Raw genomic sequence first — 72,089 nt, 5'->3', positions numbered from 1 at the left:
TAAAAATGTCTTATAGTTTTCAGCGTATAAATCCTTCACATCCTTGGTTAAGTTTAATCCTAGGTGTTTTATACTTTTTCTTGCAATTGCAAAAGGAATTGTTCTTTTGCTTTCTTTTTCTGAGATTTCATTGTTAGTATATAGGAATACAATGGACTTTTGTACATTGATTTTGTAGCCGGCAACTTTACTGTATTTGTCGATTGTTTTCAATGGCTTTTTGGTGGAGTTTTAGGGTTTTCTATATATAGCATCATGTCATCTGCAAAGAGTGACAATTTAATTTCTTCATTCCCAATTTGGATGCCTTTTACTTATTTGTCTTGCCTGATTGCTCTGGCGAGGACTTCCAACACTATGCTTAAAAGCAGAGGTGATAGGGGACAGCCCTGCGGTGTTCCTGAACGTAGAGAAAAGGGCTTCAGTTTTTCATCATGAATTATGAGATTAGCTGAGGGTTTGTCATATATGCCCTTTATTATGTTCAAGTATTTTACTTCTATACCTATTTTATTAAGTGATCCAATCATAAATGGATGTTGTATCTTGTCAAATGCTTTTTCTGCATCAATTGATATAATCATATGATTTTTGTCCTTTATTTTGTTTATGGGATGAATCACATTGATGGATTTCTGAATGTTGAGCCATCCTTGTGCACCTGGGATGAATCTGCTTGGTCATGATGAATAATCTTTTTAGCATATTGTTGCATTCGATTTGTTAGCATTTTTCTTAGGATTTTTGCATCTGCATTCATCAGAGATAATAGTCTGTAGTTTTCTTTTTTTGTGTTATCCTTACCAGGTTTTGGTATCGGTAATGTTGGCCTCATAAAATGATTTAGGGAGTATTGTCTCTTCTTCAATTTTTTGGAAGAGTTTGAGTAGGACAGGTATTATATCCTCTTTGTAGATTTGGTGGAATTCACTAGTGAAGCCATCTGGTCCTGGACTTTTGCTTCTGGGAAGGTTTTGGATGACTGATTCAATTTCCTTAGTGGTGATCGATCTATTTAGATTTTCCAGTTCTTTATGATTCAGCCTAGGAAGGCTATATGTTTCCAAGGACCTGTCCATTTCTTCTAGGTTATTGAATTTGGTGGCATGTAGTCCCTCATAGTATTCCTGGATGATGCTTTGTGTTTCGGTGGCGTCCGTGATAACTTCCCTTCTCATTTCTGATTTTATTAGTCTTTTTTTATCTTACTGAGTCTACCAAGGATTTGTCAATTGTATTAATCTTTTCAAAGAACCAGCTCTTTGTCACATTAATTTTTTCTATTCTCTTTTTGTTCTCTGTTTCATTTAGTTCTGCTCTGATTTTTATTGTTTTCTTTCTGCTGCTGACATTCAGTTTCATTTGTTCTTCTTTTTCTAGCTCCATAAGATGTAAAGATGAGGTTATCTATTTGGGATTTTTCTTATTTCTTGAGATAGGCCTGTAATGATATAAATTTCCCTCTTAAAACTGCTTTCGCTGCATCCCCAAAATTTTGGTAGGATGTATTTTCATTTTCCTTTGTTTCTATGTATCTTTTTTTTCTTCTGTAAGATAGTTTTTGTTTTTTTATTTTTTTTTTGAAGCTTTTCATTGTTCCCTTTCCAGTTTACTGTTTTTTTCTGTTTTTCACATTCTTTTATTCGTTTCCGGTGCACAAAACAATGTAATAGCTAGACATGTATCATTTATATCCCTCACACAGTCATAACCCCCTCCCCCCTCCACTGCCTCTCTGACATCTCACACAGCCATTACATTTCCACTGTCTCTATTCCTAATGCTGTACTCCGCTTCTTGTAACTATATGTAATATATATGTAATATATATATTTATATAAGATATATATATATAGTATGTATATATATATTTTTATATAAAATATGTATATGTATTATATGTACATGTAAATTGTACTTGACATTCATTATTCAGCTTCAGGTGTACAGTGCAGTGATCAGCCATCTACATCATCCCTGAGGTGGTCTCCCTAATGAGACAAGTATCCATTGGATACCCTACAAAATCTTTACGAAATTATTGATTACATTCCCCAAATTGACTCTCGTATCCCCGTGGCACTCTTGTGGTTACCAACTGTTCATTCTGATCCCGTGACTTTCCCCCTTATCCCCACCCCCTCATCTAGCAACCCTCAGTTTTTCCTCTGTGTCTTTGAGACTGTTTCTGATTAGTTCATTCATTTATTATTTTCTTTAGATTCCCCATATGAGATCATATGGTATTTGTCTTTCTCTGTCTGACTTATTTCACTTAATATAATGTTCTCTACGTCCATCCATATTGTTGCATGGTAAGATTTCATTCTTCTTCGTGGCTGTGAAATACTCCATTGTATAACTGTAACGGTTTCTTAATCCAATCGTTTACCAATGGGCATTTCGGTTGTTTCCATGTTTTGGCTATTGTGTATAGTGCTGCAATAAAGATAGGGGTGTATAAATTTTTTTGAATTAGAGTTTTGGATTTCTCCTGATAGATACCTAGGAGTGGAATTGCTGGGTCATAGGGTAGTTCCATTCTCAGATTTTTGAGATACCTCCATACTGTTTTCCATAGTGGCTGCACCAATCTGCAATCCCACCAACAGTGCATAAGCGTTCCCTTTTCTCCACATCCAGGCCAGCACTTGTTGTTTGTTGATTTGTTGATGAAAGCCATTTTGACTTGGGTGAGGTTGTATCTCATTGCGGTTTTTATTTGCATTTCTCTAATGATTAGTGAAGTTGAGCATTTTTTCATATGTCTGTTTCCCATCTGTATGTCCTTTTTAAAAAAATTACTCTCCATGTCCTCTGCACATTTTTTAATTGGGTTGTTTGTTATTTTGGAGTTGAGTTGACTGAGACATTTTATAAATATGGGATATTAACCCCTTATCAGATATATCATTGGCAAATATCTTCTCCATTCAGTAGGATCCCTTTTTGTTTTATTTTTTTTTATTTTTTTATAGTTTTATTTTATTTTATTTTATTTTTACATCCCTCACACCGTGAACCCCCCTCCCCCCATCCACCACCACCCCGACCTCACACCGAGCCATCACATTATACACATAAAATTATAGTTGGCATTCATTAATGTCCAGTCTCTGGTGTACAATGCCATGACCAGGCATCCACAGCATCCCTGAGGTGGTCTCCCAAACAGGACACATGTCCATCGGACACCCAACAAAATCCCCAAACACTATTGAATAAGTTCCCCAAAGTAATTCTCAAAAAACCCTGAGGCCATCCTGTGGTCACCAGCCGCCCCCCAATCCCTTCACCCTTCCCCCCATCCCCAACCCCCTCCCCCCTGCCCATCTAACAACTCTCGGTTTTTTGTGTCCCCAAAACTGTTTCTGATTAGTTCATACACATATTCTTTTCTTTAGATTCTGCATATAAGTGAGATCATATGGTACTTGTCTTTCTCTTTCTGACTTATTTCACTTAACATAATGTTCTCTAGATCCATCCATGTTGTTGCAAATGATAAGATTTCTTTTTTCTTTATGGCTGCGTAGTACTCCATTGTATAAATGTACCACAGCTTCTTAATCCAGTCATCGACCGATGGGCATTTCGGTTGTTTCTGTATCTTGGCTATTGTGTAAAGTGCTGCAATAAACATAGGAGTGCATACAGATTTTTGAATTGGAGCTTTGGATTTCTCCGGGTAGATGCCTAGGAGTGGGATTACTGGATCATAGGGTAGTTCTATCTTCAGATTCCTGAGATACCTCCATACTGTTTTCCATAGTGGCTGCACTAATCTGCAATCCCACCAACAGTGCACTAGCGTTCCCTTTTCTCCACATCCCCGCCCGCATTTGTTGTTTGTTGATTTATTGATGATAGCCATTTTGACTGGGGTGAGGTGGTATCTCATTGTGGTTTTTATTTGCATTTCTCTGATGATTAGTGAGGTTGAGCATTTCTTCATATGTCTTCTTGCCTTCTGTATGTCCTTTTTAGAAAAATGTCTCCTCAAGTCCTCTGCCCATTTTTTAATTGGGTTGTTTGTTTTTTTGGAGTTGAGTTGAGTAAGTTTTTTATAGATTTGTGATATTAATCCCTTATCAGATATATCATTGGCAAATATCTTTTCCCATACAGTAGGATCCCTTTTTGTTTTATTGATGGTTTCCTTTGCTGTGAAAAAACTTTTTAGTTTGATGTGATCCCACATGATTATTTTTTCTCTTACTTCTCTTGGCTGAGAGGATGTATCAGTAAAAATCTTACTCCAGGTAATGTCTATAAAGTTTCTTCCTATATTTTCTTCTAGAAATTTTATGGTTTCAGATCTTACACTTATGTCTTTAATGCATTTTGAATTTATTCTTGTATATCGTGTAAGGAAGTGGTCCAGCTTCATTCTTTTGCATGTGTCTGTCCAGGTTTCGCCAACACCATTTGTTGAATAGACTGTCTTTACCCCACCATAAATTCTTGCTTCCATTGTCATAGATTGAATGACAATATAGGCATGGATTTATTGCTGGGCTCTCTATTGTGTTCCATTGATCAATGTATCTGTTTTTATACCAGTATCGTGGTGTTTTGATTACTGTAGCCTTGTAGTATAATTTGATGTCAGGTATCGTTATACCTCCCACTTTATTCCTATTTCTCAAGATTGCCGAGGCCAACCAGGATCTTTTATGGTTCCATATAAATTTCAGGATTATACGTTCTATTCTTGTGAAAACCATCCTTGGTAATATGATAGAAATTGCGTTGAATTCGTATGTTGCCTTAGGCAGTATGGACATTTTCACTCTATTAATTCTTCTTATCCATGAGCATATTATGTGCTTCCATCTATTTGTATCCTCTTTAATTTCTTTCTTCAGTGTCTTATAATTTTCTGAGTATAGATGTTTTACTTCTTTCATTAAATTTATTCCCAGGTATTTTATAGTCTTTGAAGCAATTGTAAATGGGATTCTTTTCTTAATTTCTCCTGATACTTTATTATTGGTATATACACATGCAACTGATTTCTGAATATTAATTTTGTATCCTGCTACTTTACTAAATACATTTATCAGTTCTAATGGTTTTTTGGTGGAGTCTTTAGGGTTCTCTCTATATAGTATCATGTCATCTGCATATAATAACTATTTTACTTCCTCCTTACCAATTTGGATGCCTTTTATTTATTTTTCTCGTCTGATTGCTGTGGCTAGAAGTTCCAGCACTATGTTGAATAGAAGTGGAGAAAGTGGGAAACCTTGCCTTGTTCCTGATCTTAAGGGGACTATTTTAGCTTTTCCCCGTTGAGTGTGATGTTAGCTGTGGGTTTATCATATATGGTCTCTATTATGTTGAGATATGGTCTCTCTATTCCCATTTTCTTAAGAGTTTTTATCATAAATGGCTGCTGGATTTTGTCCAATGCTTTTTCTGCATCTAATTGATATGATCATATGATTTTTATTTTTTATTTTGTTAATGTGGTGTATCATGTTAATTGATTTGCGGATGTTGAACCACCCTTGCATACCAGGAATGAATCCCCCTTGATCATAGTGTATGATTTTTTTAATGTATTGCATAATTGTGTTCAGTAATATTTTGTTGAGGGTTTTTGCATCTATGTTCTTTAGAGATACAGGCCTATAGTTTTTTGTTTGTTTGTGTGTTTTTTGTAGTGTCTTTGTCTGATTTGGGGATCAGAGTGATAGTGGCCTCGTAAAAAGGTTTTGGGAGCCTTCCCTCCTTCTGAATTTTTTGGAATAGCTTGAGGAGAATAGGTGATAATTCTTTTTTGAATGTTTTGTAAAATTCACCTGTAAAGCCATCTGGTCCAGCACTTTTGTTTGTTGGGAACTTGTTGATTACTGATTCAACTTCCCTGGTGGTAATCAGTCTATTCAGGTTTTCCGTTTCTTCTTGAGTTAGCCTTGGAAGGATGTATGCTTCTAGAAAATTTTCCATTTCTTCCAGATTGTCTAATTTGTTGGCATATAGATGCTGATAGTAATTTCTTAAATATTTTTGTATTTCTGTGGTGTCTGTTGTCACTTCTCCTCTTTCATTTCTGATTTTATTAATTTGGGTCCTCTCTCTCTCTCTTTTTGATAAGTCTGGCTAAAGGTTTGTTGACTTTGTTTATTTTGTCTAAAAAACAACTCTTGGATTCATTGATGTTTTTTATTGTTTTTCTGGTTTCTATTTCATTTATTTCCGCTCTGACCTTTATTATGTCCCTCTTTGTACTCCCTTTGCGGTTATTTTGCTGTTCTTTGTCCTGATCCCTTAAGTGTGAAAATAAACTGTTGATTAGTGATTTTTTTGTTTCTTTAGGTAGGCCTGCAATGCTGTGAATTTCCCTCCTAGGACTGTTTTCGCTGCATCCCATAGATTTGGTTTGTCATGGTTTGATTTTCATTTCTCTCGAGACATGTTTTGATTTCTTCCTTGATCTCATTGTTGATCCATTCGTTATTTAGTAACATGTTATTCAGGCTCCATGAATTTGTCTGTCTTCCAGTTTTTTTCCTGTAGTTGATTTCTGATTTTATAGCGCTGTGGTCAGAGAAGACAATTGGTATGATTTCAATTTTCTTACATTAATCAAGACTTGTTTTCTGGCCTAACACGTGGTGTACCTTGGAAAATGTCCCGTGTGTGCTTGAGAAGAACGTGTATTCTGCAGCTTTGGGGTGAAATTCTCTGAAAATGTTGATTAAATACAAATGGTCCAATGTGTCATTTAAGGCCATTGTTTCCATATTGATTTTCTGTCTGGAATACCTGTCCCTTGTCAGAGGTGTGTTGAAGTCCCCTACTATGATAATATTACTGTTGAGTTCTGTCACTATGTCAGTAAATATCTGTTTTATATATTTAGGTGCTCCTATGTTGGGTGCATAGATGTTTACTAGGGTTATGTACTCTTGTCGGACCAATTCCTTTATTATGTATAGTGCCCATCTTTGTCTTTTAATATATTCTTCAGTTTAAAGTCTATTTTGTCAGATATAAGTATTGCAACTCCAGCTTTTTTCTCATTTCTGTTTGCATGAAATATCTTACTCCAAGCCGTCACTTTCAGCCTGTGTGTGTCTTTTGATCTGAGGTGAGTCTCTTGTATACAGCATATACAAGGGTCTTGCTTTCTTATCCACTCAGCCACCCTATGTCTCTTGATTGGAGCATATAATCCGTTTGCATTTAAAGTGATTATTGATAGGTACATAGTTATTGCCATTTTTAAATTTGTCGTTAGATTGTTTTCATCTTTCTTCTGTTTACAGAAGCCCTTTTAATATTTCCTGCGATGCTGCCTTAGTGGTAATAAATTCCTTTAGCTTATTCTTTTCTGGGAAGCTCTTTATCTCTCCTTCAATTTTAAATGATAGCCTTGCTGGATAAAGCAATCTAGGTTGTAGGCCCTTGTTTTTCATCATTGTGAGTACCTCCTGCCCCTCCCTCCTGGCCTGCAATGTTTCTGTAGAAAAGTCATTTGATAGTCTTACAGGAGTTCCCTTGTATTTAACTTGCTATCTTTCTCTTGCTGCTTTTAGGATTCTGTCTTTGTCTTTAATCTTTACTGTGTTAACTGTAATGTGTCTTGGTGTGGGCCTGTTTGGGTTTATCCTGGTTGGAACTCTCTGCACTTCCTGGAGTTATACGTCGGTTTCCTTCACCAGGTTAGGGAAGTTTTCAGACATTATAACTTCAAATATGTTCTCGATCCCTTGCTTCCTTTCTTCACCTTCTGGTATTCCTGTGATGCGCATGTTGTTGCGCTTGATGTTATCCCAGAGGACTCTTAAGCCATTTTCGTTGTTTTTTACTCTTTTTTCTTTTTGTTGTTCCATGTGGGTGATCTCTGCTGACTTGTCTTCATGTCGCTGATTCGATCCTCTGCTTCATCTAGCCTGCTGTAATTCCTTCAAATGGGTTCTTTATTTCAGTTATTGTATTCCTTAGTTCTAACTGGTTGTTCATTATGATTTCTCCATCCTTCTTTATGTCGTCACTAAACCCCTTCAGTATTCTTAACATCAGTGTTCTGAACTCTGTCTCTGACAGGTTGGTTACCTGTATTTCATTTGGTTCCAATTCTGGAGGTTTCTTCTGTTCTTTTATTTGGGACATGTTTCTTTGTTTCCCCATTCTGGCTGACTCTCTGTGTTTGCTTTGATGTATTAGGTAGGTCCCTTATGGGTCTTTGTTTTTATTGGTTATCTTACGTAGTATGCGTCCTTTATATTTGACTTGCATGACTTCCTTCTTCTCCTCTGCGTGTGCACCAAAGGTGACTCTCGTTTTGTGTATATTGTCCTGTTAAAGTTGATCTTTAATTGCTTTTGGCTGGTCAGTAGGTGGGATTGACTCCTAGGCTGCCTAGTTGTGAATCTTGGCTCTGCCCACAGTGGTAGTTCTGCTGAGTGAGGGTTGACTGCTCACATGAGGCTTGGCCCCTATGGGCTCTTGTGCCTGTAGAGAATTCCTTCTGGGTGTGTCACTTGTAGGTCAAACCCGATAATACTCTAACTTGGTCTGGAGTCGGCCTCAGGGTGTTTTGAATCTTGTGCCTCTTGAGCTGGGCCCTGGTATAGAGCAATTTCAGAACAAAGCAAATCACCCAGCACAACAGCAACACCAACAGCAAAGAAAAAACAAATACACCCATGTAAAAACAACTGATAACCCACACTCAACACCGGCAAAAATATCAAAAATACACAAACAAAACAAAACAAAAAAAGCAGCGTCAGTCTTTGCTTAAGCCTACCAAGTAATCTCCAGGTTGTCCTCTCCTGTACCAAAGAGTCCTCTGCGTCTTGGGCAGGCAGAGACGCTCACCTGGTGCCCAGAGTGACCCTGGGACGGCAGTTTTAGATGTGTGGTGCCATAAATTCTGGATGTCAGTTTTTACAAAGTCAGTGCATTTTCCTCTCTTGCCTGCACATATGCGCACTGAGAGTAACACAGCCAGCCCTGTGCCCAGGTCTCCTGAGTCTTAGGGTACTTCTTCCCTATGTGTGTGTGGAGGGCAGGTGATTTCTGAGTTGATGAAAGCCCAGAGCTGCGTCTGCCGCCTACTGCTGATCCCTGGGAGTGCCTCCGCAGTTGTAATTGCCCTGCCCTAGGCAGGCCAGAAAAGGTGAGAGCTGGAGATGGAGGAGTCTTCTCTCTCCCAACCCAGTAGCGTCACACTCTTCCCAGCCTCTTCCCTGAGTCAGAGCTGCAAACCGGGTCCTCCCAGATCCTGAGTGCTCTGACTCCTCTGTAAACTGACACTGCTCTTCAGCTCAGGGGCCAGCGTGAGTCTCTGGAAAGGCAGGGGTAGGATTGGGAGAGTGGGCGGAGGGGCCCAGGTGTGTTGATCATGTCCTTTGTCCGACCTAGGGCCCAGCTGGAGGTCTCAGCTGAGGTGACTGCCTCAAATGCTGGATATGCTGCTCTCTTGGCAGGAGAGATCAGCTGTGGGATGCAGGGAAAGAGCCTATGTCTTGGCTCTTGTGGTCTCTGTTCTGTCCTGGGATCCTCTGTGTCTCCACAGCCGCAGATGCGGGCTGAGGTCGCCACTCCGCCCCCTTCTGTCTTCCCCTGCTCGCCCAATTTGCCCACCTTCAAGTAATCCTCGAACGAGTCTCTTACCTTTTCTGTGTGATGAGCAGAGTCCATTGACCTGGTCAAAGAAGAAATAAGAGGATAGATCAAAAGATACATAGAAGAGTGCTGCCATTCCTATGATGTCACTCTTCGCTGCTGCCATTCCTATGATGTCACTCTTCGCTGCTGCCATTCCTATGATGTCACTCTTCTGTGTATCTTTTGATCTATCCTCTTATTTCTTCTTTGACCAGGTCGTTCTTTAAAAGTATGTTGTTTAATCTCTATGTATTAGTGGTTTTTCCTGCTTTCTTTTTGCAGTTGATATCCAATTTCAAAGCCTTGTGATCAGAGAATATGTTTGGTATGATTTCAGTCTTCTTAAATTTGCTGAGGCTAGTTTTATGTCCCAATAGATGATTTATCTTTGAGAATGTTCCATGTACACTCGAAAAGAATGTTTAGTCTGATGTTTTAGGATGAAGTGCTCTATAAATGTCAATTATGTCTAGTTCATCTAATGTGTCATTTAGGGCTGCTATTTATTTATTTATTTTGTTTGAATGATCTATCCATAGCTGTCAATGATGTATTTAAGTCCCCTAGTATAATTGTGTTTTGGTCAATTTCTCCCTTTAGTTCTGTTAGTAGTTTCTTGGTATATCTTGGTGCTCCCTGATTGGGGGCAGAAATATTGATGACTGTTATGTCTTCTTGTTGTATAGTCCCCTTCATCACTATGAAATGTCCATCTTTGTCTCTTGTTACCTTTTTTATCCTGAAGTCTGTTTCATCTGATATCAATCAGTATGGTTACACCTGACTTTCTCTGGATACCATTTGCTTGGAGTGTCAATTTCCATCCTTTCACGTTGAGTCTATGTTTGTCCTTGTAGCTGAGATGTGCCTCTTGGAGGCAGCATATGGTTGGGTTTCGTTTTTTGATCCAATCAGCTACTCTGTGCCTTTCTATTGGTGAGTTCAATCCATTTACATTTGGGGTGATTATTGATATGTGAGGATTTCCTATCATTCTATCTTTTCTTTTCTGGTAAGACTGTGTCTCCATTGTTTCTTTGCCTTTTCGTTGTTGTCTCTTATTTCTATGTGGTGGTATTCTATGATTTTTCCCTCTGTTTCTTCTTTTATTACATTATGTATTTCAGTTCTGGATTTTTTTTGAGTGGTTACCATTAAGTTTATGTAAAAGAAAGTTTGATATTTAGAGTATTCCATTTTCTTCAGCATGCTTACTTTCTCCATTCCCATTTTCCGGTTCAGACCTTTACTCTCCCCACTTTTATGTTTTGGTTGCCACAAATTGTCCCTGTTGATGGTGGTTGAATAGCCTCCTTCAGCATTTCTTGTAGTGTAGGTCGTGTATTAGAAAATTCTCTCAGCTTCTGTATGTCTGGAAAGGTCTTTATTTCTCCTTCATATCTAAAAGATGTTTTTGCTGGATATATTATTCTTGGCTCATCATTTCTCTCTTTCAATAGTTTGAATATTTGGTTCCACTCCCTCCTGCCTCGTAGAGTTTCTGCTAAAGAAATCTGATGACAATCTAATGGGCTTTCCTTTGTAGGTTACCATCTTCTTTTCCCTGGCTGCCTTGAGGATTCTTTCTTTGTCATTGATTTTTGACAGCTTCAATATAATGTGCCTTGGAGAAGGCCTGTTGGGGTTGAGATAATTAGGTGTTCCATTTGTTTGTTGGATTTAAGGATCCAGTTCTTTCCATAAGTTTGGGAAGTTCTTATCGACTACTTGTTCGCATATATTCTCTGTTCCCTTCTCTCTTTCTTCCCCTTCTGGTATGCCCATTATTCTTATATTGCTCTTTCTGATGGAGTCAGAAAGTTCTTGTAGAGTTCTTTCATTTCTTTTAAGTCTCAAGTCTCTTTCTTCTTCCATCCCTGTGATTTCCAGATTTCTAGCTTCGATGTCACCGATTCTTTCCTCCATCTGGTCAACTCTACGACCTAAACTGGCTGTTTCATTTGTCATTTCTTTTGATTTCTTAATCTCCAGAAATTCTATTTGGTTCTTTTTTAAAATTTCAGTCTCTTTTGTAAAATACTCATTTTGTTCTTGATTATGTTTCTGAATTCATTAAACTGCCTGTCTGTGTTTTCTTGCATCTCATTGAGTTTTTTCAGAACTGTAATCTTGAATTCTCTGTCATTTAAGTCACATATTTCCATATCTTTAAGTTTATTTTCTGGAGACTTTTCAATTTCTTTCTGAGCTGTGTTGTTGCCATGGCTATTCATGGCAATTGATGATTTATTATTTCTCTTCCTAGACATCTATAGGAGTGGGTTGTGCAACAGGTTGATAGAAAGAGGTCTTTCTTTTGCTTTCCAGTAGGTTTTGGGATAATGTTTTATTTTCTGTGCGACTGCAGCCGTTTGTTCTGTCTCACACTGTAGTGTTATGTTTTCTGTGCGCTATTCCGGCTTCTCACACAGTGGTGGGATTCCCTGGAAGGCGGGCGTCTCCTCTGTGAACAGTTCGCTGGGGTCACAAGGCCCTGCCTCCGTGGGGAAATGCGGAGAACTTCTGAAGTTCCAAAGCTCTTCCTGCACCAGATTCAGAGCCCCTGCATTTCAGCAGTTCTGTTTATTCCTGCAGGGGTCCACCCAGATAGGTGGGGACAGGGGTGGCACCGGTGGGTTGTGAGAGATGGCCCAGAGCAATGGTGGTGACAACCACCTCAGCGGGTCCTGCTTCCACAGCTCCCTCCTCTTTGCTGGAAGTACTTGGGCTGTGAGTCCTTGACTGCAGACCACAGTTCTCAGAACTGCAAATATTCTGTTCTTTTGATCTGACACTGCTACTGTTCTGCTTCTAGCACTGGGCAGGTGGGGGCGGGTCGAGCTCTGGGAGGGTTGGGAGGGGGCAGCTAGTCTCAGTGTCTGAGTCTTCCATTCTTTACTCTGCAGTGAGGGCTTACCACTGTTTTCATCCTTCTTCCCTCAGTCTTTGCTCTGAGGTCTCTGCCATTAACGTTGGGTTCAGCTGTGTTATATGCTGTCCTCTCAGCCCTGTGGGCCATAAGCGGAGCCCTAGTAGCACGAGTTCTTTCCTCTTCTGTAGCTGTACTAGTTCCGGGACTCAGGGAGCTCGGAGCACTAAGCTAGGTCTGGGTCCTGAGCCTGCATGGCCCCGTCTCCGCACTTCTCCCTTCTCTCCTCCACCGCTCGAGCAATTTGTCCACCTGTAGGCTATTGCAGTAGTACGCCCCTTAGTCTAGCCGGTCTGCTGCACAGGGAGTCCTTTGTGGAGTGATAGTTGTTCAACTTGTTGTAAATTCCAGGGAAGATTTCAAGAGGCACACCTCACACTGCCATTTTCACGACATCACTCTTTCTTTTTTCCCCTTAACTTTAGGAAGTATTGAACATGGTGACTGAAAAAAAGAAGGGGCTGGGAAATACATAGTGATAGTTAAATTTTATTGGGAGGTTTCCCACAGTGATGGAGCTATGCAATTTGGTTAAGGGTAAGGAATCTTAATGTGACTTTTACATTACATCAGTGGGTCTTTTATAATACTCGTGCCTACGTGAAATCTGTAATGGATTCATTTACTTATTGTAATAGTCATGAAATCTTCCTGATACATTTCAGTTTTTAAAACTATGTAGCATGTAATATATAGTTTTTATTTTATTACACTTTGTATTTTGGTATCACATAGTTGGTAGGCGTGAGTGTTTTCTCTATGTTTTTTTTTCTTTTTTTAAGTTATATTCAGTTGACATTCAATATTATTTTATATTAGTTTCAGGTATTCTGGGTTCATCATTTAGACTAAAATAATAGAAACTTTGAAAATTTAGAACTCAAGTTCTCTATCTCAAAACCCATATTACAAAGGGATTCCACTATGTCCTCAATCATTACATTATGAATATATTTAACTGTCTTCATCTAATTGAAGAGTACATGTTTTGCTTAAAATAATAACTAATTTTAGAAGCAGAGGTTCTTAAACCATATACTAAAATGTCAAATTTCAGAAGGTTTTTAGTTTCGCTTCTTAAATGTAAAATTTTTCATTTCTGTTATAGTTGACATTCCATGATGTCAGCCTCAAGTATACAGCATAGTGGGTAGGCATTTATATAATGTGTAAACTGGTACCCCGATTAGTGTGGTATCCCTGACACCGTACTTAGTTATTACAATGTTATTTACTGTATTCTCTGTGCTGTGCTTGACATCTTCATGACTATTTTATAACTGCCACTTTGTACTTCTTAATCCTTTTTCCATTTCAAGCATTCCCCCAACAATTCTCGAACCGGGCAACGATCAGTTAGTTCTCTGCATCTATAAGTTTGTTTCTCTTTTCTATGTTCATTTATTTTTTATTTTTTGCATATCACCAATACGTGAAATCAGGTGGTATTTGTCTTTCTCTATCTGACTTTTATCACTTAGAATAATACCCTCTAGGCCCACACATGTCACAAACGATAAGTACTTATTGTTTATTACAGACAAGTAGTATTTTGTTATATATATGTCCCACTTCTTCTTTATCCAAGATGATGGATCCTTTGGTTACTTTCTTATCTGGACTATTGAAAATAATGCGGCAACAACCATAGAAATGCATATTGCTTTTCAAATTAGTGTTTTGTGTTTCTGTGGAGGAAAACCCAGAAGAGGGACTGCTGTGCCACATGGTACTTCTATTTCTAAATTTTTGAGGAACTTCCATATTGTTTTCCATTGTCTGCTTGGATTTGCAGTCTCACCAACAGTGCACAAGGACTCTTTTCTTCACATCCTCAACAACACTTGTTGCTTGTTGATTCATGGATGATGGCCATTCTGACAGTTGTGAGGTGGTAGCTCATTGTGTTTTTAATTTGCATTGCTCTGATGATTAGTGACACGGAGCATGTTTTCGTATGTTTCTTGGCTATCTGTGTGACCTCTTTGGAGAAAAGTCTATTCAGGTACTCTTCTCATTTTGTAATCGCATTGTTTGTCTTTTGGTGTTAAGGTTTATGAGTTCCTTATATGTTTTGGATGTCAACCCTTTATCAAATATATCATTGGCAAATATCTTCTCCATTCACCCGCTCGTGACTTCATGTTGTTGTTGGTTTCCTTTGCTGTGCAGAAATTTTGTAGTTTGATTGTCGTGTATATGGGTCTTGCATTCTTAACCATTCAGCTACCTTATGTCTTTTCTGGAGCATTTAATCTATTTACATTTAAAGTAATTATTTGTAGGTACATAGTTATTGGCATTTTATTATTCACTTTTCTTCTCCTCCTCCTGCTCTTCCTCCTGCTCTTTTTCCGTCTTCTCCTCCTTCTCTTCCTCCTCCTCCTCCTACTTCTCCTCCTCCTTTTTTTTCTAGTCGTGGTTTTACATTTCTTGTAATAGTGGTTTCCTGGGGCTGAACTGCATCACCTCCTTTTTCTCTGGCAAGCTCTTTACCTCTCGTTTGATTCTAAATGAGAGCCTTGCCGGATACAGTGCTCTTGGTTGTAAATTATTGCGTTTCATCACATTTCTATATTTCTTGCCCATTCCTCTGGCCTTCAGATTTACTTTTGAGAGATCACCTGACAGTCTTATGCGAGCTCCCTTGTATATAACTAACTGCTTTTCTCTTGCTGGTTTTAATATTCTCTCTGTGTCTTTACCTTTTGGCGTTTTAATTCTGGTATGTCTTGGTGTGGGCCTGTTTGACTTTATTTTGTTTGGAACTCTCTGTGTTTCCTACACTTGTGTTTCCTTCAACACGTTAGGGAAGATTTCCGTCATTATTTACTCAAATAGGTTTTCAATTCCTTTCTGTCTCTCTCTTCTCCTTTTGATAGCCCTACGAGTTCTGTTACACTTTATCTTGTCCCAGAAGTCCCTTAAAGTATTCTCTCTCTCTTTTTTTTTTACTCATAATCATTTTTCATATCTTTTTCTTCTGTTCTGATTGTGTGTTTTCTGCTATCTTGTCTTCCAAATCACTGATTTGAACGTCTGCCTCAACCAAATCTGGTGCCGATTCCATCTATTAATTACTCTTTTCAGATGTTGTATTTTTCATAGTTGAGTTTTGTTAATGATTTCCATGTCCATTTTTTATGTTTGCTGTCTCGGTTGAAGTGTTACAACGTTTATCTATTTTTCCCCAAAGTTCACTGAGCGTCCTTAGAAGTAGTATTTTGAACTCTGTGTCTGGTAGATAGCTTGTGTCCATTAGTTCTTGTGTTTAGTTCTTTCTCTAGAGTTTTTTCCTGGTCTTTCGTTAGAGAAATGTTTCTTTCTGTCTTCTTTTTTCACTGCATCTTTATTGTTGTTTCTCTGTATTCTGTAGATTGCTAATTCTCCTCATCTTGACAGTATTGCCTTACATACCAGGTGTCGCATGGGGCCCAGTGGTACAGTCTCCCCGGTCACCTGAGCCGGGTGCTCCAGAAGCTCGTGTGGGTGGTGTGTGCCCTCCTGTTGTACTTGAGCCTTATTGCTGTTGGCACATCTGGGTGTGGAATTGACCCTCAGGACGACTGGCTGTGACTACAGTAGATGAACCTTTGTGTGTGGGCTGACCCCACAGAGTGAGATCGGCTGTAGCAGGGCTCCGGTGTCTGCTCAGTCCATGGCTTGGGCGTGTCATTTGTGAAGCTAATTTGGTGATGTTCTGGTGTCACTTGAAGCTGGTCCAAGGTGTGTTGGATTTGGGGCCTCTTGGGAGGGGCTGTGGGGCAGGCCCAGGTCAGCTGCTGCTTGTGCCCAACCGGGAGCCACCTAGGGGAAGCTACAAAGTGACCTGCTATGGATAGCTGCGTTTGTGAGTTTGTAGGCACCTGCGAGGCGCTATGTTGTGAAGCAAGACAGGCTGATGGATAGGATCCTAGAAAGAAACGGAAGTCCTCAATATCATAAATTGCAGCCCGAGTGGCTGTTGTAAACTAGAATTGTGATGATGCAACACCTCTGCTTCCTGAGTGACTCCCCATTACGTGAGTGTAGAATTCATCTGCTAGCATGACATGCGCCTTCTTTGATTTGGTTCTGATTCTGCAGTTGTCTCTCCATCCCTTTCTCAGAGTTCCAGGCTAACCCCATTCTTCTTCTGCCCTCACCTACAATATGTTATTTTATACGCAGGCTTTTGCGCCCGCTGCCCTTTCTGGACTCTCCTTCATGGTTTCCCTCAGTACCTCGTATGTCTTTCAAGATGCAGCCCTATTTTTGCAGCATCTGGTACAACTGATTGTTGTTTCTTTTGTGCCCGTACTCTACTTTCTTCATCTGAGGTGTAGAACTGGAGAGTGGTACTTTCCTTTCTGATTGTTTTCACGAATTGTAATATATCGACCCCTACTAGAATATAGGACAAAATCTTTCATTTCTATTTCCAGCTTCCCCTGGGTCTATGCCTATGATTCGATGGCTACGATAGCGGTTTGTTGTCTTACTGACAGAAGGACTGAGTGAGCGAGTGAACGAGTAAATGAATATGATGTTTGCTGAAGTTGGGTTTTTCTTTTCTTTTTTTTAATAGAAAGAAGCAACCAAGCCGGCAACTGGAAAAAGAGAAAATGGTGTGGATATTATTGAAAGTGCTCCACAAGAGCAAACAAAAACTGATATCTTGACTTGTGTTGATGGAGCATACCAAAATAATACAAGTGATAATTTAGTGACTATCTATGAATTCTTTCTAGCTTAAGTGCTGCTATACACAAATCTAACACGTGTAGATCCAACTGTGATTTTCATTTCTTATAAGCATTTCTTCCTATATTTTTTGCAAAAGTATCCCCACTACTAACAACTGCTTCTTCTTGCAAATGCTTCGGCCCCCCGAAATTCTTTTCTGCTATTACTTTTATGGAAATATTTTTGAATGTGTATTTAAAATTCGTAGTGATATATGTTCATATTAATGTTCTGTGACTACATTTTATAGTTAAAATATCAGCATTAAGATTCGGAAAAGGAGCTGTGAAATCATGTTGGGATTCTGAGGTACTGTCATTTTTTATCATTATTATTTTAAATATCACCATTCAGTGATGTTAAAACGTAAAAGGTATGCTTTGACTATACTTTCTCACCTCTGCATTTCCCCACCTAAATTATTTTCTTATGGTTTAGCCTATAATTAATAAAATACATATGTGCTTAATATAATGAGACAGCGTAGTACAATTCTGCTAACTTGCAAGGTTCACTTAAGGCGGTCGGTGTAGAATAGTATAAAACAAGAAGGCTTCCAAGTCATAAGGAATCAGTTGGGTTCTGAAGTTAAGTTCACCTAAAAGCTAAAGCATTATTCCAGCTTGAAGTATGTCCAAATGCATGATTCTGTGGTTTTTATGGTTGTGTAAATGTCCTAATGAGATTCAGAAAGAAAGAATTTGGAATTTAGGGTTTTTTATACCTTGGAACTTGAAAAGATAATGCCTGCTATATGCAAGTATTATTGTATTTGTATTCTGCAATAGATCTGCAAGGAACTTTTCCAGGGAAGGAAGAGCATTGTTAATAGTAATACTATGTAGGATCATACTAACAACAATCGGCCGAGTGCTGCTTTAATACACAACAACTGCCCTGTTCAGTTAAAATAGCATGCATTGAGTATCTTGATGGCAACCATGCTTGTAGTAATAGAAGTACAAAGTAATGATGAGCCAATGTGAGATGACAGCTGTGAAAAGAGAGAGGAGGAGTGTGATCTTCTGATATAGGCAACTGCTGCCTACTGGTGTAGACACTGTGTTTGAAGATAAGAACACACTAGAACCCTGGATAGGTCACTTACTAGCTGTGGGATCTGGGGGAAACTTCTTTTTAATCTGTTGGATGTCAGTGACCTCATTCATCATAAAGGTACTTATGCCTACCTTTCAGGGTGTGAAATGAACTAATGTGGTAACAAATGTGAAAACACTTTGCGAAGTGTAAAGGGAGCTATAGAAATGTAAAATCAATGATCACAGTGGGCGGTAGTGACTTACCAAATGGTGGGGACACTTTTTGTAAACCTGAAGGACAATCAAATGGCAGTAGTGTCAAGAATAGAGTGGAAAAGTTAGAAGGGGCATGTGGATTTCTAATCTGGGGGATGCTAAACTTCAGGAGACTGTGATAGGCGATACCCTGTTGATGTGTAGTGTTTCGGTACTTGAGGCTCTGTTGGTGTGAGCTCAGTGTTTTGACCTGAAGTAAATGTCTGTGTGGGATACTGCCACGTGAAGCATGAGAAGGAGCCAGTCATTTGAAGGTCTAGGAGCGAAACCTGCTGGGCAGGGACAGCAATGGATCGTGTGGGTTCATCATTTTATTCTAGTGTCTTGGAATGGTCAGGAAGCAGGAAGAGGGCTAACCAGCATCAAACCATTTTTATATTTGTTGTTTGTGTGGAAAAGAAATAAACTGTGCATGGCAGATGCCCGGTATATTTGAGATGGTTAGTAAATAAATGTTCTTATCTTTTCCTGATTAGAATTTATTAAACTTTTTTGAAAAGTTGCATAACTATATATAATGTTTTTCCTATTGTTTATTTAAATATAATTTAACAAAAAGCTTTTCTTACAACTTTGTCATTCTATTTAATCATTTTTCCTATCAAAATTTTTATCAAATAAGAGTTTGGTTTTTCCAAGCTCTTGTTGACCTAGATGAAGTAGGTTCTAAAATGTTCTGTTTACACTCAACAGGACATACACCAAGGTTTCTTACCATGTCAAGCAAGTATCTTGTTTTAACACTAAAAAAACAAACAAACAAAAAGAATGTATCATTAGAAATATTTCAAGTTATAGGAAATACACTTTTCAAGGTATTAGTTCGGTGCAAGAGTAATTGCGGTTTACAACGTTTAAAAAAAATTGCACAAACTGCACTATCACTTGTACCAAACTAATATTTGCTTAAATACATATTTTTCAAAAAGTCCTTTTCTTGGAGATTATAACATTAATATTGTTATCCTGAATTGTTAACTAGAGATTGCATGAAGTGTCCATTAGTTACTAATCATGTTGTTTCCTAACCCCTTCAGCCGAGCATTGAAGTGGAAGATCCTGTTCCGTACAAACCTATAGGAATGGACGATGTGCAACCCTTCAGACCAGGTACACTTTGTAATACCAATTTAATTTTGGGAAGGAGTACGCAAGGACATGTGACATGCTTGCAGTCTTCTCTTCCTCATTCCTTTTTTTTTGTTACAAATTTAATGGAAGGATTTGACATAAATAACGTGATGTCATTGTTAGTATCGGTGTTTGATGAAAAGGTATTCACAGGAATAAGAAAATGAGATTTTAAAACGGTGACTTCACTAAGATAGTTCTCCGTTTGTTCGATACCCTAAATGTCCCAGTTTGGAATCCCTGTACTTAATACGGGTTACCAATGATCACACTGGAAGATTTTTCCAGCGTTTTCAAATGGTCATTTGAATTTTAACATTTACCCAAGTAATCTCCAGTTGCTACCATGACAATTCTTTTTAACTTTACTTCCTCTTAGTGTTGTAACACTGATGGTCTTAAAACCAGATGTTCTGCTGAGCAGACACTGGCTATGTGTGTACGTGCGCCTATGGTGTCTTCGATTATTAAAAATGGGAGAAGTAATTAATGGTAATGAATATTTGGTAGACACAATCTTTGAAAATAACAATTCTGAAGCTTTTGTGCCTTGGGATGCTTTTATGCTATTAAAAATTATTGAGAATTCCAAAGAATATTTTTAAGTCGGTAGTCTCCATAGATAGTTACAATATTGGAAATAAAAACTGAACAATTTAAAATAGGAGCACACACAGTCATGCATTCCGTGAGCCATTGGAGCTACGACCCAGTAACCATAGAGCTATGATGTCACCATCAGAGCTGTGATATCACGGCTGTGGAAAGCTCTACTGTACACTTAGAAGAGAATGAGAGTGAAAATGGCAAATGACATTCAGTCTTTCTGTGAAAATAGCTTTGACCTTTTCGGGCCCCTCGACTGACAGACCTTGGGACTTCACGGATTCTCACATGACATTGGAAACCACCGTTTTAAATGATGTACGGGCTTCCTGGATGTGAAGTGATAAAAGAGGCTTTAAAGCTTCACTTCTACAATTGTGTTTTTCTTTCACTTGTCTTAAAAAGTTTTAAGCTGAGAATATTGTTTAAAAAAACAAAAGGAAAATACTTTTGTTATATATTCATTTTCTGTCTCATGGTACCCTGTACTCTTTGGAGCTCATGGGGACCTCGTTTGATCCCATTTTTCCTTGTAAACAATAAGGTCGCCCAGGACTGTAATTTGTCATGTGAATATCTGTTTATCTAAGGCTTAAAAATGAATTCTGAAGATATTGGGGTATTTAGAAAAGACCATTTTCTTGTAATAAGTAGTTTCTTATTTGGAATTGTACCATTCAATGAAAGTTTTTTAAATCCATGTTTGTCACACATATTTAAAATTAAGATAAGCGGTTAGACATAACTTTTGATAATGACAAAAAATGTCACACACAGCACCATGTTAAGTAATAAGAAGAAAAGCTTTAATTGGAACCACATTATATAACAGAAATTGCTGAGTGACAATAGTTAATTCAACTTAACTTACGTGAATGGCAAGTATAGGACACCTAAAATAAAATGAGCTCTGAAGGAGTAGAGTGTTTGGGAGAAAGGAGGACGTGGGACTGCTTCTCTGAAGAAGGAAGTTTTACAATATGGTCAACTTTGTGTTATTTTTACCTCCTCATAAACGAAAATTTTATTTTCAGATTTTTCCAGCTGGGATTCTACTTCTTTGACTTTCAATCATGGAACTTGTCAAATATCCGGGGATTCGAAATTTGGTGATAAAAGGCCATTTGCCACACACTCAATGAGACCTCTGTCAGCACCCACAGAGTTTGGACAGATGCCCGTAATAGACAAACGAAAGACGCAGGTTGTAGGTGTGTTCCTCTTACATAATTCTTCCCTCCATGAATTGTGTGAATCACAGCTACAAGAAAACAGAGAAAGCAAAGAAGGAAATAAAAAAAACAGAAAGAGTTCAACCCTAGCCCACCTCTGTGTAGGTTGATCGTAGTTATGAATTTCCTATAGTCATTTTGTAGCAAAATCTGCTTTATGTTTACGCAACTCACAGCCAAATGGAATAAGTTTTAGCAAGACATTGGCATTCTTCCTCAATCAGAGTAACATAAGGAAATAAGAAAGGGAATAAGGAGAAAGGGTGAATCCATTTAGACTAGTATTTCACGTACCCTGGGGAGTATATATGCATACATGCACACATATATAGGTACATATGTATATATGTGTATATATATATATATATATATATATATATCTGTGTATATGTGTATGTATATAAATATATAAATATAAATATACACACACACACACACACACAGATATACAGCAGAGGAAGTAAAAGTTCTTCATGTATTAATTGCCCACCAGTTGTATCAGTAACATTCACTCTACTATAGTCTTCAGGGGTGTTCCCAAACAAATATTTTTACATCACTTGAATCTGACGCTTTCAAAGTTCTGTGTTTTTCTATTGTGTATTTACAATGTATTTGAATTTTTTTTCTTTTAACAGTGGATGAGTGTTCTCAATGCGACCCTGCAAGCAGGTAGGATTTTATGGATTTCTAAAATTGCATGTTAACTAAGAGACTGCGGAGAGAAGCCAGTAAGCTTTAATGAGTGTTCTGCTCTGGGCTAGACCCTATACTATGTGCCTAACATTGGTTATCCCAGGTCGTCGGCACAGTAGATTTGCAAAGTAGCTGTGCTGTTCGGCCGTTTTTATTCATTAGAGGAGTGTGGTTCCAGGAGGTGGATTAATTGACCCTTGGTTCCATAGTTACCAAGTGGCTGACCCGTGATGTGACCTTCAGCCTGCTTGGCTTCCCAAGTCCGTTCTCTTGTCCCTCAGCCTGTACTGAGAAGTGCCTGGACAGGTCTGGATTCAAGATTCAGGTGCACGTCAGGTGGCCTCAGAGAGTCCCGTTTAGTGATGCCTTAATGCTGATTTAGAAGTTTCCTATCAAGCCCAGTTAGCCCAAGCTTTTGTCTTAATGTACTTGACAATTGCAGCAGTCACGAGAACCTTGTTTTCACCATCAGTGTTGAGGGCAGATGTCAGTTCGCTGTGGCCACAGAACCACAGGTTGTACATAAGCAAGACCTAATCAGATAAATGTTTTCAGGTATAATGCGATGTACCCTTCTTGGGACGAATTGTTGTTCTGTAAGTGAAGATCATCTATGTATAGACTGTTGTGCTAATTCAGCACAAATTGAGAGGATATTTCTAATTGACTTCTCTACTTACTGACTCCTCAGACTGTGTTTTCCTTCTGGCTAATACCTTTACCTTGTTCTAGGAAGTTTTTTCTCTTTTTCCAGAGTCTTTCTTCCTTCTTCCATGACTTTTCTTGATTTTTTACCTTTTTCTCTGCTTTACTCGGGGTAGTTTTGTTGCTGTTGTTGTGTTATTTTTTTCCACTTCTGCCAGCTAAGTATTCTCCATTTTTCTTGACAGAATCAAAAGTACATAGAATTCCAGGTGTTGAATGAATGTTATCAATTAATTATTCAAAACACCCCCTAGTACTTCATGCTGCCATTAATGTTTTGGTCAAGTGGTTGATCACATGAGGAGTTTGAACTGTAAGAGATTGAAGTGACTTCTTTGAGTACAGTGAGTGATGAAATGAGATTAGTATAGGTTTCTAAGCCCAGTACACTTCCTTCTTTATCATCCTTTGGGTGAGTGTTTTAATTATGGAAAGCTCTAGTGAATGCAATGGAAGAGGCTAAGAATGGAATTAGCAGGGGAATCTACATTTCAAGAGGAACAACACAGGTTGGGATAGGAATAAGGCTCTTAGAGCAGAGATTAGATAGAGATCAGATGAGGGAAAAGAGATCAGAATGGGAGGGTATGACAAGGTAAAGAGAAATTACAGGAAGGAAGGACACAGGATGTTGGTAGTTGTCTAAAAAAGCAGATTAAAATAAGGGGCTCAAGGGCGTCCTGCCTGAACAGGTTGCTGCTGTTTTGTTTGTTGAATTGGAGGAACCAGCAAAATTTAAGGTTTGTATGAAAACATATTAAACCTTTGAGCCTCTGGAAACATTCTCTTTATAGCAAGTAGGAATGTGGTATCATCCACCTGCACCCGAAATTACAGAGGGGGTCCCCTTGAGTCCAAAGGCACTGGAGATTGCTGAACTACATAGATCTATGGCCCACGGCAGGTGTCTAGTCACCTCTACCTCTTTGCCCAACGCGCTGATGTCCTTCCCATGGAGATGGAGGGTTGGGCAGAGGGAGGACTGATTGTGAAACCAGTAATGGAGTTGGATAGGTGGTAACATGCCTCTGTTGGGAGTGGATGACTGAGGCTCCATTTAGCTTGTTTTCCAGGAACAGGGAAATAGAGAACTCCTACTGTGGGTCATTTGAGCCCAACCTTGTTTCAGGAGTCTATGCCTTCGTAGGCTGAAGTTTTCAAGGTTGGAGATTGCCAGGAAGCTTTGCGGACAAGTGATCTGGGAGTGGGGAGGCTAACAACGTACATATTTGTTCTTTGACTTTTGTACATGTAAGTTGCAAACATTTCATGCATTTCAGAGACCTCACTGTAGTGTTTTTGAGTGAAAACAAGGAATGGGGTAAGTTTAGTAACTGCTTTCTATGTTAAAGAAGCAAGACTGCCGTTTTTGACCCACACAGATTAATCTTTGAACCAGGGACAGACCGTGGAGAAGGCTCAGTGTATCGTTCTACCTTGATTTAGGTCATTGCTTTTGTCCCAGTTCAGGTTCCTATTGTCAGCTATTAATTGCAATTTCAATTCAGCCTTCAGGACTTTTGGTGAAAACAAGGTACTCTCAGGTGTTGCCAACATGTTTGCTGTCATTCTTTGTTATGGAAACTTAGAGTGTCTCTTCATTAAATATTGCACGAGTTGGGAGTGGTGGAGGCAGCAATAGATAACTGATAGCTTTTCTAGAACATCCTCTAAATTTTAATCATATCAAGAAACTTCATTTCATATGCAGATAGCTGAATTGTACTTTTTTTGTTGTTGTTGTTGCTGCCTTTGTAAAGAAATGAACTCACTTGTGTCTGTTGTGTATCTTTCCCCGGAAGTCTTTCCTGGAAACCTGGCAGTGATGATTCATGGTCTACGTCAGACGATGGACTCTTCGATGTTGGTACCAAGGTAAAAGGCTCCTGTGTGAAATTAACTGTTGTGCTCTTAATATAGTTTTGTGTAGCGCCGAGTTGTAAAATTTAGTAGTGCTCCACCTATCATTGTTTTATGTTTGTTATGGAAAATTGGTCAAGGTGAACCATTTGATAACATATGACCATTTGATGCTTCGTTGTTTTGTTGTTGTTCTTTTAACTTTAGTAAGTATCGAAGTTGGGAGCTGAGAAAAGAAGGGTCTGGGAAATGTATTGTGATAGTAAAATTCTATAGGGAGTTTTCCCACAGTGACGGAGATATGCAATTTGGTTAAAGGTAAGGATTCTTAATGTGACTTTTACGTTATACCAGCCTGACTTTTATCATACTCGTCCCGAAATGAAATCTTTAATGGATCAGGTACTCATTGTAACAGTCATGAATTCTTCCTGATACCTTTCAGTTTTAAAACTATATAGCATATGACATATAGTTTTATTTTTTTACGCTTTGTATGTTGGTAGGGTATACTTGTTAGGAGGGAGTGTTTTCTCCATTATTTTTTCACTTACATCCCGTGGACATTCCATATTATTTTATATTAGTTTCCGGTATACCAGGTTCATCATTTAGACTTAAAATAATAGTAGAAGTTTTGAAAGTTTAGAATTCATGTTGTCTATCTCAAAACCCATATTACAAAGGGATTCCACTATGTTCTAAATCATTGCATTGTGAATATTTTAAATGTCTTTATCTAATTGAAGAGTATATGTTTTGTATAAAATAATAACCAATTTGAAAAGCAGAGATTCTTTTTTTTTTCAAGTTTAGTGTTTTAATGGCGTGTTTGATTACATGGTTTTTGATGCGTGGGCCCCTGCGCCCGTATAAGCAAGAGCGACACAGATTTTCATTTAACTGATATGCTGAAATACTCCATAGTCAAATCAACACTTGTTCTGTACCTATTCTGTAACAAGCATGATCTGATTTAATCCTCAGAATAGCTTTGTCAAGGAAGGGAATCCTCATGTTCAGAGATAAGGAAATGGAGTCCAAGGCAATCTAGGCAGCATGTCTTGCAGTAGCCAGGTTTTGATGCAAAATCCACTTGGCTCCAAAGCTGATGATGCTCTTAGCTGCTCCCTATAAAAACATGTCCGTGAGATTTTATGCCCATTGACCATGATGCATTGACCAAAGTAAAGAAAGGAGCCGTGTCTGCAAAAGACAGGATCCTTTCTTTACTCTGGTGAAAAGCAGTGATTCTTAAAAACTACATAATAAAATATCAAATTTCAGAAAGTTTTTAGTTTAAATGTAAAATTTTTCATTTCTGTTACAGTTGACATTCAATGATGTCAGCCTCAGGTGTACAGCATAGTGGTTAGGCATTTCTATAATGTGTAAAGTGGTACCCTGATTAGTGTGGTATACCTGACACCATACTTAGTTATTACAGTGTTATTTACTATATCTTTGTGCTGTACTTGACATCTACATGACTATTTTATAACTGCCAATTTGTACTTCTTAACCCTTTAACCTTTTCAGTTTGTTCCCCGATACTCTTCCCTCTGAGCAACGATCAGTTAGTTCTCTGCACCTATGAGTTTGTTTCTTTTTTCTATGTTCATTTATTTTTTTTTACATATCACCAATAGGTGAAATCATGTGGTGTTTGCCTTTCTCTATCTGACTTTTTTCACTTCGAATAATACCCTCTAGGTCCACGCACATTGTCGCAAATGGTAAGATTTTGTTCTTTGTTTACAGCCAAGTAGTATGTTGTTGTGTATATGTACCACTTCTTCTTTATCCACTACGATGGATACTTCAGTTATTTCTTTATCTGGAGTATTGTAAATTATGTAAATATAACCATACAGATGCATACATGTTTCAAATCAGTGTTTGGGATTTCTGCGGAGAAAAACCCAGAAGTGGGATTGCTATGCCACCTGGTAGTTCTGTTTTCAAATTTTTGAGGAGCTTCCATATTGTTTTCCATTGTGTCTGGTCAGATTTGCAGTCCCACCAACAGTGCACGGGGCTTCCCTTCACATCCTCATCAACATTGGTTGTTTGTTGATTTATTGATGACGGCCATTCGGACAGGTGTGAGGTGGTAGCTCATTGTGCTTTTAATTTGCATCGCTCTGATGATTAGTGGCACTGAGCATGTTTTCGTATGTCTCTTGGCTATCTGTGTGACCTCTTTGGAGAAAAGTCTATTCAAGTACTCTTCTCATTTTGTAATTGCATTGTCTTTTGGTGTTACGAGTGGTGTTATGAGTTCCTTATGTGTTTTGGATATCTTCTCCCATTCATCTGGTCGTGTTTTCATTTTGTTGATGGTTTCTATTACTGTGCAAAAATTTTTGAGTTTGATGTCATATATATGGCTCTTGTAGTCCTATCCATTCTGCCACCTTATGTCTTGACTGAAACATTTAACCTATTTACATTTAAAGTAATTTTTATACGTATGTAATTATTGCCATTTTATTATTCATATTTCTTCTCCTCCTCCTCCTCCTCCTCCTCCTCCTCCTCCTCCTCCTCTTCCTCCTCCTCTTCCTCTTTCTACTTCTACTTCTTTTTTCAAGTCCTCGTTTCACATTTCTTGATACTGGTTTGTTGGTGCTGATGCAATCATCTTTTTCTCTGGCAAGTCTTTACCTCTCCTTTGATTCGAAATGAGAGCCTGGCCGGATGCAGTAATAGTAATCTTGGTTGTAGATTATTGCTTTTCATCACTTTCAATATTTCTTGCCAATCTCTTCTGACCTGCAAATTTTCTCTTGAGAGATCACCTGACAGTCTTATGAGATCTCCACTGTACGTGACTAACTACTTTTCTCTTGATGGTTTTAATATTCTCTCCATGTCCTAACCCTTTGGAATTTTAATTATGATATGTTTTGGTGTGGACCTGTTTGGGTTCATTTTGTTTGGAACTCTTTGTGTTTCCTACGCTTGTGTGTCTATCTCCTTCTCCAGGTTAGGAAAGGTTTCCATCATTGTGTATTCCAATAGGTTTTCAATTCCTGCTCTCTCTCTCTCTTCTCCTTTAGATAGCCTTACGGATGTTGTTACACCTGATATTGTCCCAGACATCCCTTAAAGCACTTTCTGTTTTATTTATTTATTTTTATTTATATTCATTTTTTTTCTGTTCTGATTGGGTGTTTGTGCTACCTTGTCTACCAAATCACTATTGAACCTCTGCTTCACCAAATGTGGTGCTGATTCCATCTATAAATTATTCATTTCAGATATTGTATTTTTCATTTCAGACTTTTTTTAAACGATTTCTATGTCCTTTTTATGTTTGCTGTCTCTCCGTTGAAGTTTTACTTACTTTGTCTATTCTTCCCCTAATTTCATCTGGCATCCCTATAACCAGTATTTTGAACTCTGTATCTGGTATATTGCTTGTCTCCGTTTGGTTTACCTCTTTTTCTAGAGTTTTATCCTGTTCTTTCATTAGAGAAATGTTTCTTTCTCTCTTCTTTTTTCACTGCCTCTCTGTGTTTGTTTTCCTGTATTCTGTAGATCTGCTAATTCTCCTCGTCTTGACAGTATTGCCTTACATACCAGGTGTCGTGTGGGGCCCAGTGGTACAGTCTCCCCGGTCACCTGAGCCGGGTGCTCCAGAAGCTCGTGTGGGTGGTGTGTGCCCTCCTGTTGTACTTGAGCCTTATTGCTGTTGGCACATCTGGGTGTGGAATTGACCCTCAGGACGACTGGCTGTGACTACAGTAGATGAACCCCTGTGTGTGGGCTGACCCCACAGAGTGAGATCGGCTGTAGCAGGGCTCCGGTGTCTGCTCAGTCCATGGCTTGGGCGTGTCATTATGGAGCTATTTTGGTGATGTTCTGGTGTTGCTGAAACTGATCCCCAGGTGTGTTGGATTTGGGGCCTCTTGGGAGGGGCTGTGGGGCAGGCCCAAGCCAGCTGCTGCTTGTGCCCAACCGGGAGCCACCTAGGGGAAGCTACAAAGTGACCTATTGTTGGCAGCTGCCTTTGTGGTTTTGGAGGCACCGGGGAGAGGCTATGCTGTGACACAAGACAGGCTGATGGATAGGATCCTAGAAAGAAACGGAAGTCCTCAATATCATAAATTGCAGCCCGAGTGGCTGTTGTAAACTAGAATTGTGAAGATGCAACACCTCTGCTTCCTGAGTGACTCCCCATTACGTGAGGGTAGAATTCATCTGCTAGCATGACATGTGCCTTCTTTGATTTGGTTCTGATTCTGCAGTTGTCTCTATCCCATTCTCAGAGTTCCAGGCTTACCTCATTCCTTTGCTGCCCTCACTTACAACATGTTGTTTCACACCTCAGGCTTTTGCTCCTGCTGCCCTTGTGGAATCCCCTTCATGCCTTCCCTCAGCACCTTGTATAACTTTCAAGATGCAGCCCTATCTTTGCAGTATCTGCTGAGCTTCCCTGATAAAACGGATTGTCGTCTCTTTTGTGCCCTTACTATACTTTATTCACTTCAGGTGTGGAAGTGGAGAGCGGTACTTTTCTGTTGTTATTTTTCATGTATTATAATATCTCTACTCCTACTAGAATGTAGGACAAAATGTTTCATTTCTATTTCCAGCTTCCCCTGGGTCTGGCTATGACGGCTACAGTAAAGTTTTCTTGTCTTACCTACGGATTGACTGAGTGAGTGAGTCAATGAGTAAATGAATAGGATGTTTTCTGAAGTTGGGTTTTTCTTTTCTTTTTTTTCTTTCTTTTTTTAATAGAAAGAAGCAACCAAGCCAGCAATTCGAAAAAGAGAAAATCGTGTGGATATTATTGAAAGTGCTCCACAAGACCAAGCAAACAATGGTAATTTGACTTGTGTTGATGGAGCACACCAGAATAATATAAGTGGTAATTTAGTGACTATCTATGAATTCTTTCTAGCTTAAGCTCTGCTATAAAGAAATCTAACATGTGTCGATCCAAATGTGATATTCATTTCTTTTAAGCATTTTTTCCTATCTTTTGGGCAAAAGTATCCCCACTACTAACAGCTGCTTCTTCTTGCAAATGCTTCGTTCCCCTGAATTCTTTTCTGCTATTACTTTTATGGAAATAAGCACGACTGAATGTGTACTTAAAATGCATAGTAATATATGTTCACATTAATGTACCTGTGACTACATTTTATAGTTATAAAGTCATCATTAGGATTAGGACAAGATGAAGATGAAGAATCACCTTGGGATTCTGAGGTACTGTCTTACACTATTATTATTATCATTACTATTTTAAATATCACCATTGAGTGATGTTAAAATGAAAAAGGTATGCTTTGACTTTACTTTCTCGCCTCTGCATTTCCTCATACAAATCATTTTTTATGGTTTATCCTATAATGAATAAACTAGCTATGTGCGTAATATAATAAGACAGCGTAGTACAATTCTGCTAACTTGCAAGTGTCACTTAAGGAAGTCAGTGTGGAAAAGCATAAAACACTAAGGCTTCCAAGTCATAAGGAATCAGTTTGGGTTGTGAAGTTAAGTTCACCTAAAAGCTAAAGAATTATTCCCAGTCAACCTATGCCCAAATGCATGACTCTGTGGTTTTTGTAGATGTGCAAATGTCCTAATGAGTCAGAAAGAAAGAAATTGGTTTGTAGGGTGTTTTTTTTTTAATAATTTGGAACTTGAAAAGATAATGCCTGGGACATCAAAGTATTATTATATTTGTAATGTCGAATAGATCTGCAAGAAACCGTTCCAATGAAAAAAGACCATAGTGAATAGTAATAATACGTAGGATTATACTAACAGTAATCAGCTGAGCGCTGTTTTAATACAGGACAACTGTCTTGTTCAGTTAAAATAGCATGCATTGAGTGTCTTGATGGCAACCATACTTGTAGTAATAGAAGTACAAAGTAATGATGAGCTGATGCGAGGTGACAGCTGTGGAAAGAGATAAGAAAGGTGTGATCTTCTGATACAGGCAACTGCAGCCTACTGGTCTAGACACTGTGTTTGAGGAAAGAACAGAATGGAATCCTGGATGGGTAACTCAATAGCTACAGAATCTTGGGAATAGTATAAAACACGTAGGCTTCCAAGTCATAAGGAACCGGTTTGGGTTGTGAAGTTAACTTTACCTAAAAATTAAAGTTATTCCAGTTCGAACTATGCCCAAATGCATGACTTTGTGGTTTTTGTGGATGTGTAAATATCCTAATGAAATTCAGAAAGAATTTGGATAGTAGGGTTTGTTTGTAACTTGGAACTAGGAAACATAATGTCTGGGATATCAAAGTATCATTATATTTGTATTGTCAAATAGGTCCGCAAGGACATTTTCTACAGTAGGAAAAGCCTGGTGAATACTAATAATATGTTGGATTACACTAACAACAATTTGGCTGAGTGCTGCTTTAATATGTAACAACTGTCGTGTTCAGTTAAAATAGGAAGCATTGAGTAACTTGATGGCGACCGTACTCGTAGTACTAGAAGTACAATGTAATGATGAGCCAATGTGAGATGACAGCTGTTGAAAGATATAAGAAAGGTGTGATCCTCTGATATAGGCAACTGCAGCCTACTGGTGTAGGCACTGTGTTTGACGATAAGAACACACTAGAATCCTGGATCGGTCACTTACTAGCTGTGGGATCTTGGGGAAACTTCTTTTTAACCTGTCGGATGTCAGTGACCTCATTTGTCGTAATGGTACTTATGCCTACCTTTCAGTATGTGGAATGAACTAATGTGGTAACAAATGTGAAAACACTTTGTGAAGTGTAAAGGGAGCTATAGAAATATAAAATCAATGATCACAGTGGGCCGTAGTGACTTACTAAATGGTGAGGACACTTTCTGTAAACCTGAAGGACAATCAAATGGCAGTAGTGTCAAGAACAGAGTGGAAAAGTCAGAAGCATGTGAATTTCTAATCTGGGGGATGCTAAACTTCAGGAGACTGTGATAGGCGATACCCTGTAGATGTGTAGTGTTTCGGTACTTGAGGCTCTGTTGGTGCGAGCTCAGTGTTTCACCTTGAGTAAATTTCTAGTTAGATACCAGCTTTGTGCTGGGCAGTTAGACAATGAATAGGGAAGTTCAGGGGTTCAGCTGTAGCTGTAGGAGCAGAAAAACAAGTGAACAACAGTCCATTGTAAGTCACTATATCTGGGTCATTTAAAGAGAATGGAGAATGCTGGGTTAGAGAATATTGTCATGGGGGGGGCATGGTTGTAGTTGGAATAGGAGTGGGAGTGCAGTTTCGGTGGTCAGGAAAGATCTTTCTGAGGGTGACAAAAACGGCCAAGTGAAGCATGAGAAGGAGCCAGTCATGTGAAGATCTAGGAGCAAAACCTGCTGGGCATGAACAACAATGGATCACATCTGTTCATCATTTCATTCTAATGTCTTGGAATGGCCACCAAGCAGGAAGTGGGGTAACCATCATCAAACTGTTTTCATATTTGTTGTTTTGGGTGGAAAAGAAATAAAATGTGCATAGTAAGTGTCTGGTACATTTCAGATGACTATAATAAATAAATGTTCTTATTTTTCCCTGATTAGAAATTATTATACTTTTTTGAAAAGTTGCATAACTATATATAACATTTTTCCTATCATTTATTGAAACACAATTTAATGAAAAGTTTTTCTTATCTCTTTGCCACTTGGTTCAATCATGTTTTTCTATCAAATTTTTTGTCCAATAAGAGTTCGGTTTTTCCTAGCTCTTGTTGACATAGATGAAGTAGGTTCTAAAATGTTCTGTCTAAACTCAACTGGACATACACCAAGGGTTCTTACCATGTCAAGCAAGTATCTTGTTTTAACACTAAAAAACAAATCTGTCATTAGAAATATTTAACAGTTATATCAAGTACACTTATCAAAGTATTAGGTTGTTGTGAAAGTAATTGAGGTTTAAAAGGTTAAAAAAAATTGCAAATCTGCAATTACGTTTGCACGAACCTAATATATGCTTAAACACATATTTTTCAAAAAATCCTTTTCTTGGAGGTGATAACTTTAACATTTTCATCCTGAATTATTAACTAGAGATGGTGTGAAGTGTCCATTAATTACTAATCATCTTGTTTCCTAACCCCTTCAGCCGAGCATTGAAGTGGAAGATCCTGTTCCTAACAGAGCTGTAGGAATGGACGATGTGCAACCCTTCAGACCAGGTACACTGTGTAATACCAATTTAATTTTGGGAAGGAGTACGCAAGGACATTTGACGTGCTCACAGTCTTCTATTCAGACTTACTTTCCTTTGTTACAAATTTAATTGAAGTATTTCACATAAACAACGTGATGTCATTGTTGGTATCGATGTTTGAGAAAAAAGACATCGACAGGAATAAGAAAACAAGATTTTAAAAGGGTGACTTCACTAAAATGTTTCTCCTCTTGTTTCGATATCCTAAATGTCCCAGTTTGGAACCCCTGTACTTAATAGGGGTTCTCAGAGGTTAATAATCAAACTGGAAGATACTTCCAGCGTTTCAAATGGTCATTTGAATTTTGACGTTTACCCAAGTAAGCCTCAGTTGCTACCATGTCATTTGTGTTTTAACTTTACTTCCTCTTAGTGTTGTGACACTGATGGTCTTAAGCCAACCAGATGTTCTGCTGAGCAGACACTGGCTATGTGTGTACGTGCGCCTATGGTGTCTTCGATTATTAAAAATGGGAGAAGTAATTAATGATAATGAATATTTGGTAGACACAATCTTTGAAAAAAGGAATTCTGAAGCTTTTGTGCCTTGGGATGCTTTTATGCTATTAAAAATTATTGAGAATTCCAAAGAATATTTTTAAGTCGGTAGTCTCCATAGATAGTTACAATATTAGAAATAAAAACTGAACAATTTAAAATAGGAGCACACACAGTCATGCATTCCGTGAGCCATTGGAGCTACGACCCAGTAACCATAGAGCTATGATGTCACCATCAGAGCTGTGATATCACGGCTGTGGAAAGCTCTACTGTACACTTAGAAGAGAATGAGAGTGAAAATGGCAAATGACATTCAGTCTTTCTGTGAAAATAGCTTTGACCTTTTCGGGCCCCTCGACTGACAGACCTTGGGACTTCACGGATTCTCACATGACATTGGAAACCACCGTTTTAAATGATGTACGGGCTTCCTGGATGTGAAGTGATAAAAGAGGCTTTAAAGCTTCACTTCTACAATTGTGTTTTTCTTTCACTTGTCTTAAAAAGTTTTAAGCTGAGAATATTGTTTAAAAAAACAAAAGGAAAATACTTTTGTTATATATTCATTTTCTGTCTCATGGTACCCTGTACTCTTTGGAGCTCATGGGGACCTCGTTTGATCCCATTTTTCTTTGTAAACAATAAGGTCGCCCAGGACTGTAATTTGTCATGTGAATATCTGTTTATCTAAGGCTTAAAAATGAATTCTGAAGATATTGGGGCATTTAGAAAAGACCATTTTCTTGTAATAAGTAGTTTCTTATTTGGAATTGTACCATTCAATGAAAGTTTTTTAAATCCATGTTTGTCACACATATTTAAAATTAAGATAAGCGGTTAGACATAACTTTTGATAATGACAAAAAATGTCACACACAGCACCATGTTAAGTAATAAGAAGAAAAGCTTTAATTGGAACCACATTATATAACAGAAATTGCTGAGTGACAATAGTTAATTCAACTTAACTTACGTGAATGGCAAGTATAGGACACCTAAAATAAAATGAGCTCTGAAGGAGTAGAGTGTTTGGGAGAAAGGAGGACGTGGGACTGCTTCTCTGAAGAAGGAAGTTTTACAATATGGTCAACTTTGTGTTATTTTTACCTCCTCATAAACGAAAATTTTATTTTCAGATTTTTCCAGCTGGGATTCTACTTCTTTGACTTTCAATCATGGAACTTGTCAAATATCCGGGGATTCGAAATTTGGTGATAAAAGGCCATTTGCCACACACTCAATGAGACCTCTGTCAGCACCCACAGAGTTTGGACAGATGCCCGTAATAGACAAACGAAAGACGCAGGTTGTAGGTGTGTTCCTCTTACATAATTCTTCCCTCCATGAATTGTGTGAATCACAGCTACAAGAAAACAGAGAAAGCAAAGAAGGAAATAAAAAAAAACAGAAAGAGTTCAACCCTAGCCCACCTCTGTGTAGGTTGATCGTAGTTATGAATTTCCTATAGTCATTTTGTAGCAAAATCTGCTTTATGTTTACGCAACTCACAGCCAAATGGAATAAGTTTTAGCAAGACATTGGCATTCTTCCTCAATCAGAGTAACATAAGGAAATAAGAAAGGGAATAAGGAGAAAGGGTGAATCCATTTAGACTAGTATTTCACATACCCTGGGGAGTATATATGCATACATGCACACATATATAGGTACATATGTATATATGTATATATATATATATATATATATATATATATATATATATATATATATATATATATCTGTGTATATGTGTATGTATATAAATATATAAATATAAATATATACACACACACACACAGATATACAGCAGAGGAAGTAAAAGTTCTTCATGTATTAATTGCCCACCAGTTGTATCAGTAACATTCACTCTACTATAGTCTTCAGGGGTGTTCCCAAACAAATATTTTTACATCACTTGAATCTGACGCTTTCAAAGTTCTGTGTTTTTCTATTGTGTATTTACAATGTATTTGAATTTTTTTTCTTTTAACAGTGGATGAGTGTTCTCAATGCGACCCTGCAAGCAGGTAGGATTTTATGGATTTCTAAAATTGCATGTTAACTAAGAGACTGCGGAGAGAAGCCAGTAAGCTTTAATGAGTGTTCTGCTCTGGGCTAGACCCTATACTATGTGCCTACCATTGGTTATCCCAGGTCATCGGCACAGTTGATTTGCAAAGTAGCTGTGCTGTTCGGCTGTTTTTATTCATTAGAGGAGTGTGGTTCCAGGAGGTGGATTAATTGACACTTGGTTCCATAGTTACCAAGTGGCTGACCCGTGATGTGACCTTCAGCCTGCTTGGCTTCCCAAGTCCGTTCTCTTGTCCCTCAGCCTGTACTGAGAAGTGCCTGGACAGGTCTGGATTCAAGATTCAGGTGCACGTCAGGTGGCCTCAGAGAGTCCCGTTTAGTGATGCCTTAATGCTGATTTAGAAGTTTCCTATCAAGCCCAGTTAGCCCAAGCTTTTGTCTTAATGTACTTGACAATTGCAGCAGTCACGAGAACCTTGTTTTCACCATCAGTGTTGAGGGCAGATGTCAGTTCGCTGTGGCCACAGAACCACAGGTTGTACATAAGCAAGACCTAATCAGATAAATGTTTTCAGGTATAATGCGATGTACCCTTCTTGGGACGAATTGTTGTTCTGTAAGTGAAGATCATCTATGTATAGACTGTTGTGCTAATTCAGCACAAATTGATAGGATATTTCTAATTGACTTCTCTACTTACTGACTCCTCAGACTGTGTTTTCCTTCTGGCTAATACCTTTACCTTGTTCTAGGAAGTTTTTTCTCTTTTTCCAGAGTCTTTCTTCCTTCTTCCATGACTTTTCTTGATTTTTTACCTTTTTCTCTGCTTTACTCGGGGTAGTTTTGTTGCTGTTGTTGTGTTATTTTTTTCCACTTCTGCCAGCTAAGTATTCTCCATTTTTCTTGACAGAATCAAAAGTACATAGAATTCCAGGTGTTGAATGAATGTTATCAATTAATTATTCAAAACACCCCCTAGTATTTCATGCTGCCATTAATGTTTTGGTCAAGTGGTTGATCACATGAGGAGTTTGAACTGTAAGAGATTGAAGTGACTTCTTTGAGTACAGTGAGTGATGAAATGAGATTAGTATAGGTTTCTAAGCCCAGTACACTTCCTTCTTTATCATCCTTTGGGTGAGTGTTTTAATTATGGAAAGCTCTAGTGAATGCAATGGAAGAGGCTAAGAATGGAATTAGCAGGGGAATCCACGTTTCAAGAGGAACAACACAGGTTGGGATAGGAATAAGGCTCTTAGAGCAGAGATTAGATAGAGATCAGATGAGGGAAAAGAGATCAGAATGTTAGGGTATGACAAGGTAAAGAGAAATTACAGGAAGGAAGGACACAGGATGTTGGTAGTTGTCTAAAAAAGCAGATTAAAATAAGGGGCTCAAGGGCGTCCTGCCTGAACAGGTTGCTGCTGTTTTGTTTGTTGAATTGGAGGAACCAGCAAAATTTAAGGTTTGTATGAAAACATATTAAACCTTTGAGCCTCTGGAAACATTCTCTTTATAGCAAGTAGGAATGTGGTATCATCCACCTGCACCCGAAATTACAGAGGGGGTCCCCTTGAGTCCAAAGGCACTGGAGATTGCTGAACTACATAGATCAGCACAAGACACCACGGCAGGTGTCTTGTCACCTCTACCTCTTTGCCCAACGCGCTGATGTCCTTCCCATGGAGATGGAGGGTTGGGCAGAGGGAGGACTGATTGTGAAACCAGTAATGGAGTTGGGTAGGTGGTAACGTGCCTGTGTTGGGAGTGGATGACTGAGGCTCCATTTAGCTTGTTTTCCAGGAACAGGGAAATAGAGAACTCCTACTGTGGGTCATTTGAGCCCAACCTTGTTTCAGGAGTCTATGCCTTCGTAGGCTGAAGTTTTCAAGGTTGGAGATTGCCAGGAAGCTTTGCGGACAAGTGATCTGGGAGTGGGGAGGCTAACAACGTACATATTTGTTCTTTGACTTTTGTACATGTAAGTTGCAAACATTTCATGCATTTCAGGGACCTCACTGTAGTGTTTTTGAGTGAAAACAAGGAATGGGATAAGTTTAGTAACTGCTTTCTATGTTAAAGAAGCAAGACTGCCGTTTTTGACCCACACAGATTAATCTTTGAACCAGGGACAGACCGTGGAGAAGGCTCAGTGTATCATTCTATCTTGATTTAGGTCATTGCTTTTGTCCCAGTTCAGGTTCCTATTGTCAGCTATTAATTGCGTTTTCAATTCAGCCTTCAGGACTTTGGTGAAAACAAGGTACTCTCAGGTGTTGCCAACATGTTTGCTGTCGTTTTTTGTTATGGAAACTTAGAGTGTATCTTCATTAAATATTGCACGAGTTGGGAGTGGTGGAGGCAGCAATAGATAACTGATAGCTTTTCTAGAACATCATCTAAATTTTAATCGTATCAAGAAACTTCATTTCATATGCAGATAGCTGAATTGTACTCCTTTTGTTGTTGTTGTTGCTGCCTTTGTAAAGAAATGAACTCACTTGTGTCTGTTGTGTATCTTTCCCCGGAAGTCTTTCCTGGAAACCTGGCAGTGATGATTCATGGTCTACGTCAGACGATGAACTCTTCGATGTTGGTACCAAGGTAAAAGGCTCCTGTGTGAAATTAACTGTTGTGCTCTTAATTTAGTTTTGTGTAGCGCCGAGTTGTAAAATTTAGTAGTGCTCCACCTATCATTGTTTTATGTTTGTTATGGAAAATTGGTCAAGGTGAACCATTTGATAACATATGACCATTTGATGCTTCGTTGTTTTGTTGTTGTTCTTTTAACTTTAGTAAGTATCGAAGTTGGGAGCTGAGAAAAGAAGGGTCTGGGAAATGTATTGTGATAGTAAAATTCTATAGGGAGTTTTCCCACAGTGACGGAGATATGCAATTTGGTTAAAGGTAAGGATTCTTAATGTGACTTTTACGTTATACCAGCCTGACTTTTATCATACTCGTGCCTAAATGGAATCTTTAATGGATCAGGTACTCATTGTAACAGTCATGAATTCTTCCTGATACCTTTCAGTTTTAAAACTATATAGCATATGACATATAGTTTTATTTTTTTACGCTATGTATGTTGGTATGGTATACTTGTTAGGAGGGAGTGTTTTCTCCATTATTTTTTCACTTACATCCCGTGGACATTCCATATTATTTTATATTAGTTTCCGGTATACCAGGTTCATCATTTAGACTTAAAATAATAGTAGAAGTTTTGAAAGTTTAGAATTCATGTTGTCTATCTCAAAACCCATATTACAAAGGGATTCCACTATGTTCTAAATCATTGCATTGTGAATATTTTAAATGTCTTTATCTAATTGAAGAGTATATGTTTTGTATAAAATAATAACCAATTTGAAAAGCAGAGATTCTTTTTTTTTTTTTCAAGTTTAGTGTTTTAATGGCGTGTTTGATTACATGGTTTTTGATGCGTGGGCCCCTGTGCCCGTATAAGCAAGAGCGACACAGATTTTCATTTAACTGATATGCTGAAATACTCCATAGTAAAATCAACACTTGTTCTGTACCTATTCTGTAACAAGCATGATCTGATTTAATCCTCAGAATAGCTTTGTCAAGGAAGGGAATCCTCATGTTCAGAGATAAGGAAATGGAGTCCAAGGCAATCTAGGCAGCATGTCTTGCAGTAGCCAGGGAGAAGTTTGAGGGTTTGATGCAAAATCCACTTGGCTCCAAAGCTGATGATGCTCTTAGCTGCTCCCTATAAAAACATGTCCGTGAGATTTTATGCCCATTGACCATGATGCATTGACCAAAGTAAAGAAAGGAGCCGTGTCTGCAAAAGACAGGATCCTTTCTTTACTCTGGTGAAAAGCAGAGATTCTTAAAAACTACATAATAAAATATCAAATTTCAGAAAGTTTTTAGTTTAAATGTAAAATTTTTCATTTCTGTTATAGTTGACATTCAATGATGTCAGCCTCAGGTGTACAGCATAGTAGTTAGGCATTTCTATAATGTGTAAAGTGGTACCCTGATTAGTGTGGTATACCTGACACCATACTTAGTTATTACAGTGTTATTTACTATATCTTTGTGCTGTACTTGACATCTACATGACTATTTTATAACTGCCAATTTGTACTTCTTAACCCTTTAACCTTTTCAGTTTGTTCCCCAATACTCTTCCCTCTGAGCAACGATCAGTTAGTTCTCTGCACCTATGAGTTTGTTTCTTTTTTCTATGTTCATTTATTTTTTTTTTACATATCACCAATAGGTGAAATCATGTGGTGTTTGCCTTTCTCTATCTGACTTTTTTCACTTCGAATAATACCCTCTAGGTCCACGCACATTGTCGCAAATGGTAAGATTTTGTTCTTTGTTTACAGCCAAGTAGTATGTTGTTGTGTATATGTACCACTTCTTCTTTATCCACTACGATGGATACTTCAGTTATTTCTTAATCTGGAGTATTGTAAATTATGTAAATATAACCATACAGATGCATACATGTTTCAAATCAGTGTTTGGGATTTCTGCGGAGAAAAACTCAGAAGTGGGATTGCTATGCCACCTGGTAGTTCTATTTTCAAATTTTTGAGGAGCTTCCATATTGTTTTCCATTGTGTCTGGTCAGATTTGCAGTCCCACCAACAGTGCACGGGGCTTCCCTTCACATCCTCATCAACATTGGTTGTTTGTTGATTTATTGATGACGGCCATTCTGACAGGTGTGAGGTGGTAGCTCATTGTGCTTTTAATTTGCATCGCTCTGATGATTAGTGGCACTGAGCGTGTTTTCGTATGTCTCTTGGCTATCTGTGTGACCTCTTTGGAGAAAAGTCTATTCAAGTACTCTTCTCATTTTGTAATTGCATTGTCTTTTGGTGTTACGTTTTATGAGTTCCTTATGTGTTTTGGATACCTTCTCCCATTCATCTGGTTGTGTTTTCATTTTGTTGATGGTTTCTATTACTGTGCAAAAATTTTTGAGTTTGATGTCATATATATGGCTCTTGTAGTCCTATCCATTCTGCCACCTTATGTCTTGACTGAAACATTTAACCTATTTACATTTAAAGTAATTTTTATACGTATGTAATTATTGCCATTTTATTATTCATATTTCTCCTCCTCCTCCTCCTCCTCCTCCTCCTCCTCTTCCTCCTCCTCCTCCTCTTCCTCTTTCTACTTCTACTTCTTTTTTCAAGTCCTCGTTTCACATTTCTTGATACTGGTTTGTTGGTGCTGATGCCATCATCTTTTTCTCTGGCAAGTCTTTACCTCTCCTTTGATTCGAAATGAGAGCCTGGCCGGATGCAGTAATAGTAATCTTGGTTGTAGATTATTGCTTTTCATCACTTTCAATATTTCTTGCCAATCTCTTCTGACCTGCAAATTTTCTCTTGAGAGATCACCTGACAGTCTTATGAGATCTCCATTGTACGTGACTAACTACTTTTCTCTTGATGGTTTTAATATTCTCTCCATGTCCTAACCCTTTGGAATTTTAATTATGATATGTTTTGGTGTGGACCTGTTTGGGTTCATTTTGTTTGGAACTCTTTGTGTTTCCTACGCTTGTGTGTCTATCTCCTTCTCCAGGTTAGGAAAGGTTTCCATCATTGTGTATTCCAATAGGTTTTCAATTCCTGCTCTCTCTCTCTCTTCTCCTTTAGATAGCCTTACGTATGTTGTTACACCTGATATTGTCTCAGACATCCCTTAAAGCACTTTCTGTTTTATTTATATTTTTATATTCATTTTTTCTCTGTTCTGATTGGGTGTTTGTGCTACCTTGTCTACCAAATCACTATTGAACCTCTGCTTCACCAAATGTGGTGCTGATTCCATCTATAAATTATTCATTTCAGATATTGTATTTTTCATTTCAGACTTTTTTTAAACGATTTCTGTGTCCTTTTTATGTTTGCTGTCTCTCCGTTGAAGTTTTACTTACTTTGTCTATTCTTCCCCTAATTTCATCTAGCATCCCTATAATCAGTATTTTGAACTCTGTATCTGGTATATTGCTTGTCTCCGTTTGGTTTACCTCTTTTTCTAGAGTTTTATCCTGTTCTTTCATTAGAGAAATGTTTCTTTCTCTCCTTTTTTCACTGCCTCTCTGTGTTTGTTTCTCTGTATTCTGTAGATCTGCTAATTCTCCTCGTCTTGACAGTATTGCCTTACATACCAGGTGTCGTGTGGGGCCCAGTGGTACAGTCTCCCCGGTCACCTGAGCCGGGTGCTCCAGAAGCTCGTGTGGGTGGTGTGTGCCCTCCTGTTGTACTTGAGCCTTATTGCTGTTGGCACATCTGGGTGTGGAATTGACCCTCAGGACGACTGGCTGTGACTACAGTAGATGAACCCCTGTGTGTGGGCTGACCCCACAGAGTGAGATCGGCTGTAGCAGGGCTCCCGTGTCTGCTCAGTCCATGGATTGGGCGTGTCATTATGGAGCTATTTTGGTGATGTTCTGGTGTTGCTGAAACTGATCCCCAGGTGTGTTGGATTTGGGGCCTCTTGGGAGGGGCTGTGGGGCAGGCCCAAGTCAGCTGCTGTTGTGCCCAACCAGGAGCCACCTAGGGGAAGCTACAAAGTGACCTATTGTTGGCAGCTGCCTTTGTGGGTTTGGAGGCACCGGGGAGAGGCTATGCTGTGACACAAGACAGGCTGATGGATAGGATCCTAGAAAGAAACGGAAGTCCTCAATATCATAAATTGCAGCCCGAGTGGCTGTTGTAAACTAGAATTGTGATGATGCAACACCTCTGCTTCCTGAGTGACTCCCCATTACGTGAGGGTAGAATTCATCTGCTAGCATAACATGTGCCTTCTTTGATTTGGTTCTGATTCTGCAGTTGTCTCTCCATCCCTTTCTCAGAGTTCCAGGCTTACCTCATTCCTTTGCTGCCCTCACTTACAATATGTTGTTTCACACCTCCGGCTTTTGCTCCTGCTGCCCTTCTGGAATCCCCTTCATGCCTTCCCTCAGCACCTTGTATAACTTTCAAGATGCAGCCCTATCTTTGCAGTATCTGCTGAGCTTCCCTTATACAACGGATTGTTGTCTCTTTTGTGCCCTTACTATACTTTATTCACGTCAGGTGTCGAAGTGGAGAGCGGTACTTTTCTGTTGTTATTTTTCATGTATTATACTCCTACTAGAATGTAGGACAAAATGTTTCATTTCTATTTCCAGCTTCCCCTGGGTCTGTGCCTATGACGGCTACAGTAAAGTTTTCTTGTCTTACCTACGGATGGACTGAGTGAGTGAGTCAATGAGTAAATGAATAGGATGTTTTCTGAAGTTGGGTTTTTCTTTTCTTTTTTCTTTCTTTTTTTAATAGAAAGAAGCAACCAAGCCAGCCATTCGAAAAAGAGAAAATCATGTGGATATTATTGAAAGTGCTCCACAAGACCAAGCAAACAATGGTAATTTGACTTGTGTTGATGGAGCACACCAGAATAATATAAGTGGTAATTTAGTGACTATCTATGAATTCTTTCTAGCTTAAGCTCTGCTATAAAGAAATCTAACATGTGTCGATCCAAATGTGATATTCATTTCTTTTAAGCATTTTTTCCTATCTTTTGGGCAAAAGTATCCCCACTACTAACAACTGCTTCTTCTTGCAAATGCTTCGTTCCCCTGAATTCTTTTCTGCTATTACTTTTATGGAAATAAGCACGACTGAATGTGTACTTAAAATGCATAGTAATATATGTTCACATTAATGTACCTGTGACTACATTTTATAGTTATAAAGTCATCATTAGGATTAGGACAAGATGAAGATGAAGAATCACCTTGGGATTCTGAGGTACTGTCTTACACTATTATTATTATCATTACTATTTTAAATATCACCATTGAGTGATGTTAAAATGAAAAAGGTATGCTTTGACTTTACTTTCTCGCCTCTGCATTTCCTCATACAAATCATTTTTTATGGTTTATCCTATAATGAATAAACTAGCTATGTGCGTAATATAATAAGACAGCGTAGTACAATTCTGCTAACTTGCAAGTGTCACTTAAGAAAGTCAGTGTGGAATAGCATAAAACACTAAGGCTTCCAAGTCATAAGGAATCAGTTTGGGTTGTGAAGTTAAGTTCACCTAAAAGCTAAAGAATTATTCCCGGTCAACCTATGCCCAAATGCATGACTCTGTGGTTTTTGTAGATGCGCAAATGTCCTAATGAGTCAGAAAGAAAGATTTTGGATTGTAGGGTGTTTATTTTTTAATAATTTGGAACTTGAAAAGATAATGCCTGGGACATCAAAGTATTATTATATTTGTAATGTCGAATAGATCTGCAAGAAACCGTTCCAATGAAAAAAGACCATAGTGAATAGTAATAATACGTAGGATTATACTAACAGTAATCAGCTGAGCGCTGTTTTAATACAGGACAACTGTCTTGTTCAGTTAAAATAGCATGCATTGAGTGTCTTGATGGCAACCATACTTGTAGTAATAGAAGTACAAAGTAATGATGAGCTGATGCGAGGTGACAGCTGTGGAAAGAGATAAGAAAGGTGTGATCTTCTGATACAGGCAACTGCAGCCTACTGGTCTAGACACTGTGTTTGAGGAAAGAACAGAATGGAATCCTGGATGGGTAACTCAATAGCTACAGAATCCTGGGAATAGTATAAAACACGTAGGCTTCCAAGTCATAAGGAATCGGTTTGGGTTGTGAAGTTAACTTTACCTAAAAATTAAAGTTATTCCAGTTCAAACTATGCCCAAATGCATGACTTTGTGGTTTTTGTGGATGTGTAAATATCCTAATGAAATTCAGAAAGAATTTGGATAGTAGGGTTTGTTTGTAACTTGGAACTAGGAAACATAATGTCTGGGATATCAAAGTATCATTATATTTGTATTGTCAAATAGGTCCGCAAGGACATTTTCTACAGTAGGAAAAGCCTGGTGAATACTAATAATATGTTGGATTACACTAACAACAATTTGGCTGAGTGCTGCTTTAATATGTAACAACTGTCGTGTTCAGTTAAAATAGCAAGCATTGAGTAACTTGATGGCGACCGTACTCGTAGTACTAGAAGTACAATGTAATGATGAGCCAATGTGAGATGACAGCTGTTGAAAGATATAAGAAAGGTGTGATCCTCTGATATAGGCAACTGCAGCCTACTGGTGTAGGCACTGTGTTTGACGATAAGAACACACTAGAATCCTGGATCGGTCACTTACTAGCTGTGGGATCTTGGGGAAACTTCTTTTTAACCTGTCGGATGTCAGTGACCTCATTTGTCGTAATGGTACTTATGCCTACCTTTCAGTATGTGGAATGAACTAATGTGGTAACAAATGTGAAAACACTTTGCGAAGTGTAAAGGGAGCTATAGAAATATAAAATCAATGATCACAGTGGGCCGTAGTGACTTACTAAATGGTGAGGACACTTTCTGTAAACCTGAAGGACAATCAAATGGCAGTAGTGTCAAGAATAGAGTGGAAAAGTTAGAAGGGGCATGTGGATTTCTAATCTGGGGGATGCTAAACTTCAGGAGACTGTGATAGGCGATACCCTGTAGATGTGTAGTGTTTCGGTACTTGAGGCTCTGTTGGTGCGAGCTCAGTGTTTCACCTTGAGTAAATTTCTAGTTAGATACCAGCTTTGTGCTGGGCAGTTAGACACTGAATGGGGAAGTTCAGGGGTTCAGCTGTAGCTGTAGGAGCAGAAAAACAAATGAACAGTCCATTGTAAGTCACTATATCTGGGTCATTTAAAGAGAATGGAGAATGCTGGGTTAGAGAATATTGTCATGGGGGGGGGCACGGTTGTAGTTGGAATAGGAGTGGGAGTGCAGTTTCGGTGGTCAGGAAAGATCTTTCTGAGGGTGACAAAAACGGCCAAGTGAAGCATGAGAAGGAGCCAGTCATGTGAAGATCTAGGAGCAAAACCTGCTGGGCAGAGACAACAATGGATCACATCTGTTCATCATTTCATTCTAATGTCTTGGAATGGCCACCAAGCAGGAAGTGGGGTAACCATCATCAAACTGTTTTCATATTTGTTGTTTTGGGTGGAAAAGAAATAAAATGTGCATAGTAAGTGTCTGGTACATTTCAGATGACTATAATAAATAAATGTTCTTATTTTTCCCTGATTAGAAATTATTATACTTTTTTGAAAAGTTGCATAACTATATATAACATTTTCCCTATCATTTATTGAAACACAATTTAATGAAAAGTTTTTCTTATCTCTTTGCCACTTGGTTCAATCATGTTTTTCTATCAAATTTTTTGTCCAATAAGAGTTCGGTTTTTCCTAGCTCTTGTTGACATAGATGAAGTAGGTTCTAAAATGTTCTGTCTAAACTCAACTGGACATACACCAAGGGTTCTTACCATGTCAAGCAAGTATCTTGTTTTAACACTAAAAAACAAATCTGTCATTAGAAATATTTAACAGTTATATCAAGTACACTTATCAAAGTATTAGGTTGTTGTGAAAGTAATTGAGGTTTAAAAGGTTAAAAAAAATTGCAAATCTGCAATTACGTTTGCACGAACCTAATATATGCTTAAACACATATTTTTCAAAAAATCCTTTTCTTGGAGGTGATAACTTTAACATTTTCATCCTGAATTATTAACTAGAGATGGTGTGAAGTGTCCATTAATTACTAATCATCTTGTTTCCTAACCCCTTCAGCCGAGCATTGAAGTGGAAGATCCTGTTCCTAACAGAGCTGTAGGAATGGACGATGTGCAACCCTTCAGACCAGGTACACTGTGTAATACCAATTTAATTTTGGGAAGGAGTACGCAAGGACATTTGACGTGCTCACAGTCTTCTATTCAGACTTACTTTCCTTTGTTACAAATTTAATTGAAGTATTTCACATAAACAACGTGATGTCATTGTTGGTATCGATGTTTGAGAAAAAAGACATCGACAGGAATAAGAAAACAAGATTTTAAAAGGGTGACTTCACTAAAATGTTTCTCCTCTTGTTTCGATATCCTAAATGTCCCAGTTTGGAACCCCTGTACTTAATAGGGGTTCTCAGAGGTTAATAATCAAACTGGAAGATACTTCCAGCGTTTCAAATGGTCATTTGAATTTTGACGTTTACCCAAGTAAGCCTCAGTTGCTACCATGTCATTTGTGTTTTAACTTTACTTCCTCTTAGTGTTGTGACACTGATGGTCTTAAGCCAACCAGATGTTCTGCTGAGCAGACACTGGCTATGTGTGTACGTGCGCCTATGGTGTCTTCGATTATTAAAAATGGGAGAAGTAATTAATGATAATGAATATTTGGTAGACACAATCTTTGAAAAAAGGCATTCTGAAGCTTTTGTGCCTTGGGATGCTTTTATGCTATTAAAAATTATTGAGAATTCCAAAGAATATTTTTAAGTCGGTAGTCTCCATAGAAAGTTACAATATTAGAAATAAAAACTGAACAATTTAAAATACGAGCACACACAGTCATGCATTGCGTGAGCCATTGGAGCTACGACCCAGTAACCATAGAGCTATGATGTCACCATCAGAGCTGTGATATCACGGCTGTGGAAAACTCTACTGTACACTTAGAAGAGAATGAGAGTGAAAATGGCAAATGACATTCAGTCTTTCTGTGAAAATAGCTTTGACCTTTTCGGGCCCCTCGACTGACAGACCTTGGGACTTCACGGATTCTCACATGACATTGGAAACCACCGTTTTAAATGATGTACGGGCTTCCTGGATGTGAAGTGATAAAAGAGGCTTTAAAGCTTCACTTCTACAGTTGTTGTGGTTTTCTTTCACTTGTCTCATAGATTTAAGCTGAGATTGTGTTTAAAAAGCAAAAGGAAAATGTTTTGTTATGTATTTGTTTTCTGTCTCATGGTGCCCTGTACTCTTTGGAGCTCATGGGGACCCAGTTTGATCCCATTTTTCCTTGGAAACAATAAGGTCGCCCAGGACTGTAATTTGTCATATGAATATCTATTTATCTAAGGTTTAAAAACGAATTCTGAAGATATTGGAGCATTTAGAAAAGACCATTTTCTTATAATAAATAGTTTCTTATTTGAAGTAGTACGATTCATTAAAAGTTTTTGTAAACCCATGTTTGTCATGCATATTTAAACTTAAGTGGTTACACATAACTTTTGACAGTAACAAAAAAAAGCATACCCTGCACCATCTTAACTATTAAGAAGGAAATATTTAATTGGAAACACATTATGTAATAGAAATTGCTGCGTGACAATAGTTAATTAAACTTACCTATGTAAATGGCAAGTGTAGGACACCTAAAATAAAATGTATTCTGAAGGAATAGTGTGTTTGGGGGAAAAGAGGACGTGTGACTGCTTCTCTGAAAAAGGAAGTTTTACAAGATAGTCAACTTTGTGTTATTTTTACATCCTGATAAATGAAAACTTAATCCCAGAATTCAGATTGGGATTCTACTTCTTTGACCTCCAATCATGAAACTGGTCAAAGATGCAGGGATTGGAAAGTTGGTGATAAAAGGCCATTTGCATCACACTCCATGAGCAAAACTCTGTCAGCATCCACAGAGTTTGGACAGATGACCGTAATAGATAAACTAGAGACTCAGATTGTAGGTGTGTTTCTGTTATGTAATTATAGGCTCCATGACTTGAGTGAATCACAGCTACCAGAAAACAGAGAAAGCAAAGAAGGAAATAAAGAAACAGAAAGTGTTCAACTCTAGCCCACCTCTATGTAGGTTGATCGTAGTTCTGACTTTCCAATAGTCATTTTGTGGCAAAATCTACTTCATGTTTACTCTGTTTATGGAACTTAACAGCCAAACAGAATGACTTTTAGCAAGACATTGGCATTCTTCCTGAACCACAATAACATATGGAAATAAGAAAGAGAATGAGGTGAAAGCGTGATTTCCTTTAGGCTAGTATTTAGCATACTCTGGGGAGTGGGCAGCAGAATTATACTTAGAACATTAGGACCAGATGGGAAAACTTCATAAAGATCTAAAGGTTGCCTAGTGAAACAAAACATAGTTTCTTAGCTTTAGTTTTATATTCTGAATTCAAAAGTATCAGTTAAAACTGTATGTATTGTAAATGAAAAAGCACCTTCCGAAACCAACAATCAAATATTTCTTGGATTTTCTATGGCTTTATATATTTTAGAATTGACTTTCCCAGCAGTGATGGGAATCTCAGCTGTGTCCGCAGTCTGTCTCCTCTTCTCTGTCTTCTTCCTTAAACCCCAGTGCTGAATCCTCAAAGGTGAAAAGAAATTTTCAGAATAGTAGAGGAAAACATTTCAGATATAAGGAAGGGTGTACACTGATAAATGCATCAGAAGTAAGTCATTCCGGAAACAATGAATGACATTGCAGTTGAATCTTAGGGTGTTGTTCAAAAGGTATATTACGAGGTAGAGAACAGAGTATATAGTGCAACTCGATGTGTTTGTACTGCATTTCTAAATTGTAGGGTTTTTTTCTGATTGTTTTTCTATCGATGTTCATTGAATGAATTTGTGGATGAATTTTTGACATGTTTGTATGCCTTTCACTTTGTGACATCTCATATTTCCCAAATGGTTTGTTAGCTAATTAGAAGTGTTAGCTAATTAGAAGTATTTCTTAAGTAAAGTAAATATTCAGGAAAAGATGACGCTTAATTTGAAGTCTCAGTTGATAAGATGTTATTTTCTGTATTTATAAAGATTATAGCTTTTATCTAATTGTTCTAAGTAGTTCGTTTTAACTAATACATAGATTTGTCAGCAGGACAACACCTAGGAATGACATCAGAGGAAGGACAAGCGAGGCTTGATGGAAACGAAAAGAACTACACACATGTATGTGAAATTTAATTTTAAATTTCTAGTATAATATGGTTTTCTGTGCTTTAATAATATAATAGAGTCCAATTGAAATTACCTTCCATGCTAGCCTTTTAGAGTCAAAAGGTCATAACTGAATGATATTTATAACATTTGAACTAGTTACAAAACTTAAAATGTTGTTAGAATCTATAGATATTCATAGCTCAACTTTATCTTTGGATTGAGGCAAAAAAAATAATAATAAAGTCCTGAATGTTGTTTGCTCCTTTAATTTTTATAACTCCCTTAAATAAAAAAGAAAGTAACATCAAATACTGAATCACATGATGAGACAGTTGAAATTATGAACCATGTAAAAATGATGGCCACTGATTCAGGCTCACGTGAAAGGAGTCATGATTTTCAGGGGTTCAAAATGTGCAGTTCCGTATGGCTGGTCACTAAGGCCAAGGTTAGAGATGGATTCTTCCTTGTGACCTCTGTGTAATGGACTCTGCGTCTACATTCAGGGAGAGAATGGGGTCATGCACTCAACTCAACTGCTTTTTAAGAGAATCACATCTTCTCAGGATGGGACCTTTGGTTGTTAGGACACAAACAGTAACTTTCTAATATCTTTTCTTTCAGTGTAGGAAATCAGTAAATATGATTTAATTTTTTGTCTGCTCTTACTAGTGGGTATTGAATAAGTTAGAATTGGATGCAACAGATAATTATATCAATGTATAACACGATGTGTAACACTCATAGTGTATAATGTGAATTAATATTTAGGAATTTACTTCTCTTACTGATTGATGTTAATGATGTGGGCTTCTAATTAAAGTTTGCCTATTCTCCAGTTATTAATCTTTAAAAGATATTCTTAAATTCACTGTAGGGGCTCACTATTTAAGACATGGTGAGGTGAACTATTTTAAATGAGAAAGCCTCTGTGACATTAAAAATCATCTACTGTTTCATTTTTTGGGTGGATTTAACATATAACCAATTGTTTAGTTCAAACAGTGACAAAATTAGTTTTGCGGATTCATGTTTTTCTTCTAATTTAGACTAAGGCAAGTTATTTTTCACTTTCTAATTAAAGTCCGATAATTTGGGAGTAAGTAAACGTAGATTAAGATTTTTAACAGTTAAATTTTAGTTATATTCTAATTTTTCTTTGTTCATATTCGATTCTCTAGGTTGTACAAGAGGAAAACAACACTCAGAGGCCACTTTCCCGAGAACAGGACAACAAAATATTACATGACACAGTTCTGACCAATTGCCTTCAACAACAAAAGGAGACAGAAATAAATCTTAAGAAAATGAATTCTGAGGTATTTTGTTTAGTCATTTTCAAATATGTGTGTATGTACATATTTTAAAAACCAATGTTGTACATATGGGAATTGTAGAGGATTTTAAAAGTGTGTGTGTGTGTGTGTGTGTGTGTGTGTGTGTGTGTGTGTGTATTTTAGGGAGAGTGACATTTTTGGTCCATTGCAATAAATGATATTCTTGATTGAAATCCTTTTATGTCCAACAGTCAAGTAGTGACGTTCCCAATGTGTCATCTAAAGGGGAGGTTTTCAATACTTTTTACAGGGATCGATGAGCTTTCTACAATCTCAAAACTATTGTTACTAATAACAGAAGTTTCAATTTGAGGCAGTGATTTCATCCCCTTGCTGTATTAGTAGAGAGGTCAGTTTTCACTTCCGCTGTTTTTAAGGAGTAGAAGTATAGCCAGTGCAGAGACCATCTTTTAGATCTCATTCTCCTACTTTTGAGAAAAGGAACAATTTGTTCCAAGTAGAGTCCTATTTCAGTGCTAGGAACTTTTGAAGAAAATTGTATGCCATGATGCATACTTAGTGATAATTTATTGGTGAGTGTTTTATTCAAAGAAGTCAGTGTGTTTTCCCCTATTTCTCATTTATTTCTCCTTTAAACATTATGAAAAGGAAACAACACTTAAGCAGCAGCAAATATTTTCTAACAATAATTTTCTATTTTCTAAGAAGAGCTCTATAATTTTTAGCCTATTTACCCTGAGTTTTTTTTGAAATCTAAGGCTTCTTTTGAATTTATATATTTACACTAGAAGAGCAGCAAGCACCCTATTGTAGAGTCCAAAGTCCTGGGAAAAAATCCTGAACTTGCTCATCTTTGTAATCATTCTATTTGAAATTGTGATAACGAAGAGTTCATTGATGTATAAAGAAGTGCTTAGCGTAATGCCTAGATTTATCAGTGATTAGTAGATTTCATCTTACAACTGACTCTGAAAATATTAGAAAAGTAGAATATCTTTTGAGTATTCTTGGGAAAAAAAATTCTAGGAAATGTAATCAGTCCAAATGTATGCAGAGTGAATACTCTTACTGTGGGATAGGTGTATATTCACACGGTGACCTCTATTTTAAAATGTAGTCAGACTTCTTAATCTTCTATTTGATGCCTTCTGGGTTTGCTGCCTTTCCAGTTCTGAGACTCTTAAAATTCTCTGATGATTTTAAAATTCTCTTTTTCACTTTCATGGATTCAGCATCTTATATTATTATTTTTTTAACTTTGGGGAATTTATGCTCGTATAAAGTTGGAGGTTTGGATTCAGCATTGTATTTTTACAGTGGGATATCCACGTACTGCAACCTTTTCATTATATAAACACTTAGGTTCTTCTTTAATTTCAGAGGATATCATGATATGTCATTTCATTGAGTGCTAGCTACAAGTCTCCTTTGTTTTACTTAGGATTCTGAGAGTTACGAAAAAGCAAAAGACATGTTGCATGAAAATCACGTGTTGCAGGATGAAATCGCCATACTAAGACTACAAAGGGACACACTCATAACTCAGAAGCAGGAAATGGAAAAAAAATACTTTGAGGACACTGCAAATGTAAAAGAAAAGAAGGACCGTCTTCAAAAGACAATAAAACAGAATGACGAAACGCTAACAGAAACAGTATTTGAATATAACAGACAGCTTAATGTCCCAACAGCTGAGAATACAATGCTGAACTCTCAACTGGAGAATGAAAGACAAAGCAAAGAAAGATTGAAAACAGAAGCGGAATCCGACCATCATCATGAGTTTAGTAAGCAATTAAGACCCCTACAAAATTCTTTCCAGGAATTAAGAGATAAATGCTTGCATTTCGTGGACAACATCGGGTTTGCTATGTGTAACCTAAAAGAAAACAGTGAGATTCATTCTCAGCAACTTCCTAAAGCTGGAAGTAAATCCAATAGCTTAGACACTGAGCTCCCTCACGCAAGATATGATGTCAGAGAAAGGACATTGGTTTCTGAACCTGTACTGAAAGACCTAAACCAAACTCAGTGTCAAGAGGAGGAAATTGAACACATGAATCAAAGGGAACCAGAAAAATTGAACCCGTATACTGGAAAGCTGGAATCCCTAAAGGAGGAAAGATCTGACCTACAGAGTGGAAACATGCTTCTTCGAAGGCAACTGGATGATGCATTCCACAAAAGTGACAATAATGAAAAGTCAGGAATGAATATTGAAGAGCAGCTTCAGGGGCTTAGAACAGTGCGTCAAGCTGAATGTGAAAAACAAGATCCAGTGGTGAAAGAGAGCCCTAAGGAGTTAGTCAGCAAATTGAATCACTTGAAAGGAAGAATGTGCCAGTATGAAAACGATAAATCAGAAAGAGAGGTAAGTATCCAGAAAGATAGTTTTCACATTTCCTGAAAGAAAATTCAATGTTCAAATATTTGATGATGGCTAAATGTTGAATCTAGCAGAATATTAAAAATATATAGATTACAAATGTATTTGCTCTAACAGCTTAAAAGCATACATTGTATCCAGCAAACAAAACTTAGACCTGTGAGGTGCTTTACTTTGAGTAAAGGCATTGTGTTGACTATGAAATTTTAAGGTATAAATTGTTATTAGATACATATTGATATGAATGATTTAGTCTTATACTGCTACAATAATAATTTTCATCTTTCTGTTACCACATTGTAATACCATTATGAAGCAGATAAATGGAAATGCTCCTATGCAAACTGAGTTTTTAGAGATAGAGGTTCAATTAAGTGGATTACCTAGAGAGTTAATTCTAGATTTCCCACATGAACTGAAGTGTAGATGCTGTCCCTTTCCCTCAGTAGTTTCTTCCACATTTTAGTTGGTATAATTTTGTTTTTATTCATGTCAATTTGATATAAATTGGAACTATTTCAGTCTCAAATAATGTATTCTTAGGACCTGTGACCTCTTTAAAGGCAGCTAATTTTTCATTAAATCATAATTTGGGACAAATGTGAGGAGTTTTATCAAAACTCTACTTGATTTAATCTTCCCATTGCTATCTATAATTGTCCTTGAATATTTTTACAAATTCATTTTTCTCATCGCAAGGCCCATTTACTATCATTTGGACATAAGTTTGTCCATTTCAAAGAGAATTTAGCAGTCTCTGATTTATTAATTTGGCACTGGGTCTCCATTTTCAGACGAGTGAGGGGAGGCAGGATTCATGTGTAGCAGGAAGGGAGGTCCAGGCCATGAAGACCACTGGAATGAGTTTGCTTTTCTTCTAAGATACAGGAATCTGTTGGAAGGTTGTGAGCAGTGGACTGCATATGTGAGGACCTGTGAAGTCAATTTAAGCCTGTGATAAAAAAAGGGGGAAAACATTCCACAATGTATACTTGACGACCGCTAGTCCCACCGACATACCAATTTCCCCTTGAGATGTCAGTAGATTGTTAAGCTCTGCGGCTTCATCAGGGGAAGTGGAGAGTGGGGCTGAATCTGTTGTTCAAGTAACCTTCGTAATAGTGAGTGGGCAGCAGGATAACACCTTCTGTGTGTTACCCAGATTCAGTAGACAGAATTGTGTCCAAAAGAAGAAAACAAGGTGAACTGATGCATGGGGTGATCTTTTTCGAGTTACATATTATATTAATATGTTAGAGTTAGCAAATTTTAACATAATTTAATAGATGTGATTATAAGATCACTAACAGAATCATCTTTCTAGATGCTTGGGAGACGATTTCAACAAGAGCTACCTGACTCCACAAAAAAACTGTCTATGTCAGAGGCTTCACTGGAGGATAGATCACGTTACCGTATGAATTCAGAAGCTGAGACACAGGATTTCAAGACATTAGAGCATATCAGGAGTCAGGTATGTGTGAAATGTAACCTGTCAACAGTTCATCTATAGTTGATTAATATAAAGTGTTTTAAGACCCTGATTTTCAAGGGCAGCTTTCTTTTGTGTTTTCGGTGTAATTAATTTATTATAATTTTATTATCTTTATAATGCACTTCTTCCTTAAACTCTGGCTTCCATCCTGCTATTTGCAACGTATGTTTTTTCTTATATCTATACCCTTGGTAACGTTGAGAAATAGGCAGCATTCCTCATAGAAATCGAGAGACTTTCTTCCTACTAAACAATATTTTGTAGTGATATCTCCATTACCAGGATGAAGCAGCCATTTAAAATCAGAAGATAATGCTTACTAGAACGATTCAGAAATTTGTCTTATTTCTTATCATCACTTTTGTAAATGGTTACAGCATTGGTATATATTTCATGGACTTCAAACTAACTTGTACAGAAAGTTCAGTATACAAACCAGTTGAAGTAGGCATTTCCTTCATTTTGTTTTCATTTTTGAAATATTGTAAAAGTGTAGAAATATGTTGATCATTATAGTATGCACACCCACAATAGAGAATTAAGAAAATAATCCAGATTCACTATATTTGTGTGTTTTTTAATCTTCATTGGGATGCAATCCCCATATCATATTTCACCATTTAAAATATACAATTCAATATCTCTTGTTACATTCAGAGAGATGTGGAACTATCACCACAATTATAGAACATTTCCATTACCCCCAAAAGAAACCCCACATCCCTTAGCTGTCACCCTATCTTCCTGTCTCTCCCAGCCTCAGGCAACCACCAATCTACTTTCTGTCTCTGTAGATTTGCCTACTTTGGATATTTCATGTAAATGGAATCACACGATGTGAGGTCCCTTGTGACTCGCTTCTTTCACGTAACATCACGTTTCCAGGGTTCCACCGTGTTGTAGCACACATCAGTTGTGAGCTATTTCTTCCTATTGCCCAATGTTGCTTCACCTTGTGGACAAAATACTTACCCATTCATCAGCTGATGGAACTTTGTGTTGTTTCCACTTTTTGGCTGTTAATAATTCTGCTATGAACACGAGTTTACAAGTTATGGTGGGAGCCAGTGTTTTGATTTCCCTGCCCCCGGATTTCTGGCTCCCAATCTGGCCTCTCCATGAAGCTTTCTCTGACTGTTTGAACTCTCATTGAACCCGTGTTCCTCAGCACTTGTCGGATAGTCTGTGCAGAGCAATCAAGCCCTAAATTTGACATAGTTTCAATTTTTCATGAGAGAGAATTCTGTCTTTCTAAGTATAAGTTTGTCTAAGGGGAAATAGTATTTGATGTGATGGCACCTATCCTTGCATAAATTGAAAATGTTTTCTTCAACAGTTGTTAGGATAAAATTAAATATTTTATACCAAACCAATACTTCCCCTTGGAGACATTGATATAATTAAACTTTTATTCTGAAAATATTTCTCACAATTATATATAAAACTGAAAGCACATCTCCAATAGAAAATTGTTCAGTGAAATGCTCATGTTCCCCCTGTCCATAAAAATAAAAAACTAAAATAAAAGGGAGCCAGCCCTTCCTGTCTGCAGCCAGCCAGGGTGTACAGGTCGATAGCACATTCTAACTACAGCTCGGAGGACGGCTTTTCTGATCTGCCAGAGCGTGCTGCTTCCATCTGCTCCTCTGAGTTCTGACACATCCCCACAGAACCAGTTGCTGGGAAGGAATTGATTTGGAAAGTTGGCTTTAGCACTAGAGTCCGTTATTTCCATATCAGTGGCTTTACCCTGCCTCTCACGGTCATATAAATTGTATGCTCAATCCAGGAGGTGGTATTTGCATTGTAGTCCATACTCATTATGGACTACACTGAGTGTACATAGGAACGTATACATTATTACAAGCAGAGAAAATGTACTGTTGGCTCTTGGAATTGGTAAAAGGATTTTAGTACTGGGGTTATATTCTGGGCTTAATGCTCCCCATTTTTTGACATTGCTGATAGTTTGATGAATGATTTCAGTGTAACTGGTGTAAGAGACCACTTCCATTCGCATCCCATCTGTGTAAAATATCAAATTTTATTAGAACCTAAAATACAGCAACAATAATGCTAACTGCAAACCCTTTGATTTTACTGTGTGCCATGTCCTTTTCTATTACATATGTTCCCTAATTTAATCTTCCCAATATCCCAGTGAGGTAGATGCCACTATTGTCTCATTTTATACATGAAGAAACTGAGACCCAAAAAATTTAAGTATTTTGCTCAAGGTCACCCAGCTAATAACTGGTGGACTTGGGATAAAAACCCAGGCATTTGGGCTCTTATTTAGTTACTGCCCCTCAAACTATTCCATGACTATCTGACTGCCCCCAAGAGTAGCCTGTTAACTTTCATAATCACTGGACTAGCCTGGTAATTCACTTATGTGAATATTTAAAATTAGAGTTGATGGGATGCTTGGAATACAGTATGTTTGATTTCTTGGGTATTTGTACCACAAGGTATGATAATTGTGAGAACTCATTCAAGAAAAAGTGCTCCATACCTCGTTGCTGACTATCACTGCGGTCACAAAGCTCCCTTTGGGAAGCTCTGCACCAATGCCACCGCCTAGTTCACAGTTCAAAGCACTTCTGGAACTCTTTTTCTGGAATGGCCATCATTGCTGTCATCATATTACCCTTGATGTCCTGAATGTCATCAAATAGTCTTCCTTTCCATATTTTCTTTATCTTTGGATAATGACATATTTAGTCACTGGGGACCAGATCAGGTGAGTAGGGAGGGTATTGCAATACAGTTATTTGTTTACAGGCTAAAAACTCCCTCAGACACAGTGCCCTGTGAGCTGGTGCATTGTCGTGATGCAAGAGCAATGAGTCGTTGGCTAAAAGTTCAGGTCGTCTTAACTTTTTCACACAATCTTTTAAGCAATTCCAAAGAGTAAACTTGGTTAACTGTGTGTCCAGTTGGTAGAAATTCATAATGAACAGTCCCTCACATATATATAAAAAAAGGGGAGCAACATCATTGCAACAGGTTTGCGAACTTAATTGTCAGATGTCATAGATCATCAGTAAACATAACTTTTTCTTTATTTTAGCTGCAAGAAGCAGGAGCTCGACATCCAGAGGATGCACGATGCACTGAGAAGATGCAAGATCACGTGCAAAAGTATAAGTTAAAGCAGCACAGAAAATAACTTGAGTATTTATAAAGCAGATGTGTAGTGTAGTATGACCATTAGATCAGTTATAACAATAAACACATGAGTGTGAAGCTGGGTCAAAATGTCAGCTTTGAGCTACCTTGAAAAGAATAATTTGTGTACATTATCTCTAATTTTGCACATTATGCAAAATTCACAACTAGAAAAATAGCACAATTGCCAAATCATGCGCTTTTCAAATTGTAAGATTTTATGTAGTTGCACCATAGATATTTGTTCAGTGATTATGTGGTATGCTTTAAAGTCAATGTGTGAGAATAATTATGTCAAAATATTCACTTTAGGCTTGAAGCTGAAAATACTGACCTAATACTGATAATTCAAAAGCTAATGGGCATAATCGAACAACTTCACAGGCACCTGTCAGGTACAAGTTTGGTAAGTGAATCTCTTCATTTCTGTCATACTGCAAAGGAATTTCTATGTCTGTCATAGTACCATATAAGGATATTTTAGACAATAAGAACAGTCTCATTAATAAAAGTACTGTATTCATGTTGATACTACTTGCTGGGAGTAACGTAATTCCTCTCCACAGAGAAAGAAATCTCAGTTCATAAAATTAATGATTTTTGTAGTAAGATTTTTATAGAAAAAGATTGTGATAGTCTAAAGGCAACATTTGACATACACCATGTTTCAATTATCCTTTCGTTTGTCCAACATTTGGGTTTTTCCAACTGTTGGCTATTGCTATTTATGCTGTCACAAACATCGGACTACAAATATCTGTTTGAGTCCAGGCATTTGAGTAATGATTTGATCCAGAATTCTAAATTTCCCTTGAAATCTAAACCCTTTAGTGAGATTTGGAGAATGAATTACTTTTAATGTTCTAATTTGTTTTCTTCATCATTAACGAATACTGGGTCATTAGGCAAATGTTTCCTGAAAAGAATATACTTTTCTCCTTGTTGGATTTTGAAAAAGAAAAGAGATGCCAGTGTAAAAGTAGAAATGAATGCCCAATCAAGTCCTTACATAGTAACATAGTGCTTCTAGCTTTGCAAGTTTAGAAACTAATCTTTTTCCACTCACTTGAGTTAATCATACGCTTTTAAAGATTGAACAGTTCGATGTCAGAAAAGATTGATGTGTCATCCAGGATGACAATTTCCTGATGGACAGTGAAAAACGTGTCACTATCTTTCCTAAGCAGAGCAACATTCCTCTGCCATCCTCCTGTCCTCTGTAGGAGAGGCTCCCTAGGATTTCTCATCATAAGATCGCATTGTGACCCCTGAGGTGGACCAATGACATAGATGTACCTTCCAGCTGGTGTCTTTCAGTCACAGTAGCCAGGTCTAAGCAATTTCATTAGACAGTCATGCCCATCAAGGGAAACAGAAGATTGTTCTGATGGTCCTTCTTGTGGCCAAAGAAACTTTGAAAAAAAATTTTTGTCTAGACTTCTTGTCAATTAAGTCACATTATGTTGCTAACATACTTTTCATATGAGTGACATGATAATGTGTTGATAAGGAGTCTTACATGAATGTGAGTTCCATGAGTTGTCACATCACAGCTTTATAGAGAAATCTATTATATTAAGGCATCAAAAATTGAAAAATTGGGGATTTGTGGTCAAGATAGCAGAGTAGGTAAATGCCATGCTTGCCTCCTCTCACGACCACATCAAAATTACAACTAAACTACAGAACAATCATCACTGAGCATCACCTGAAGTCTAGCTCAACCAAAGTCGTCCTACCTCTAGGGACATACAGAAGAAGTCACCTCGAGACTGGTAGGAGGAGCAGAAAAACAGAACGAGCTGATGCCAGACCCTTGTGCGACTGTCAGAAGTCTAGAGGGATATCTTGCTTGTCGAGGTCCACTAGGGGTGTGAGACGTCCCAGCTCCACACCAGGCATCCTAGCCCAGGATTCCAATGCTAGAGAGAGATGTCCCCATAGCTTCTGGCTGTGGAAACCACTGGTCATTCTGGTTGGGTGAGATGAAAAGGGTGGCTAGAGTCCCAGTTGATTCTTTTATAGGGCTTGGAATGGGCTTACTAACTGACAGATTCATTTGCCCTGAACTCTAACACTGGGCAGTAGTTCAGGGATATAAGGGGAGGAACTAAGTTTTTTGCCTTTAGGGTGATGGCTGGAGGGGAGCTTCTTCCCACACAGAGGTGCTTGTGGAATCCATTGTTTCTGTACTGATCCATCACCTGTTGCAGTGTGAGACATAGACGGCCTCCATCTCTTGAGTCTACATCAACCTGGCTAACACTGTCCACCCACCCTGGTGATTCCCTGAGAACCTGCCCCACCTAACTTGAGAGCCAACCCAAGCTTCTTCCAGTGACTTTTCCAAAAAAAAAAACATCCTGTCTTGGCTCATGCTGCAGACTTGCCTAAAATCTCTCAAAGGTTCACAAAACCTAAACAAGCGTTATGTGGCCTCAGCTGTCCTTTACTTCTTGCTGTGTAGACCCAAGATGGCACTAATGGAAGCTGGCTATGGTTCATAACTGGAACTCTTGAGGCACCTCCAAAGCCGGTGCAGGTGGCGCCATCTGCATCCTGCTTTGTGGTCAAGCTAGGTGGCCCTCTGCAGGACATAGGCTGCGGCTGAACTAGGCCTGGGGGTGGGCCACTTCTAGGAGTCCCTAGGGCTGACATACCTGGTGGCCATCTTTGGACAGAGCAGGAGCATCACCGCTCTGGTGCCTCCCAGAAAGACACAACCAAAGTGTACACAGGGCAGACACCAGTGCCCTGCTAAAGCAAATCCTGCTCTATAGGGGCAGCCCCTGCAAAAACAGCTCCTCCACTGTAGTCGTGGTCAGTCCTCACAACCACACAGTCTGAGCATCAATCCCTCCCATTGACATGCAAACAGCAGCCAAGGCTGCACTACAACAGGAGAGCACAGAGAACTCACACAAGGGGCAGAGCTGCCGCCCCCGGCTCTGGGTAACAAGGAGGCTGTGCCGCACGGCCCCACAGGACACCTACTATATAAGGCCACTCAGATAGGCCTGGGAGACACAGCAGTCCTACCTCATACACAGAAACATTCAGAAGGAGGGAGCCAACATGGGGAGTCAAAGAAACATGCCAACTAAAAGAACAGAAGAAACCGCCAGAAAAATACTGAGCAAGATAGAGACAAGCAATCTATCAGATGCAGAGTTCAAAACACTGGTTATTAGGATGCTCAGGGACCTCAAGAAGAACTTCCACTAAGACATAGGAAACATAAAAATGAAGATAGAAAACATAAAAATGAACCAGTCATAAGTAAAGAATAAAATAACTGAAAAAGCGAATGTCTTAGAGGGAATGAAAACTGACTAGATGAAGCAGAGAATCGAATGAGTGATTTAGAAGATACGGTAGCAGAGAATACCCAGTCAGAACAGCAAAAAGAATCCAAAATATGAGGACAGTTTAAGGGACCTCTGAGAATGTCAAGCATACCAACATTATCATATGGGGTACTACGAGAAGAAGAAATGAAGGAATTCGAAATGTACTTGATAATGACTGAGAACTTCCCTAACTTGGTAAAGGAAATGGACATATAAGCCCAGAATTTCAAAGAAGATGAGCCCAAACAGGCCCATACCAAGATACGTCATAATTAAATGCCAAAGTTTATAGGCAAATAAAGACTTTTTAAAACAGCAAGAAAAAAGCGGTTAGTAACCTGTAAAGGAGCACCCATAAGACTAGCAGGTGATTTCTCAAGAGCAACTTTGTAGGCCAGAAGGGATTGGCACAAAATATTCAAAGTGATGAAAGACATGCCTACAACTAAGATTTCTTTACCCAGCAAAGCTATAATTTAGTATCATAGGACAGATCAAGAGCTTTCTGGAGGAAAAAAAAAAAAAAAACTGAAGGAGTTCATCAGTACCAAACCAGTATTACAAGGAATATTAGAGGGACTTCTTTAAAAGTAACAAAAAAGGAAGAACAAAAATATCAATCATAAAATAGCAGTAACTACATATCTATGCACAATTACTTTATGTGTAAATAGATTAAATTCTCCAATCAAAACACAGGGTGGCTGAAAGGATAAGAAAATAAGATCCTTACATATGCTCCCTACAACAGACTTGCTTCAGATCAAAAGACACAGAGACTGAAAATAAAGGGATATTTCATGAAAACAAAATAAAATTTAAAAAGCCGAGGGAGCAATACTTGTATCACACAATATAGACTTTTAAACAAAGGCTATCACAAGAGTTGAAGAATGACCCAGATATCCCACTTCAGAGAATTTATCCAAAGAAACCGAAAAATGCCAATTCGAGGCGATGTGTACATCAATATGTTCACTGCAGGATTCTTTACAATGGCCAAGATGGGCATGCAGCCTATCAATGGATGAATGGATAAAGAAGAGATGATACATGTATGCAATGGAATATTGCTTGGCCACAGAAGGAAATGGGCTCTGGCCATCTGTGGCGGTGTGGATGGACCTGGAGGGTACAGTGCTGAGTGGAGTGTGTCAGACCGAGAAAGATGCACTGTGACTGTGCTTCTAAGTGGAATTGAAGAACAGAACAAACAAACAGAAAAAAGTTCATACATACAAAGAACATTTTGTTGGTTGCCAGCTGGAAGGGGGTTTGTGAAGTGGGTTAAAAGGGGAGAGATTAAAAAGTACAAATTGGTTGTTACAAAGTAGTCATGGGGATCCAGGGTATAGTACAAGGAATGTATTAATGATATTGCAATAACAACACATGGCATCAGATGAGTACTAGGTAATTTAGGGTGATAGGTGGGAGAGGAGTTAGGAGCAGGGTGGAAAAGGTGAAGGGGTTAAAAAGTACAAATTGGTAGTTACTAAATAGTCACGGGGATGTAATGTAAAGCATAGGGAATATAGTTAATACTATGACAATAACTATGTATAGTGCCAGGTGGGTACTGGATGAGTCAGGGGAATCAATTTGTTAAATTACTTAAATTCTAACCACTATGCTGTACACCTAAAATTAATATAAAATAATATTGAATGTCAAAAAATTGAAAAATTTGTAAGCACACCCAAAACTGATGAAGCTTATACCAAAATAATGAGGGACGATAGGTTCCTAGGGGAAGTAATTAGGATCTCGACAGAATTATCAGCCACCATAAGGTCTACCCTGTAAATCAAAAGTTTAATTACGACAGGTTTCAACGAATTCGATCAATAGCCCCCCAGGTGAGATAGTACCTGGGTTAAGATATTTGATTCACACAATGTGAGAGGAAGCATCTGGACTGGGAAGAAAGGATAGCTCCAACTGACTTAAGCCTTCAAACAAGATGGTGGAGTGTACTTGCGAAAGGAATTTCAGAACACTTCCATAGGTCAGGTCAGGTCCCAAGGAATAGGAAGTTATTCAATAGAGCAAACAAAAATGGAAAGGCGAATAGTAGATAATGTGAACCTTATGAAAAACGTATGCATTCTGAGAGAAAAACAGGACAAAGTATGCTGGTCAACATCCTAAGGGTGAGGAGCTGCCAAGATCTGAAAATAACGCTATGTTCACAGTCACAGTGATAAGAATCCCCATGAAATGTACCAGATGAGCTGATCCACAGCAAGTCATGGTGTATGAGTGTGTGGTTGAGGGACACTGTCTATGAGGAGCTCCAGGGGAAAAAGGAAAGTACAGATGACCTCAGTAAAGGGGTCAAGGCTGCCACTGTAGATGAGGGAATGTGGTTTGAAGCACTGGGATGTAAGGAACTGAGAGCATTTAAAAAGAGGAAGAGAAAAGGGTCAAGGCCTGACCACCAGGACTGCTGTTTAGAGATGAGTTGGGCTGAGAAGACTATAGAAAGGGTGTGGGCATCCTTATCAGTTGCTGCTGAGAAGTAAAGCAGGACAAGGACTAAAAGAGATGACCCTGAAAAATGTTTTCGCGCAATTATAAGGACAGAAAGTCAGGCTCTCATGTAAAAGAAGAGATTAAGTGGCGAAAATATGGACCTGGGGATGAGACCACATATTAAAGAGGGTTAGAGTCTAAGGAGAAAAACAGGATGACAGAAAAAGTTACAGGAATCAAGAAAAAGTTATGTTTTTACATAATATAGAGAAGATAAACTTTAAAGAGAAAAATATTTACTAGAAAAGGAGAAATTGAAACCTATGGAAGAACGCTTACAGCGAATGAGAGTCTTCATCTGATGCTCATGTCAGATTATCACAATGTAAGGGGGACTGCACAGGAAGTTTTCAAAGATTATCATACGAAAATGTGATTCCATAAACCCTGTAAAATCTTGAAATGTTGATGAAAATGTCTCTGGGAGCATTTCTTGAAACTAAAATGTAAAGAGAACCACTATTTAAATCTATTCTTTAACACTTAGTATTTTTACATGTAAAAGCCTCTGTTTTTAAGAAAGTTTGGCAATTTAAATTCCAGGAAACCAATGATGACACTGTAAAATCCATTTCAGCTGCTTTAAGAAATGTCATTGTTTTTGAACTCTGTCCTTATTGGCATCAGGTCTACAACTACATTTTATACACCTGTGTACACATATTACTCATGAGCTCATGAGGAATCATATTTTAAAGAAAGAAGAGTGAGTCTCTAGATTTTTAAAATTAACTTTCTTTAAAAATGTTTTTCAAAGTCTGAGGATGAAAAGGAACAATTAAAGTACTATGAGAAGTTAGAATCTCTGCAATATAATATGAATCAACAAAAGAAGAAAAATGATGAATTAGAGACAGAGGTTACCAGGTAAGGTTTTAATATTTCAGATCATGTCAACCATTAATTACTATTTCATTATAATTCTTACTTTATGAAAACCTAAGTACAAATGTATTTCATACCTGTAATTTTCATAATTAAACAAGTTATCCTACTTACGAATTTACATCAGAAACTCACAGCACAAACTTGTGTGAATGCCAAAATATTATACCTACTCTTGAATGATTCCTAAAACTATAATGACCGTGTCTTTTGCATATACTGTCAACTGCACTCTTCCTGGTCTCCCTTGAATCTTTATTTCTGCAGGATGTCTGTGCTCTCTTTGGTGATCTTTCCTTCTTTTGGTAGTGTTCTTCCCTTCAGCATTCTAACAGTTTAATGTCTAAAAACCTATCTGTGGTATTGTTTAACAACATCAGAATTGTTATTGATTTGGCTTCTATGTTCTTTCTACTTTTTTTTCAGTTATAAAATATGTCATACATACCAAACCATATGTATGACTTAAAAAAGAATGAGATGAGTAATCATCTCACTCAGATAATAATGGAATCTTTCCCAACGTCTGGGAAGCCCGCACGTGGCTTGCTTTCTGTTTACTTGCTGCTTACTGAATGAAGTTTTTTCTCTGATTCTCCTCAGTGTTTTTTCTCCCATGTCACTGTCTTTCTCTGCATTGTTTTGTATTCTTCTCATTTTGTTAACTTTGTGCTAGCAAAGATCTCTTCGTAAAACAGACTCGAAGAGACTGTGACACATTATCTCTCCAATTTCCTTTCTTCTAAAGCCCTGCCCCTTTCCTTTCCCCTCCACTCAGACTTCAGATTTTTCTTTCCGATTTCTCTTTCTATTTTGAATGATCTCTTGTTGGTACGTACTTTCTTTTCTTCTGGTAGACTGTGGTCAGTAGGCACCGAATGGTATTTTGGTGTCTTTTCAAAACATCCACATATATTATACTTTTCTTCTTCACCTTGGATACTAATCTCTGGTTTATAGCTGATATTTAATATGTTTGATACTAACAATCTTAAGTGGATATTAATAATACTTTAATTATAAGAGCCTTACATTTTTACAATATGAAGTCTGTATCATATGTATCACAATTGTTTTATGTTACTTACCTAAGATTATAATTTAATTAGTATGCTTTCAAACTCTTATACTGGAACAAATAGGAGAGGATCATAATTTATAGATTTGTTTATTTTGTATGATAGACATATCATCTCTTTAAATAATTACTAAACATTTACTCTTAAAGAATTTGACTTACTCGTTTTCTACAATTCTGCAGACTGAAGACCCTCTTTCAGAATACAAGGATGCTACATGACAGTCAAAATGGACAGGTTAGTTTCCTTGGAGATTTAGAACCCAATCAATCTGAAATGGCTATTCAGATGACTAGGTTAAAACAGAAGGTAATTTGTAATCCGTTTGGGACCCAGAAATCACTTAATTTGGGGAAATATAAACCACTCAATGCTTTGAGCAGTACAATATTGATTTCTCTCTTAATTGTACAGACTCAAGCAGTGAAAAATATAGCTTATTTTCTATATCATTTTTCTATAAAAGGGCATACTGTTACCACTCCTATGTCTCAACCCTGGCTAGTGATCTAAAGCCAAGAAGGACACCGTTGCATGACCCCAAAGCACTGGCTCCAATCTTCATTGAGATATAATGAACATAGCATGCAGTTCCATCATTTAAAGTATGCAGTGCAGTGACTTTTAGTGTATTCAAAGCTTTATGCAGTCATCATCACAATCAGTTTTACAACATTTTCATCACCCTGGAAAGTATCTGTGTGCTGTTAGCCTTCACCGTGTGCCAGTCTGCCCTTCCCACTCTTCTTAGCCCTAGGGAACCACTAGTGAACTCGCTGCTCCATATTGTGGTTTTGATGTAGTTTTTTCTGATGACTAATGATGCTGAGCAATCTTTTCCCATGCTTATTATCCATTTGTATAACTTCTTTGAAAAACTGTTGTTTCGATTCCTTTGCCCTTTTAAAATTGCACTGTCTCTTTCTTGTTGAATTGTAAGAGTTCTTTATATATCCTGGATACAAATCGCTTATGAGATATAGGATTTTCAAATATTTCTCCCTTTCATTAGCTTGCCTTTTTAGTCTTTCAATGGTATCCTTTAAAGCACAGAAACATTTTATTTTAATGGAGTCCAGTTAATCTATTTTTTTAAACACTCAATTACGAACTCTTTCATGAAGACATATACCTATGCTTTCTTCTAAGCTTTTATAATTTTAGCTTTTACATTTTGAGATAATTTTTATATCTGGTATGATGTAGAGCTCTAATTTTTTCTTTTGCATGTGGATATCCAGTTGACCCAGTATCATTTGCTCAAAAGACTATTCACATCCAATTGGATTTTTTAGCACCCTTGTCAAAAATCACTCGGCTCTACATATGAGGTTAATTTTCGGATCCTTAATTTTGATTCATTGATCTATAGATCTGTCCTTACGCCATTACCAAATCAAATGTTATGAGAACACTTCCCCAGTCATCTTGCATATTACCAGATGCCTTATGGAATAATAAAATGTCAATGTAGGGGACTACCTTTAATTCCACTTCTGTGGAGATGTTTTGCTTCTGGATGGAGCCTGTGGCCCGCAGACCTTGGTGACCTTATGACATGATGGGATATTAGGCTTACAAAGTCGACTCATTTCTTTTGTTTTCTTCATTCAAAACATTAATCTTTAACCCAGTGCCTCCCTTTCACTCCCATTTCCATCAAATGTCGGTAATAGGATCTGATACTTGGTGGACAACTTTCTTCATTTTGTCTATCTCCTAATCCATAGCCTCTTCCATAGATTTCACTGTCTAGGAAGGAGAAGATGAAACCTGGACCATCTGCTTTCCTTCTTAGAAATCTCTCTAATCCATCATCTTGCAATTGAAAAGTAGATTCTGTTTGACCCGGTTCTTTTCTGAAACACTGGTGCCAATCTTGTTCTTGGCATAGATCCTACATTCTCAGAAACACATTGAGATGCATAGTTGTACCTTTAGCCTCATATATAATTAATGGAATAAATATTTCATCCCATCCAAAGAAAACATTTCAAGAGTACAGCTGTTAAAATTCAGGAAGTAATTAATCAGAAACAAATAATAGATTCGTGATGTGAATTATGAAATGTCAAAGCCTTTTTGTGTGATACGGAGAAGCATTTCGGTATAAGATACAGAAGACATGGTCTTCCCTTCCCATACAAACAAGCTTGAAGTACGGTAAAGGAGAGATTGTATTTAAATAGTGCCAGAGGACACTATGATTGTTTTACTACTGAGATTAAAAATGATTCCATACTGCACTCCATTTCCTCAGCGAGGAAAAGGAAGTGAAGATTGAGTACTAGATTGATGAATAAATATTGAAAGCTGCCTATCTCTTTTAGAATTTTAGGGAATGGAAATCAGGAAAAAGGTTTGATTTTGGTTATTAACTGGCTATTTCTAGTTTTACAACTATCATACTAGAAATCATATGTCTCCTTGCCAGTCTTCCTAATCCTGTACGTTGAGGGAAGCTTCTAAAGATGCCTACCTGCCTAGCTGTCATTGAAGGGAACCCTTGAGAAACTTCTTATGCCTTTCTTGTATTCACTGCTTCTTCTCTTTAGCATTGTGTGTCATTAATAAGTCAATCTCCACATTACTTAGATTCCACTATAAAGGAGACTAAAGGCATACCTCGGAGATATTGCAGATTTGGTTCCAACCACAGCAATACACTAGTAACCCAATAAAGTGAATCACAAGAATTGTGCATATAAATTTATTTTACACTAGTCTGTAGTCTATTAAGTGTGTGGTAACATTATGTCTAAATAAACAGTGTACATACCTTAATTAAAAAGTACTTCATTGCTAAACTGCCAAACGTAATCCTACTTTGTCGGAAAAGTGGTATTCATACACTTGCTAAATGCATGATTGTCCAAAGCTTTCAATTTGTAAAACATAGTTGCAAAATACAATACAGCAAAGTGCAATAAAAGAAGATATCTGTAATTAATAACTTAAAAGTTACTTTTACTATTATCTCTTTTTTTAATCCAGAAGGTGTGCCTCTTTTTTCCTTAACTCTCCAATGGAGTGGTTGAAATAAACAACAGTTATTTGACTCACAGATCCATACTTAAGAAGAGTGTGGCCAGGGCCATCTGTCTCCGTTCCCCTCAGCTCCAATTGGGGCAGCTCGATGGCTGGAGGCTGGAATCATTTGAAAGTTTGTACAGCAATGTATCCGGTAGTTGGTGCCTACTGTTGGTCGGCTCTCTAGCTGGAGCAGACGGCAGGAACACCTACACCTGAACACCCGGCTCGCATTGTGGCCCGAGCCTCCCCACAACACGGGGCTGGATTCCAAGGTTCAGATCCTCAGAGACATAACCAACAGGAGCTGTGTTGCCCTTTGTGAAGGAGTCTTGGAATTCACACGGAATGTCTTTCAACATATTCTGTTCATTAGGAGCAAGTCACTAATGTTGACCCATACTCCAGTGGTTTTATGCAATGAATATTTCAAAATTTACGGACACATTTAAAAACCACCTTGATCTGTCCACTGGCCACAATTCTTTATATTCCCCCCACATGGAAAATACACTCATCCCTACACAATACTCGCCACAAGTCTCAATTTAATGGCGTCAGGCTCAGGTCCGAATCTAAGATTTTACCATCTTAGTCTGGTGCAAATGGGGATGAAGGGTCTGGGTTTTGGTTTCTAGGATAAAGCCCCTTGAGGACAATTCCTTTCAATATGAAAACATGAGAAAGGAAGAGACAAGTTATCTACCACCCACACACCCAACATTCTGCTCGACTGCTGAAGTTTCCCCTGCAGAAATAGAAAGTGGAAGGCACGTTGGTCCATAGCAATTCTGAAATACAGCCTGATGTGTGCTGTCCGTTCTTTGATTAGGACTTAGTCCTAATCATGCCAATGCTTCTCCATGGCCCTTTGCTGTCCCCTGTGAGCTCTTTGTTCTGTCCTTTTCATAAGAAATGACCTGTGCTTGCAGCTCTTCCCTCAGCGTCATTCCTCCACCCAAATGCCTAAGACCCACAGGCCTCCTCTTATTTTTCACTCTCTTGGTTTTTATTAGTCCAAGGTAACAAGGTGGTTTTTTGCTACTTGATTATCCTAAAAACTTGGAGTTGCGTGAGAGTTTATTGGGGTTCGTGCCATTAGAAAAGCCACCGTCATACATTGTTTTGAGATAAGCTCTTGGGCTTCCTGTAGCTGTTGTAGGACCATGCCTTTAAAATTCTTTTCCTCTGAAGAGCCTTCCAGGAATTTAAGGCCCCACCTTAACACTTTCGAAGTCTTGAGGAAGGCTTTACAGTCTTGTCCTCATCCGTAGATCATGTCTTCCTGGGAGCACAGCGAATTTGATCTTCACTCAGAAGCCATTTCTTTATTTTAGCATGATTTGACAACAGGGCATGTGGGAGAGGCTGTAAATGGGAAACACATTTGAACACAATAAGTCCTGGTTCCTTTACAGTTCAAAGTCTTTCGTTAGCTCATGTATCTCATGGATTTTACTTGGTTACTTCACAGCAAGAGTCCCCTTTCATCCGGATGTCAGACCCATTTTCTTCACTAGCTGAGAAGTCTTTGTGGCCAGCCTCTTTAGGGGCCCGCAAGCCCCCAATAACCGTCTCTTGGAGGCTCTTGTGGGTGTCGTTCTCATTCTTCTCCACATCCTTTCGGGTTCCACCTACCTCCTGGTGGAAAGGCACTCCTACAGGTTTTAGATTGCTTTTCTTTGTGGCCTCACAGCATTTTGAATATCAGTATCAATGCCAATTGTTCATTGCTGCTCAAGAAACCAACTCAAAAGCTAGTGGCTCAAAACAGCATCTGTTTTGTTCATCAGTAATGCAGTTGAGTGAAGCTCAGTGAGACTAGCTCATTTCTGTTCCACTTGGCATCAGCTGCGTTGCCATGAAGCTGCGAATGAGAATCATCTAAAGGCTGTTACACACACGTGTAGCAGTTGAAGCGGGGTTTTGGCCGGGACGCCCACTGGGGCCGTCTCAGCGCGAACATCTGTAGGAGGCCTCACTGTGTGTCCTGGGCTTCTTCATCTGCACAACATGCTGGCTGGGTTCTCAGGGCGAGCTTCCCGAGAGAAAGTCAGATGGAAGCTGTATCACATTTTCTGCCGCAGGCATAGCATTCTCACAGCAGTTCTGCCCTATTCCATGCACTAGAATCCAGTTACTTCCTAAGGCCAGCACATATTAAAAGGGAGGAAATTTCATGGAGAAATGTCAAGAATTTGTAGCCATGTTTTAAAAACACTACATCCATCCACTCTCCTCATCTTACCAAATAAGCATTGTATCTACAGGAAAGTAGTTCTACCCAACTCAGTATCACTGCAATCCCAGCAGATTTGTTGTTATTATTGCTGTTTAGGATGTTCTTGTATATTGTGGAAAGAGAGGATTACAAGATAGCATTATCGAATTAAGACACTTTTTTGTTGTTGAAAAAAATGTAGCGATCATCTCACTAAACATTCACAGTGTGAGATGTGATTTCTCCTTAACCTTGGGAATCATTTCTTCTTGAAAGCAATTCAAATTACCATGAAACATTTGTAGCTGACGGAGGCCTAACTATCTCAAGATGAGTTACTTGTAACTCCCTACAACTTCGTAAGAAATTATGGAGAGTTAAAATGGGGAACAGGTGAGAGACTATCAACTCAGAGGTGACTTACAGTCATTTTATAGAAGAAAAACATGAACCAATCATTCAGGAAATCGTAGAAAATCAAGTACAGATGTTGTGTGGCAAAGTCGATGACAATAAAGGATACATTTTTGAGTCTCCTGGTGCTTTTCTCTTTGTTCTTCATTCTGAGTAATTCAAGTTTCCACAATCTAAGGATCTACTACAGTATCGATGACATTTTATGGCAACTGAGTTTATTTCACAAGTTGATACTGGTTTGGGGTTAGACTATTCTCAGTCAACTTCCTTCGTAACGAAATCATACTATCTTACTCATTCAGAATGATGCTCTCAAAGCAAAACTGGAAACTGCATCTTCAGAATGTCTCCATCTGTGGGGTGGCCAGTTGGCTCCATGGTTAGAGCATCGTGCTGGTCATATTCAGTCATATTGTTCAATTTTTAAAATTTAATATTGATTCTCTTATTGGAATAGTTAGATGAGATGATTCAAAATATTTTCATGATTCAGATTTATTTTATTCCGTATTGATGATAAATATTTTAAACTTCAGCTTTTTTCACATTTAAATTGTCGTCCAAATCATTGACTTAAAACTAAAGAATACAAATAGACTGTAATTATTCAGTTTATAATTATTTTTAAAATGTATCCTTTCCGTTGGCTTTAGGAACCAGCAGCATCTCAAAAAAACCTACACCCGTTAAATGACCATGTTGGCGCTTCCATAAGTGACATGGAACTCAGAATTAAACGTCTGGAATCTGAACTCTTCAAAGTGAAAACTTCTTGTAAAATAGAATTGGAAGAATGTAAACACCTCTACCTAGAAGAATTAAAACTTATAACATCATTGGAAAACAAA

General features: G+C 38.1%; 2 protein-coding genes across 2 annotated transcripts; both read left to right on the top strand.

The window, feature by feature from the left end:
* Positions 1–18,498: 18,498 nt before the first annotated feature.
* Positions 18,499–42,126, top strand: LOC308495636 (uncharacterized protein; the record flags this gene model as incomplete). Its single annotated transcript, XM_081080600.1, has 6 exons — positions 18,499–19,707; positions 21,369–21,545; positions 22,205–22,238; positions 24,770–24,842; positions 29,577–29,661; positions 42,116–42,126. The coding sequence occupies exons 1-6, from the start codon at positions 19,680–19,682 to the stop codon at positions 42,124–42,126; spliced, it is 408 nt and encodes a 135-aa protein (XP_080936726.1). The 5' UTR covers positions 18,499–19,679.
* A 7,192-nt stretch (positions 42,127–49,318) lies between these two features.
* LOC308495637 (ankyrin repeat domain-containing protein 26-like) lies at positions 49,319–64,476 on the top strand. Its single transcript, XM_081080601.1, has 6 exons — positions 49,319–49,383; positions 50,556–50,693; positions 52,114–53,043; positions 54,383–54,532; positions 57,627–58,130; positions 64,367–64,476. Exons 1-5 carry the CDS (start codon positions 49,327–49,329, stop codon positions 57,723–57,725), a joined length of 1,374 nt encoding a protein of 457 aa, XP_080936727.1. The 5' UTR covers positions 49,319–49,326; the 3' UTR covers positions 57,726–58,130; positions 64,367–64,476.
* The last annotated feature ends 7,613 nt before the right edge of the window (positions 64,477–72,089 follow it).

Source organism: Rhinolophus hipposideros (assembly GCF_964194185.1).
Source record: "Rhinolophus hipposideros genome assembly, contig: HAP1_SCAFFOLD_56, whole genome shotgun sequence".
Taxonomy (NCBI): Eukaryota; Metazoa; Chordata; class Mammalia; order Chiroptera; family Rhinolophidae; genus Rhinolophus; species Rhinolophus hipposideros.
The sequence above is the reverse complement of the archived record's forward strand: the minus strand, read 5'-3'. Positions and strand labels throughout refer to the sequence as shown.

What these genes read in the sequence shown, in the direction of transcription:
- LOC308495637 (XM_081080601.1), top strand. Translation starts at nt 49,327, where the DNA reads ATGACATCAGAGGAAGGACAAGCGAGGCTTGATGGAAACGAAAAGAAC. An exon ending in TTAAGAAAATGAATTCTGAG is followed by an intron (nt 50,694 to 52,113) that starts GTATTTTGTTTA and finishes TGTTTTACTTAG; the next exon opens with GATTCTGAGAGTTACGAAAA. An exon ending in ACGATAAATCAGAAAGAGAG is followed by an intron (nt 53,044 to 54,382) that starts GTAAGTATCCAG and finishes TCATCTTTCTAG; the next exon opens with ATGCTTGGGAGACGATTTCA.